General features: G+C 35.2%; 1 long non-coding RNA gene across 1 annotated transcript; it reads right to left on the reverse strand.

The window, feature by feature from the left end:
• Positions 1-13,520: 13,520 nt before the first annotated feature.
• Positions 13,521-59,011, reverse strand: LOC124886753. Its single transcript, XR_007044155.1, has 3 exons — positions 58,745-59,011; positions 57,878-58,057; positions 13,521-13,603 (listed from the first exon to the last, which is right to left on the reverse strand). It is a non-coding gene; the product is annotated as an uncharacterized LOC124886753 (long non-coding RNA).
• Between the last annotated feature and the right edge of the window lie 13,078 nt (positions 59,012-72,089).

A 72,089-nucleotide genomic window follows, 5' to 3' on the forward strand; every position in this document is an offset into this window, starting at 1 on the left:
CCATATTAAATTCTAAGTCCCTATACCTCACATTTGCGTAGGACTTTTGCCGTCTTTGAGCAATTTTCAATCTATCACAAATTACTTTTATGTTATCTAAGGATTTGTGAACTAAATTATGGCCAACCAACTTACCCTTGCCAACTTTGTACTACCTAATAGGATATCGACATCTCCTACCATACAATGCCTCAAAAGACGCTACGCCAATTATAAAGTGGTAACTATTATTATAGTCCAACTCAATCAAAGGTAAGTGGTCATACCAACTACCACCATAGTCAATCACACAATCCCACAATATATCCTTCAAAGGTTGGATAGTCCTCTCCACTTGTTCATCTTTTTTTGGGTGGAATGCGGTACTAAGGCACACCATAGTTCCCAATCCTCTTTTGAATGACTTCCAAAAGTGGGATGAAAATAGAGGAGAATGATTTGAGATTATAGACATCGGAGCACCGTGCAACTTCACGATCTTTGCAAGATACAACTTAGCATAATCTTCCATCGAGAAATTAGTTCTCATGAGCAAGAAATGGGAGGACTTGGTCATTATATCTACTATGACACAAATGGAATCACATTGATTCTGGAATTTAACAAGAGCGATAATGAAATCCATATTAATTTCCTTTAAGTTCCACTCAGGTAAAACTATCTCTTGGTACAAACCACTGGCTTCAATTGCTTAACATTAACTTATTGACAAACCATATACTTGACCACGTAGCTAGTAACATCACGCTTTATGCTATTCCACTAATAGAACTCTCTATGGTCAAGATAAATCTTAGAGGAATCGAGATGAATAGCATATCAAGCTTTATAAGCCTCGGCCATAACCCTTTACCTCAATCCAGAAACATCGAGAAGATCATCGAGAAATACCTCGGGAAACTCATTCACTACTGGAATGGATTCTAGGGAAGGCTCTTCTAAGTTAGAATCTTTTACTCAAACTAAATGATACAGACAACCCTTTGCAAACAACTTTTGAGCTTTAAGATAAGAAATGAATCTTCCCTTAGGAACTAGACAACCACTTTCCCATACAATGACCGGATTATTAGTGAATTTAAACATAACCCTACGGGTCTGACAATCTAAGAAAGCATAGAAAGAGTGCCACCAATCCATCCATAAAATAACATTAAAATTGACCATGTCTAACTCTATCAACTCAATAAGAGTATCTCTACCCCCAACAAATATCATACAACATCCTATAAACTTTCTAACAACCATAAAGTCTCCCACCTATGTAGAAATAGGAAAAGGAATTGATAGACTCTTGGGAGCACTATTAAGATGCACAACCACATACGAGATCATATAAGAAAAGGTCAAACCTGGATCAAGAAAACAATACACATCATGGGAGAAAAATCTCAACATATCCATGACAAAATCAAGGGACACATAAAATTCCTTCCGATTAGGAAGTGGATATAAGCAGTTCGAGCCAACATTCATGCCAGAAACAGAAGTAGTGGCAGACATAGCACCCTTTGGTGTAGGAGAAGGTGGAGTAGCAATATGGGCCTTATTGGCCCAATAAGCTGCTAGAAAAGGGAACTTACGTGGCATGTGCCCAACCTTACCACAATGAAAACACTAGTTTCTCCCTTCTCACAACGACTATGATAACTCTTACCACATAATTTGCAAGAAGGGTGGGGTGGAGCTAACTGAGCACTACTAGTCTAGAATTGGGCACCTTGTGCTTGTGACCCACTATTGAACTAAGATTGATGACTACCCAAAAACTCTGACTAAGGAGAGCGAACACTGGCCGAGGAGAACGAACCTGAAATCCCCCACTTCTTTCATGGCCACTTGCCACCATCTCTACCACTACTCTCAGAAGGCCTAAACTTCTTTTCTTGCCTCTCACTAAGCTCAACTTGCTTTTTTTTTTCTCATAATCTACTTTTTTCTTTTACATAATCAATATAGAAATATCCATGTTCTCAATCAACAAGGCTGCATTGCTCTGTAGAACTAACTCACGAGATAATCCCAAGACAAACATTTGCATCCTCGCCCTTATGCTCGAAACTATATCCAGGGCATACCTTGACAATTGATGGAATTTCAAGGAATACTTTTAAGCGAACATCCTCTCTTTCTTGAAGTTCACAAACTTTTCTACCTTTAATTCCCTCAACTCTTGATGAACGAAGCTATCTAAGAAAGCCTCAGAGAAATCCATCCATGATATCGAAGTAGATAAACACCTCTAGATAACTCCCACACTTTTTACTATTTGAATTCCACATCTTTCAATTGGTAGGAAGCAATCTCAACACCCTTAATTTCCAAAGCATGCATGATTCATAAAATCTTCTCTATTTCATCGATGAAGCCTTCAGGGTCTTTCTAAACCTTTAAAGACATAAACATGGGTGGGATAAACCTCATATATTATTCAATTCTTGTGGTCTCAGAAGAAATGATATCTGAAGCACCACGTTCCAACTGAAAGGCCACTAATTGAGTAAAGAGATTGATAGAGCGGAGAAACTCTGCATTAGAAGCATTCTTTTACAGTGATTAGGGAGGAGAGTCACTCTTATAAGAGGGATTGGTAGGTAGAACCCCACAATAATGGCCAGATACCATATCCCTAGCCTAGGTGTGAACTCTAAAAGTTGAACAAGCTTCATCCATAGGACCCACAGTTGGGGCAAAAGTGTTTGCTTGAGTTTCATATCTCCTTGGAGGCATGATCTAAAAGATAACAAATGAAATTAGGTGAATTCAAGACCTTACACATTATAGCTTTAGATTGAAACACAAGCAAGAGAAACATTCTTGAGATGTCTCATAGACCCTCTTTTATAAGTGTGTCGCACTTCACACCTAGAAAAGATACTCTACTTGACATGAATTGTGAGCACCCAACTGACCATGAACCTAGACTCTGATACCAACTTTACATGAACTAAACTCTGGGCTATGTTGTATGCCCACCGCAAGCTCCTATGAATCTAAGGCCACCCTACTAACCCGAATGAAACATCTCATCATACAGTAGGAATCAAAGGAACTCAACTCATAAGTTAAAATTGCAGAAATAATATCATAAGTCAATATTAGAATCCCAATAAATAACTTATACCCAAGTTCACAGTTGTTCATAATACCTCTATACAAAATGAAGTCAATAATTTATATGTCGGGATAATCTGTAACACCCTAATTTTCTGAACTGGAATGCTACAGGGTGCTCATGACCAAAAGGACCAAAAGATAACCTATGACTGATATCTATATCTATATACTGCATCATATACATAAAATGTGGAAACATTAACATAAAAGGCCATAAGTTTCAAACTTAATAAAGGGCTATATGCATGAACAATGCTAACTAATATGAACGTGAGAATACATACACGCATAAACAACTATAACTGAACTCATAATGATGCTGACTATTGAGTCTGAATGCTAACGACATGACTTTACTGTTACTGAGGTACTGAATAAATTATTGACTATTTCTGATAGTTCAAATTATGAAGAACGGGTTTGAATGACTGTGTCTAACAGTCCTAAAACTGAATACTGGTAACGTGAGCTATGACAACTGATATAGCTAATATAAATATAATGATCGGACTAATTGATATACTCGATACTGAGCGACTGCATATGATAGTCTAAGTTCTGATGGAAGTATTTGAGTTTCGTTCTACTTGGAGTAACTAAATCGAAGATCAGTCCTATTTATCCGGTGTCATGAGTATACTAATAATAAGGATGATTTGACTTAGTATGAGATCAGTCCTATCTAGTGGGTGATTTTTAAATGTAATGATTCTGATACTGATTAATCATAGTTGAGATCAGTCCTAGCTAATTGGTGATCTTAAAGTCTATTTATAATGATAAGCATTGATTGTATCTAACAGTACTGAATCTATGATACTAAGCTTAGTTGATTGTGTCTGAAAGCCTTGATTCTGTAACTGAAACCGTGGGATGTGTTCATCTAAACGACATGCCCTAAAATATGCTAACTGGGGTCCAATCTCTTCCCTGAATTGAAGGGTGCCAGTACGGCACCACTAGTAAAGATATCTATTATGGAGTCAATTTTAATCTAGCGGGTGACACCTGGGACCAGTCCTATACATATAAATATGCTAACGGGTGACCCCTGAGTATGTCAGTCCTATCTAACTGTTGAAATATCGTACATACGCTGGTAACATAGTTTTGGAACTTAGGGATTGCTTCGGAAGATATCAGTCCTATTCTAGCGGGTGAGCCCCCATCCGTAAATTTGCTCGGTGCTGAATCCTACTCCAAATAACTTAACTGAACTGATTTGCTAAACTAATACTGATTAACTGAACTGATACTAGTGGTATTGTTTAGTGGAGGTAAAACTAAGTTTACTGGATTTTGATGACGGATGGAATATAATGAGTTCGGAGGAGTAATTAAGAGTACTGAAGTGACTGAGATTTACTATGATTACTGAGGTTACTGAGTACTGAGATTACTGAGAATACTGAACTACTGAGATTACTGAGTTTTCATGAGTCACATGACTGTCTAATTTCTATAGATCATGGCTTTACTGAGAGTATCATGAAAACATACACAACTATATTTTTCAGGTACAAATACCCCCAGGACTCGATGGAAGGAAACTGACACACATGACTGACTTTATCATAAGAGTAGAGTCTATAATCCATAATATGATAAATAAGGGATTTCATACAATGCATGGTTTCCAACAATCTATTTCATGGAAGGGAATTTCATACAACATGTATATACTTGCATAACTTTCAATATCATGGTCATTACATATTAGAACCACAATCCATAATATCATAACTTGGGGAATTTCACGAACTACATGGGTATTCTACATCTTGTACATGAGTGGGTTTTGCAAGTATGCATAGCATAATTCCATAAGACTAGTTCATGAGTAATCCAACAGTGTTCACAAGACACATTATCAACATAGATGACATTGAATCATAGGGGCCTATCATGAATCCTTCACTTAGTCATAATTTATCTATAATGCATGATTTCTAGTCTCTTGGGTATTTTATCAAACACCTTACATGCCCTCTTTAGGGCATAGGTGTATTCGCAAACTTACACCACTTTAATCCACCCTAATTCATGGGTTCTATTTATATGATCATAATCTTCCTGGAAGTTTATAAAATTCCTACTCTATAACACAAACCACAAACACCAACATGAATACAACCATATCACCACAAAACATTCATGATTTTGTTATCAAAGATTGATTCTTGAACTCCATGACTGAAAGGGATCCATGGATGAACACTATGCATACATTAATGGCAATGAAATTGTTAAAATATTGGACCTTCAAGCTTGATTATGCAACCCTAGTAGTTTTTCTCCTTCTTATGCTCTTGTGTAATGAACTTAAGATGTTAATAGGGTTGTAATGTGATTATAAGCTATAAATTTCGTGAGGTTAAGTATTGGGACATGTAAGGAGTGTTAAAAGACTTAATAATCCTTAAAATAACTAAAAAACTAAGCGTTTTTCGTGGCTGAAATCATAAGTGTGCATCACACACCTCATCGCACATGGTAAGGTGTGCACCGCACATCCTATCGTATAAGCTAAGGTATGCGTCGTACATGCTATCACACATTTGAGGGTGTGTGCCACACAACCTGTCGCACACTTGTTCTAGTAGCCATGTGCGATTGTTTATGCGTCGTACTCCTACTTTGCAGGGCTATAATTTCTTTCTCAGGTGTCAGATTTTTATAAAATTAGAATCTTTGGAAAGCTCATTCGATTCTCTACAATTTGCTGGGTCTAAATATGTAAAATTGTCACATATAAATCAAGTTATCCACTTTCAAAGGCCACTCTTATGGAATCACACACTAAAGCTTGATGGATTCAAAAGCTATTTGCTTGTCTTACTTTGAGTGACTCACATGAGCATGCTTAACACATCATAATCTATCTTATCGCTAGGATACTCATTGTAAACCATGTACTCAAATATGAATCATAGGATATAAGGTTTCATATGTAGGGGAACTTATTCATTTCCTAGCTTGGAAACATACGGGTATTACAATATCCCCCATTGTGAACAGTAATGATACTGGTTGAGATGAGAGAAAAGACAACTTACATGAATATATATTATGAATGACTGATCATGATTTCATGGCTAACATGAATGAAAACTACGCAAATCATACTGTACATGCATATCTGATGCATGGGCAGCTGATTTATGAATGTAGGACTGAGTGTTCTGATAAACTGAGTTTCTCAAACTGAGAATGCATATTTGATGCTTAACTTATAAGTTGAATCCACGCACATCTGATGAATGATTATATGACTGAAATAATACGTGAATGCATGACTGAAAGTACTGATAAGCTGACAATGCATATCTGATGCTTGAATACATGACTAAACTGACTCACCAACATTTGACTAAACATGCAATGGTAAAGGCACTAAGATTAAACTGAAACATGAGAACATGACTGCTTCTGCTATGTGACAAATAGACTGAACATCATAAATTGAACTGAACCTCTGAATACTTGACTTACAGCTGAGGTCTACCTTGAAGGTCAACTTATAAGTACCCTCTATTCTAGATTAAATTCATATGCAAGGAGAAATTGAAGGATGTAAGGCATGAGAGCATTAAGAGAAAGTGGGGTACCTCCCCCTTGGGACACTATATCCCTCTAATAATGCTTACCTTACAGAGGTACTGGGTGATGCACAAGGAATCTACGAACTAGATTATAACTAAACTTTGGGAGTGTGAAACTAATGCATGATGCATGAGATGAACTGAATTTGCAACTACTAGGAGGTTCTATATTGAAATAGTTACATTCTCTGAGATTTTTCATAGCATGAATAGATGCAAGGATGAGAAAACAAGCTATACAAATCTAACTGCTCACTGGTACGACATGAATACTGAAAGAAAGAAAACCTTTCCTAAAACATCTCATAGCGTCCTGCACATAGGTGTGGTGCACAACACACGCATGTACAAAACTCCACTAAATGTGGCTTTCAGACTTCCTAGGACTCGATTCAACCTTAGGCTTTGATACCAAGTTTGTAATACCCTAATTTTCTGAACTGGAATGCTATACTGTGCTAATGACCCCAAAACACGACAAGCTAACCCATGACTTATATTTATACGATATACTTTATAATATACATAAAATGTTAAAACATAAACATGAAAGGCCATAAGGTTCAAACTGAATAAACGTCTGATAACAAAATGTTTAAAAAGGTATAACAATACAAAAATAAGTCATAAATACTAAAAATAATAAGATCTGAATATCTAATTTGACATCTAGTCTGAAAGCCTCTAACTGAACTGAATAAGGAGTTGAAGGAACATATCTCCAACTAACTCCATCTAGTAACTAAATAGTAAATATAGTAATAATCATATCATCCTCGAATGAGAAGGACTCACTGCATACTCTAAACACTGGAATGCTACTGCTAATCTGGAGCTCGTGCCTCTAAACCTATGGTGTAACATAAAAGAAAGCACCATAGCACAAATGCATTAGTACGTCTGAATATACTGAGTATACGAGTGAGGTAGGCCAAATTGAAAGGGTTATATGCATGAACAATGCTAACTAATATGAACGTGAGAATACATATATGAATAAACAACTATAACTAAACGTGTAATGATGCTTACTACTGAGTCTGAATGCGGATGACATAACTTTACTGTTACTGAGGTACTGAATAGATTATTGACTATTTTTTACAGTTCAAATTATGAAGAACGGGTTTGAATGACTGTGTCTAACAGTCCTAAAACTTAATACTGGTAACGTGAGCTATGATAACTGATATAACTATAATGGTCGGACTAATCGATATAACCAATACTGAGCGACTATATTTGACAGTCTAAGTTTTGATAGAAGTATTTGAGTTCCGTTCCACTTGGAGTAACTAAATCTGAGATCAGTCCTATCTAACGGGTGTCATGAGTATACTAATAATAAGGATGATTTGACTTAGTTTGAGATCAGTCTTATCTAGCAGGGGATCTTTAAATCTAATGATTCTGATACTGATTAATCATAGTTGAGATCAGTCCTAGCTAATTGGTGATCTTAAAGTCTATTTATAATGATAAGCATTGACTGTATCTAACAGTACTGAATCTGTACTAATAAGCTTAGTTGATTGTGTCTAAAAGCCCTAATTTTTTAATTAAAACTGTGGGATGTGTTCATATAACCGACATGCCCCAAAGTACACTGACTGGGGTCTAATCTCTACCCTGACTTGAAGGGTGTCAGTACCACACCACCAGTAAAGACATCTATTATGGAGTCAGTCCTAATCTAGCGGGTGACACCTGGGATGAGTCTTATACATATAAATGTGATAACGGGTGACCCCCGAGTATGTCAGTCCTATCTAACGGGTGATATCTCATACCTACACTGGCAACGTAGTTTTGGAACTTAGGGATTGCTTCTAGAGATCTCAGTCATATTCTAGTGGGTGAGCCTCCATCCCTAGGTTCGCTCAGTGCTGAATTCTACTCCCATCTGAAAAATACTAAACTGAATAACTGGGATGAACTAAATAACTTAACTGAACTGATTTGCTAAACTAATACTGTTTAACTGAACTAATACTAGTGGTATTGTTTAGTAGAGGTAAAATTGAGTTTACTGGATTTCGATGACGAACGTAATATAATAAGTTCTAAGGAATGATTAAGAGTACTAAAGTTACTGAGATTTACTGTGATTACTGAGGTTACTGAGTACTAAGATTACTGAGAATACTGAACTACTGGGATTAGTGAGTTTTCCTGAGTCACATCATTGTCTGATTTCTATAGATCATGCCTTGACTGAGAGTATCGTGAAAACATGACATGGCTCTAGGCACACAACTATATTTTTTAGGTACAAGTACCCCCAGGACTCGATAGAAGGAAACTGACACAGATGACTGACTTTATCATAAGAGTAAAGTCTATAATCCACAATATCATAAATAAGGGATTTCATACTATGCATATTTCTCAATAATCTATTTCATGTAAGGGAATTTCATAAAACATGTATATACTTGCATAGCTTTCAATATCATGCTCATTGTATATTAGAACCACAATCCATAATATCATAACTTGGGGAATTTCATGATGTACATGGGTATTCTACATCTTATACATGAGTGGGTTTTGCAAGTAAGAATAGCATAATTCGATAAGACTAGTTCATGAGTAATCCAATAGTGTTCACAAGACACATTATCAACATGGATGATATTGAATCATAGAAGCCTATCATGAGTCCTTCACTTAGTCATAATTTAGCTATAATGCATAATATCTAGTCTCTTAGGTATTTTATCAAACACCTTACATGCACTCTTTAAGGAATTGGTGTATTCACAAACTTACACCACTTTAATCCACCTAAATTCATGGGTTCTAACAATATGATCACAATCTTCCTGGAAGTTCATCAAATTCCCACTCTATAACACGAAGCACAAACAAAAACGTGAATACAACCATATCATCACAAAACATTCATGATTTTGTTATCAAAGATTGATTCTTGAACCCAACGAACGAAAGGGGTCCGTGGATGAACACTACAAATACCTTAATGGCGATCAAATTGTTGAAAGATAGGACCTTCAAGCTTGATTATGCAACCCTAGTAGTTTTTATCCTTATTGTGCTCTTGGATGATGAACTTAAGATACTAATAGGGTTGTAATGTGATTAGAAGCTATGAATTTTTTGAGGTTAAGTATTGGGATGTGTAAGGAGTGTTCAAGGACATAATTATCCTCAAAATAACTTAAAAATTAAGTGTTTGTCGTGGCAGAAATCATAAGTGTGCGTTGCACACCTCATCGCACATGCTAAGGTGTGCACCGCACATCCTATCGCATAATCTATGGTGTGCGTCACACATGCTATCACACACTTTAGGGTGTGTGCCACACAACCTATCGCACACTTGTTCCAGTAGCCATCTGCGATTGTTTATGCGTCGTACTCCTACTTTACAAGGCCATAACGTCTTGCTTGGGTGTTGGATTTTTATAAAATTGGAATCATTGGAAAGATAATTTGATTCTCTACAATTTGTTTGGTCTAAATCAACAAAAATGTCACATATAAATCAAGTTATCTTGGTTCAAAGGTCACTCTTGCGGAATCACACACTAAAGCTTGATGGATCCAAAACCTATTAGCTTGCCTTACTCTGAGTGACTCACATATGCATACTTAACACATCCTAAGCTATCTTATCTCTAGGATACTCAATATAAATCATGTACTCAAATATGAATCATAGGATATGAGGTTTCATACAGAGGAGAACTGATTCATTTCCTAGCTATGAAAGATATGGGGTATTACATAATCCCCTAACAATAGCCAAACCAAGTCTAAATATGTCTAAGTCAAATTATAATAGACCAAGAGATGAAGATATTCTAGATTAAGGAAGATCACCACTTCAAGTCAATGAACGACTACTTTAATCTACTAATCACTACACAGGAGGAGAACAATATGCTCCGGCCCTTGTCACATGAGGACATAGTGTCTAAAGACGGTTAGTGGTTGGAATGCTAGCATGTAACTCAAGGATAAATCATAAAATATCATCATCAATAAATATCAAGTCAACATATCATAAGTAATCTCAATCCATACATTTAGATTTATAATATGCTAATGAAGATATCAAGGCTCATAATCATTCTGAAGCATTTATTTATTAGACATAAAGTGAGGGACTCCGATCCTCCACACTTATAGGTTCAATAATTCACATTACGAATAGGATATTAGCCACATTCACATGCACTTAGACAAGGAAATTTAACCATGCTTACTCATTTGTTTGCTAAGGACTTTAACCGCATATACAATTATTCAAATAATGGTCTCAAGCCATACACACATCCGATTGGCCAAAGGACTTTTACCTTATCCTCACACATTAGGAAAGGAACTATAACCTTATGCTACACATATACTCTAACCATAACTCATTGCTTTCAGTGGGGTCCTCTAACCTTAAGATCTTTCTTTTAGAAAGGGACTTTAACCATGAATAATATCATAGGGCAAGGGATGTCAATCTCAACCTATTCATAAGGAAAGGGACTTCAAACTCAAGCCATCATATAAGGTAAGGGACTTTAACCTTAATATATCACTACTATCAGTAGTTAGCATTTTGGACTGTAACCATTTGCCCAAGCATCAACATATATTCAATACAACATTTAAGGACTTTAACCACATTAGCCAATTCAACAATACTCATGACCACATGGTCCTAATGGGAGCCTTTTTCTGATCAACCATCTTAATAGGACAATGCATTCACTTAATTCAATATACAACGTAAGTTACGATTATCAAGACTCTTACAACAATTCTATGCCATATTTTCACCACACTTGGGTTTGACTCATAATTTAAGGTCATCTTTGTATCTAGGGACTTTACCCTTTCATTAGCCAACAACCAAGGTTATTAATTGCATCACACATGGTTCATAATTCCTTTATAATACCATATATTATTTATCCATATTAAATTGTGTCATTGCCTTAGTTAAATACATGAACAACATATGACTAGACAACTTACTTAGATATTTTCACAAACACCTTGGGTGCATATGTTCAACAAGTCAATTTCTATGGTATATATTATCAAGATTAGCGTTACTCAATACCCTCATGTTAATACACATACAAAAAGAACTCAAAGAAGCAATTCATCATCAATATTGCATTTAATAATAAGTCTAAGTAAAACGTAACATCATATATCATTAGGCAACAAAACCCTTTGCATTTGATTTCAAAACCACTATGTAAACTAACTAATACAAGTGTAAAATGCGTATATTCAGAGAATTTAAATAGGGTAAGATATGCATGCCTTACAAAGATGACAAACCAACAATCTTGGATTCGTCTTGCCGCTCTATGAGGTCCCTCCAAACCTTAGCCTCTAATATTTCTTCAAGAAGCTTTTTAGATTATTTTGGAGTGTTTGTATTGTAAAATACAGACTTTGGAGGCTACAATGCCTTATATTGTGCGAAGGTTTAGGGTTTTAGGAAAAGAAAATGACCAAATGGACCTTAGTGAAAAGTTGAGAAATGACTTCATGCAAAGGTATGTCTCCTCTATATGGCTCCTATAGTGATCGTGGCCTAGGGTAGGAGAGGTACCCTAAATCGTACCCTAGCCTTCGCATAGGTTAACCTTACTATTTTGGGTACGAGTGAGCACTTTTGAGTCGTAACCAAATGGTATGACTCACCCCCTAGTCGTATACACAAACTGTATACAAACATTCAACTCTAAATGGAGACTACCCTCTATATGATTGAGTTGTATATGACTGTTATGCAAGGGTACGATTAAGGAAAGGTCATGTCATATAGAAAATAGTATGCTACCATCATAGACAGATCATGGTACGAAAAGGAAGGGCAAGGTGTGTACGAGTCAAGACCAAGGGTACAACTCAAGTCTCTAGTCGTACCCAACTCAGAGGCACAAAAATGAAGTTATTTTTCAATGGTTTAAGTCTAGGTATTTCAAGGAAATCCTCAGTGGAAAAATGTGAGCTGACTTTGTCATCTTATCCATGATGACCCAAATCAAATTAAATTTATTTTGAGACCATGAAAGACGGGTAACAAAATCCATATTGATCACCTCCTATTTCCACTCGGGCAAATCAATTTCATGATACAACCCTCCTGGCCTCATGTTCTCAACCTTAATTATTGACACACTATAGACTTGGCCACAAAATCAACCACATATCTTTTTATACTGTTCCACCAATACATCTCTTCTAGATCATGATACATCATCAAAGAATAGGGACAAAAAAATAGCACGATTCTTGTGCCTCAGCCAAGATCCTTTGTTACAACCCATCAATGTCAGGAACACACAACCTCCCTTGGTACCGTAAAGTACCATGACCACTGATCTCAAATACCATTACTTTTTTTCCACCTACAACACTCTTGATTTGCAACAAGATAGGTCTAGCACTTACTTCTCCTTAATCTCTTATAATGCCTTCGAAATACCCTCTAGACATCACACGGTGCTAAAAAATACAAGTAGTCCCAAGCTAACCTCTTTTTGCCTTCTAAAAAATTTGGAACCCATAATAAAGGTAAAATATAAAATAAAATCTTAAAATAATGATTCAATGTATTAACTAAAAGTCTTAAATATATAAATCTTAACACCAACACTTCGAAATCAAAAATTGAAAACAGTCGAACAAGCCTCTACTTCTAACTAGAGAGCTACTGGGACAAGCCCTAACTGACTCATACTAAACTAAAACCAAATAACTAAAGCACTACATCAGTATCAAAGTCTAAAAAATTAGGTACTCAAACTATGAGGACTCACCAAAATCAGGACGTAGGTGGAGATTCTTGAATTCAATCACGCTGCTGGAACTGAGCACTAGGACCTATATTATAATACAATCTAGTATATAGACATATATGTGGATCAGTACTTCTGGAATGTACTTAGTGTGTGGGTGTACATAAGCTAAACAATAATTCAACGTTCATATAAACTTGTAAAGAATGCATGCTAAGTGTAAATGACTCACCTTGAGCTTGAAGAAAACAAAAGTTGTAAAATCATTAGCATGAGTAATGAAGCATAAGTATAAACTTTATGAGACATGAAACTTAGTTTCTAAAAGATTTTCTTTAGGGAGGTTCTTCTTACCGATATACAACATATGTGCTATCATGGAGTCCAGAGACTTACCCATGGATGGGAAAGCTCCCGTTGGGGAAAGATGTCCTACCCTTTCCATTAGAATATAACCTTAACTTACGTGATTAATATACTTAACCCATATTGGGACTTGGACTTATGGGGGCACGTATTTCTAGGGCATGCGACCTTGGACTCATACCAAACTCGGTGCTAAATACTACTCCTTTACTAATATGCTCAACCTTTAAGAAATCAACCTTAAAATAGCATAAGGGTTAATAATGAAAACTAGTTATGCTTCTCTTTTATTTAAATCATAATCATATGAATAATGTGGATTCCTTATCCTATCTTAGGATCAAAATATAAATTCTTGCTTAAAATCTTTACATAAGATTATCAAAGAATACTTCAAAGAATAATTTTCTTGAAGTCTCAATACTCAAACTTGCGGATTAAAACCCATGCTTTAAATTCATTCAATTCAAAATAAAATTCATGGACAATAACAATCTTGAAATACTTCAACAATAACAAGTCAAGATAGTTAGATCCCATTCATAATATAAATCATGTAATTAAAATATAGACATACGCAATTCCAGATTTATTTAAGCTTTAAATCTCATGAAAATTGTATGATTTAAGAACATACATACTTCGGTATGAACCCTTATTCAAAACAAGTCAATTAAATCTTATAATTATTCAATTTGGGCATAAGGTTGAAAGAGAGCCCATGTTCATAACCCCACACACCCTAGTTGATGAATTAACGGAGTTTCTTGGTTTCTTTCTTGATATTTGATCTTGAATTTTGAGGAGGATAGGATTTATTATTAAAAAGGGTTACTTTCTTGGATAGAAATTATGTGTTATGGGTCAAATAATTCTCCTTGGGGTTTTTAATTTTGTGTTATGCACTAATTTGGGTGGCAAAAGACCCTATTTCCATTAAAAATAATGGGACTAAAAGATGGAAAAACACATAGCGAGATAGAGAGGGCATTGCAACCTCTGGTATGGTGGACTTTAGCGGGTGCGACGGGCTCCACTGTGGTGGACTAGATTAAGCACTACGGGATCTACTGCGGTTTACTACAGTAGGTGCTGTGATGTGTGAGCAGATGCTAACACATTTGAGGCTTTTAACTCTAAATAATTGCAAAGTCTTAAGCAAATTTTGGTTGTGTTTGATCATTTTCTTGTGATATTGTAGTTGTACAAAGGGTGGGAGAAAAACATAGGAAATATGAACAAAATAAGTAAAATCTGGTACAAATTAGCTGATATGAGTCTGACGGCATTTCTTGCAAGCCGTCAGAGATGTGGTAAGCTACTAGAAAAAGATGTTAGGAAGAACAGTGAAGAAGAGTTCCTGGATGAAGGTGACAACATTCTCAATATTTCGTCACGAGTGTGGTAAGCCATCAGAAGATGCCGTCAAGTGGGACAAAACATGGTAAAATAAGCTGAAGGTCTAACGATATTTGCTAAATGCCTTCACTCCTCTGGTAAGCCATCATAGGACATCATCAGAGTGAGGGAGAACAGGTTAAAAAGGAACGACTTCTGACGACATATCTGAGACACCATCAGAAGGCTGACGATCAACGCCAATATGTCGTCACCTAAATCTGAGCCTAGCTATGATTTTGTTATTTTATTTCCTTAATTAGGATTTAGTATAAATACTATCTTTTAGGGGTTTTAAGTCATAATTCACCTATCATACATCAAATCTAAGAAGAGAGAGATGTATTTTTGCTCTCTTTCATAAAATATTCTTGTGTTTTTATATCAACTATTTTTGGGGTTTCTACCTTGTGATTAAATCGAAGGAACTACTTGTTGTTTTCTATCCATTCGTAAGTTTATCATTATAATTGTGAATTCAACTTGTTATTTTGTTTATCAAATCATGAGCGGCTAATTTCATTAGCCGGAGTTATAGGATCCATGGATAAGGGTTTGATATGATACTAGGTGTTTAACAGATTCAAAGAGTAGTAAAAAATCTTGAAATTCTGTCATTTTAACTAAAATCTTATGGTTGCAAACATTAGGTTATGTCTTAGGTTTTATTTGCTTCTAACGAAGAAATACACTAGAGGACGTGAATTATCAATAGGGACTCAGAAGCTACCAACCTTCTGTTTAATGATTAATGTCGTAACTGGATTAATCTACCTGAGATAACATCTTATTGGAAATAGATAAGTTATCTAAGTTTGAGAGAATTAGATAATAAATTGTCTGTTGAGGTCGAAAAATAAGTCAGATAGTATAATCGTCAGAGATATTCTATTGTTCTACTCATTTCGAGAATCTCTAGCATTACCTAATATCTATCAATTCCCGAAACCCTTGGTGAACATAGCTCTGGTTTCCCATTTATTTTGATTACAAACAATGAAGTATTGAAAGTGACAATTAACTCTCACTAAACCTTAAACCCCTATTTTATCTTTTTATATTGGTTGTTTGAATTTAACTTGTAGCTATAATTTCAAAGTAGTTTAATAGCCACTCACATTGTTCCCTGTGGATTCGACCCCGAATCCAAAGTTGGGTAAATATATTGACGACGACCACCTTACACTAATTTGTGGTGTAAGTTGAGCGTTATCAAAAATGGCGCCGTTGCTGGGGAACAATTTGGCGTATAAAGTTAGTTTGGAATTTTACCTTACTTGCTTGAATTTGAACTTGTTAATATTTGTTTGTGATTTGCTTTGTTTCGTGTGTTAGGTAGATTTTCTTTATTTTTGCTTATTGCTTACTATGGCATCATGGAATGAATGTGAGTTTGATGGTTGAAAATCTTACCTGGATGATCCATGTCCATATTATGATGGACCCCACTTTTAGCATGACTGTAGATATGCTCCCTAGAGAGAGATGTCTGCACCATCTCCATCCTACTGGGAGTATAATTGTTCTTTATGTGGTGGTCATGATGGACATTGGAGTGATTGCTCCAATTCCCCCTCCCCCTATTTCGCTAACCCAAGCTCTAGTTCTTCTTATGAGTATGAGAGGTCTTATGGTCAAGAAAAGAAAGAACGCAGCACTAGAAAGAGTGACATTAAAGCTATGCTTCAACTAATGCTGAATCATATAGACACAAGAAATGATACCATATGTGGCATACGTCAATACATTAGAGCATTTAATAAGGAAAGAGAAAGGATAGAAGAGATGGATCTTGAGGTCAATCAGCCAAAACACTTTTCTACATTATGTTTAGATGATATCTTGTCTATGGAATCATTTAAAATAATGAAAGAGAGTGACAATGAAGAGTAAGATTCCTATACTGATGATGAGCTTGATGTTGATCAACCCTTGGAGATTTCCCAACTAACTGAGCCAACCATTAGGGATGATGCCAAGATTAAGGAAATACTGCTAGAGGCAAAAGAAAAATCCAAGCGAATCTCTTATGAAGACTCTAGCCCAATTCAAAGTAAAAATGTTGAGAAAATGAATAAAAGTGAGTGTGTAGAGGATAGTGTAAATTTTAAAGTAGCATTTGTTGGGCGACACTGGAAGCATTTTTCCACATTATGTTTAGATGATATCTTGATTGTGGAATCATCTAAACTAGTGAAAGACTGTGAAGATGAGGAACAAGAATCCTATATTCTTTGTTTTACACTTGATAAACATCATAGAAAAACACCTCACTTTACAGTGGAGTTGTTTACTATGCATCATTCATTAGTCGGCTTCTTAATCTTTGTACCACCTCCCTATGAGCGAGGCAAGAGGATAGACTCTAAGTTGAGGGTGAAATTCATATCCTTAAGGTGGAGGAAAAACCTGAGTTGGGTCGTGTCGTGACGTTAAACTAGGCACTTCTTGGGAGGTAACCCAAGGTAATTTGTTGTTTATATTTGTATTATGTGATTGATATTAGATCTTCATAGCCATGGTGCCACAGGTATATTTCTAACTCTCTTGTTTTGATTTGGCGTGTTGGGAACAATGCATGATATTAAGTTGAGGGTTGGGCTACTTATGGGTGTTGATGTCCTCTGTTTTTTGTTGCCATGCCTCTTTTTCCCAGAGTCTTGTTCCTAGTAGAGCCGGCATATTTAGGCGTACTGTGTTTGTTTTGTGATGTATTGTGGTTAACTGGAGAAAAATAAGTATCTAAAGCAGTTGACATATTTTTGTTGATTTTTGAGACTGATAAACACCTCTCCATTGGTCTATTTTATAACTGTGTGTATATATTTATGTGTGACCACTGTGCATCTTGTTATGGCATTAGTACTAGTTACATGATATCCACTTCTAAACTATCGCATAAACTGGATAGGTAGTAGCTTGTCATGAACCTTTATTCCATGTGTGTGTGAGATACTACTTAGTTCCCTTTGTGTATTAAATCCAAAACTTGCTCGGTTAGTCTTACCTTGGTTGAAAATAGGGGTTAGGATAGGATCATAGGCCATTTTGATTTTTAAGTCACTTTTTCCCAAAAAGACCTTCCCAGTATGTATGATATCTCTTGACCATTTCTTTCTATGACACCTATTACCTTCCCGTTTATACCATAATGAACCTGTTTTGGCCCTGGTCCTCCTTAGATACTGTGCACCTAGACTTAGGTAAATAACATAAGTTGAGGGTGGCTATCATAGGGGTGAGTGATGTGAACTATGTATGACGAAAGGTAGAATAAAAGGAAAAGAATAAGTGAAAAAGAATAAAAAGCTGGGTGGTGTGGAACAAGAAAAAGAATAAAAAATAAAAGCCACATCTATCCTGAATAATGCGTGATCAAGAAAAGGAGAAAAAAAAAGAAAAAGGTTAATAAGTGAACCCCAAAAGTTAAGGTAGTACCAAGGAGGCTTAGTCAGTCTAAATGCCATGGAATACAATACCAGCCCTTAGCCTACATTAAAAGCCGAAGAAAAGACCTATAGTGATCCTAACTTACCTGTCTAGACACCTTAGTAATGAAAATAAGGGCAAGCATATGGTATTTGACATGCATTGATTGGAATTTCTTTCTGAGAGTAAGTTTCTCTTGACCGTCCCCGCATTGACATGCTTGAGTTCATATATGTGTGAAGAGGGACTTCTTTGTTTTAAGGGAACATTGGTTGCATTGCTAGCTATTAACTTGTTTGGATAGTGTAATATTGGTACATGCATGGTTGTTGTTTCTAAATTGAAGCCATAGCTTGATTCCTTTGGGTCACATTGTTAATTTTCATGGGTATGCACAATTGGATTAAACGTGGAGAGTGGCATGATTTTTGAGCTAAACTTGATAATCAATTGTGATAGGTATCTTATGTGTCTCTTGGTTAAGCATCGTAGTAGGGTGTTATGTAGTTGCTTGAGGACAAGCAATTGTTTTAAGTTGAGGGTGTTGATGTGTGAGCAGATGCTAACATATTTGAGGCTTTAAACTCTAAATAATTGTATAGTCTTAAGCAACTTTTGGTTGTTTTTTATCGTTTTCTTGTGATATTGCAGTTGTAGCAAGGATGGTAGGAAAACATAGGAAAGATGAACAAAATAAGTAAAATCTGGTACAAGTGAGCTGATATGAGCCTGGCGGCATTTATTGCAAGCCGTCGGAGATGTGGTAAGCTACCAGAGAAAGGCGTCAGGAATAACAGTGAAGAAAAGTTGCTGGATGAAGGTGACGACATTGTCAATATGTCGTCACAAGTGTGGTAAGCTGTCAGAAGATTCCGTCAAGTGGGACAGAACATGGTGAAATAAGTTGAAGGTCTGACGACATTTGCTACACGCCGTCACTCCTCTGGTAAGCCATCGGAGGACATCGTCAGAGTGAGGTAGAATAGGTTAAGAAGGCACGACTTTTGATGACATATCTGAGACGCCTTCAGAAGCCTGACAATCAACACCAATATGTCGTCACCTACAACCGAGCCTAGCCGTGATTTTGTTATTTTATTTCCTTAATTAGGCTTTAGTATAAATAGCATATTTTAGGGTTTTTAATTCATAATTCATCTATCAGAATCAATTCTAAGAAGAGAGAGACATATTTTTTCTCTCTTTCATAAAATATTCTTGTGTTTTCGTATCAACTATTTTTAGGGTTTCTACCTTGTGATGAATCATAGAAACTACTTGTTGTTTTATATCCATTCGTAAGTTTATCATTATAATCATGAATTCAACTTGTTATTTCGTTCATCAAATCATGAGTGGCTAATTTCATTAGCCGGAGTTATGGGATCCAAGGATTAGGGTTTGATATGATACTAGGTATTTAATGGATTCAAAGTGTAGTAAAACATCTTAAAATTCTGTCGTTTTAACTAAAATCTAGTGGTTAGAAACATTAGTCTATGCCTTAGGTTTTATTTGCTTCTAATGGAGAAATAGACTAGAGGACGTGAATTATCAAAAGGGACTCAGAAGCTATCAACCTTCTATTTAATGATTAATGCCGTAACTGGGTTAATCTACTGGAGACAACATCCCATTGGAAATAGATAAGTTATCTAAGTTTGAGAGAATTAGATAATAAGTTATCTGGTGAGGTCAAGAGATAATTCAGATAATATAATCGTCAGAGATATTCTACTATTCTACTCATTTTGAGAATCTCTAGCATTACCTAGTATCTGTCAATTCCCGAAACCCTTGCTGAACATAGCTCTGGTTTCCCATTTATCTTGATTACAAACATTGAAGTATTGAAAGTGACAATTCTCTCTCTATAAACCTTAAACCCCCATTTTATCTTTTTATATTGATTGTTTGAATTTAACTTGTAGCTATAATTTCAAACTAGTTTAATCGCCACTCACATTGTTCCTTATGGATTCGACCCTAACTCCAAAGTTGGGCAAATATATTGACAACGACCGCCTTACACTAATTTGAGGTGTAAGTTGAGCGTTATCACGCCGCAGGCTTATCTCGGTGCAACTACTATTTTGGAAGTCCAACAATGCCCTTACACTGGTCCAAATATTCAAAATATCACCAAAGACGTACTATTGACTACCCCAATCATGAATCAACTTTAAAATCAATGATTGAATCTTGAGAAGGTCGAAAATAAAATCATTGAAGTTTAAGGGGCTTTGAGAATGACTAAGTCTTAACACTTACTGAAATTTTCTATGTCTTGGACCCCTTTGACATGTATTAGTGAGATGAATTTATCTAGGAACTTACGAGGTATTACAATATCTCCCCCTTTGGAACATTAACCCTCGAATGAGACTGACCAAACTGAGAATACCGAGGGACTGAGATTTGATACTAAATATGCATAACTGGAAGCATAATTACATGATTGAACTTGTTAGTGAATGCATGCAATGATATGAAATTGATTATATGGCTGAAACTGAGAATGAGCAAGAGATAATCTAAGGAAAACTTGTTACTTAGGTGAGCCTAAAATTTCGAAGAATAGATGAGGGTACTTGGTTCACATATCCGCTTTTGCTTCCCAAGTGTCACCGTTAACGAACTTATTCCGCCAAAGATCTTTGACCATGGGAACTTATTTGTTCCTTAGACTATGAATCTGATGATCAAGAATTTCAACTGGGATTTCTTCATAAGAAAGGCTATCCTAAATTCCGGTGATTTCGAAAGGAATGACAACAGCTGGATCACTAATACACTTCTTTAATAAATAGATATGATGAAACACTAGATGAACGGATGACAAATATGAAGTCAACTCAATCTTATATGCTACCTTCCCAACACGACTCAATATTCTGTAAGGGTAAACATATCAAGGACTAGGATTCATCTTTTTTCCCAATCTCTTCACCACCTTCATGTGAAAAATATTTAGAAAAACTTAGTCACCAACTTCAAACTTAAGATCCCTTCTCCTCATGTTTGCATAAGATTTCTAATGACTTTGAGCTGTCTTAAGCCTCTCTAGAATTAACTGAACCTTTTTCATAGCTTCAAACACCAAATTTAGCCCAATCAATGCAGCCTCAGCTACCTCGAACTAAGAAATAGGCTATCTACACCATCTCCTATAAAGAACATCAAATAGAGCCAACAAGTGATCATCACAACTACCCTTGAATTCAAAAAATACATGCTCTCAATATCTCCTCTAGGGTCTGAATAGTCCTCTCTGCATGATCATATCTTTGTGGATGAAAAGCAGTACTATGATGAACTTAGGTACAAAAACCTTTTTGAAAGCTTTCTAAAAGTGAGAGGTAAATTGCGTACCCCTATCTAAAATGGTGGACAAAAGAATTTCATACAATCTAACCAACTCACTAATATAAAGATTAGCATAATATTTGGCTGAATAGGAATTATAGACTGGCAAGAAATTGGCAGACTTGGTCATTGTATAAAGGATAACCAAAATTGAATCATGCTAACAACGCGAACGGGGTAACTTTATCACAAAGTCCATGTTCACCTCTTCCCTCTTCTAAGTAGGAATACTAAACTCCTGCAAGGTGCTTCCAGGATTTTTGTGCTTAACCTTAACCTGCTGAAAATTAGCACACTTAGCTACAAACTCAGTATTATCCCTCTTCATGCTGCTCCACCAATAGATTTCCCACAAATCAAGGTACATTTTTGTGGCTCCTGGGTGAATGGAGTAACGTACACCATGAACTTCGGCCAAAATCAACTATCTCAAACCATAAACATACGACACACATACTCTACCCTGGTAGCGTAACACACCATCTTCCCCTTTGTAGAAAACTTCTACTTTCTGATCTCTGACTGACTCCTTCAACTTAACCAAAGTGGAGTCCTTATCTTGTTTTTCCTTCACTTCAACAACGAAAGAAGATTCTGAACTATTCCGAACCCATACACTACCTTCAGCTGAATCAACCAATCGAACACTTAATCTAGCCAATTGATGAACCTCCTAAACTAACTTATTTTTATCATTCTCAACATGAGCAACACCGCTCATAGACAGTCTACTAAGGGCGTTTGCCACTACATTAGCCTTGCTGGGGTGATACAAAACACTTATATCATAGTCCTTCAAAAATTCTAATAACCTTCTCTGATGGAGATTTAAATCTCCCTTTGAAAACACATACTACAAACTTTTGTGTTCCATGAACACATCAACATGCACCCATACAGATAATGCCTTCATATTTTCAAGGCAAAAACAATAGCTGCTAACATAAGATCACGGTTAGGATAGTTTTTTCATGGGACTTAAGCTGTCTAGAGCGATAGGCTCTGACCTTACCTCTCTTCATCAAAACACAATCCATACCAATTCTATAAGCATCACAGTAAACAACAAATTCAACTATACCACAAGGTAGTACCAAAACTTTGGCTGAAGTGAGTCAAGTCTTCAACTCCTAAAAAGTCTTCTCATAAGAATCTGACCGTTGAAACTTAATTTTATAATGAGTAAATCTAGACATAGAGGATGGAATAGACAAAAATCCTTCAATAAACCATTGGTAATAGCCAACTAAACCCAAGAAACTCCAGATGTCTAATAGAGAGATGTATCTAGGCCAGTTTCTCACTGCTTCGGTATTTTGAGGATAAATTCTAATTCCATCACCATTAAAATATATGACCATGAAAAGCTATTGACCTTAGCCAAAATTCAAACTTACTGTATTTGGCGAACAACTGATAATCTCTAAGAGTTTGCAACATAATTTTGAGATGGTTTTCATGGTCATTCTCACTACAGGAATACACAAAAATGTCATCACTGAAAAATATGACAAACATGTCAAAATATTACTTGAGCACTCTTTTTATTAAGTCCATAAAGGCTTTTGGTGCATTCGTTAGCCCGAAGGACATGACTAGATATTCAAAGTGGCCATAATGAGTTCTAAAGGTTTTTTTTATAATATCACACGCCCTTACTTTAAGTTGATGGTAGTTGGGTCTGAGTTCTATCTTAGAGAAATAACTTGAATCCTGAAGTTGGTCAAATAAGTCATCAATCCTAGAAAGAGGGTATTTGTTCTCTATTGTGACTTTGTTCAACTAGCAATAATCAATGGACATTCAGAGAAAGCTATCTTTCTTACGCACGAATAGGACTAGAGCTCCCTATGAAGACAAACTTGACTTATGAAACATTTATCTAAGAGGTCTTTAAGCTATTATTTCAATTCTTTAAGCTCAGCTGGAGCCATACAATATGGAAGGATGGAGATGGGCTGAGTATCTTTAAGAATATCAATGTCGGATTCTATTTTCCTATCGGGAGGTATCCCTAGCAAATCATAAAGAAAAACCTTAGGAAAATCATTGACTACTCAGACTGACTGAACTGTTGGAGCTTCAGACTTAGTGTCATTGACTGAAATCAAATGATAAATGCATCCTTTGGATATCAACTTTTTGGCCTTAATATAAGATATAAAATGACTCTTGGGATATTCATAACTACCTTCCCACTCAAAAACTGTCTCATCCAAAAACTGAAATCTCACCTCATGGATGAGATAATTTATTGATGCATAGCATGAATAAATCCAATCTATGCCTAGAATAACATCAAACTATACTATTTCAAACTCTATTAGGTCTGCTAGTATGAACTTATGCAAGATAGTGATAGGACACTTCTTATGCACTCTTCTGGACACAACTAACTCACCTATTGGTGTGGAAACTAGGATGGGCTTGGAGAGCTTTTTAGGATTTGTCCCTAAATTTACTGCAATCAAAGGATTCACATAAGAGAGATGAGATCTGGGGTCTAACAATATATAAACATCAATATGGAAGACCCAAAGTATACCATTAAAAACATCAGGGGAACTCTCCTTCTCCTATTGGGATGGTAAAAAATAGAACCAATTCTGGCGTTGACCATCACCAGTACTATATGATGCACCCTGATGAGGGATAGAGCGGTATGGAAAAGCTAGTCCGCTAGTAGCCTGAGTTTGGGGATGAACATCACTGCTTCCTAGCTTATTATACAGAAACTCTTTGATTTTGTGATCCAACTTGCCACATCTATAAAAACACTTTTTCCCCCTCAAACACTCGCCAGGATGATTTTTACCATACTTTTCACACATCTGGTAACTAGGAATTCCACCCATACTACTTTGAGACCTAGAAATAAAAGTCCAACCCCACTGCTTCTGCTGGGTTCTGGGTATAGGGCACTAGCTGAAGATGGCATTGGCATAGATGAGTGACCCTGAAACTGTGAACGATTTCCCCCTCTAGACTTTTGTTGGTTACACTCAAACTGTCTTGTTCTAGCCTTCTTATTTCCCATCTCTCTCTTCTTCAATTTCTCTGCCTCAATCTGTTGAGCATGAGTCATTAACCTAAAAAGATTCATATCCCTAATAAACATGGCAATCCACTACTTCTTGACTACCAAACCAGACACTCCAGTAATAAACTTACTCATACTAGATCTAGGGTCAGCTATCAACTCGGGAGAATACTTGGGCAACTGGGTGAACTTAAGGCAATACTACTTCACTATCATCGAGCCCTACCACAGGTTCATTAATTACTTAATCTTAGCTTCTCTCATCTTACACAAAAAGAACCTATCCAGAAAGGCATCCTAAAACATCTACTAACTCATAGAAGCTGCATTCTCACCTCTACCATCCTTCCACATAACAACCCGCTCATAAGCAACATCCTTCAACCTATAGGATGCCAATTCCACACTCTTCTCCCCAGTAAAATGCATAAATTGAGTAATCTTTTTCACCTCAACAATGTAGAGTTGTGGGTCTTCACCAACTATAGACCCGAAGAACTCAAGTAGATTCATTCTCATGGAAGTCATGAATTTTGGCTGTAGCTAAATCACCATTCTATTAAAGTGGAACTACAGCCTGATGGTTTCTCTGAACACTGGCAGTTATAGCTTGGACCAACACCTGAAAGGCAACCTAAAATTCAGCATGAGATATATTCTTATTCACAGGGTTGCTTGCATTGGTGGTTGGTCACCATTTCTACATTCATTAGCTTGGCGAGGAGTCATATTTTGTCATGAAAGAGAATGATTTTATAAATATAGAGACTACTGGAAGCACAATAGATCATGAAAGAAAAAGGGTGATTTCATAACTTACTTCGTAGCCTCTTGCTCATAAATATGGCGTGCTTCACACCAATGATCAAGACTCTACATAACACGGCTTGTCTAACTCCCTAGGACTCTTTAAACATTAGGCTCTGATACCAGGTTTACAATGCCCCAAAAGTACCCCCTAGACGTGACACGGTGCTCAAGACTACAAGTAGTCCCAAGCTAACACCTTTTGCTTTCTAACAACTTTGGAACCTATAATAAAGGTAAACTGTCAAATAAAATCTTGAAAGACACAATCAATATAATAACTGAAAGTCTTAAAGTTAAAAATCTTAACACCAACACTTTTAAACACAATATAAAGAATAGTCTGACAAGCCTCTACTTTTAACTAGAGAGCCACTGGGATAAGCCCCAGCTGACTCGGGATAAACTAAAACAAAATGACTAAAGCACTACATACATATCAATGTCTAATAAAACAGGTACTCAAACTATGAGTATTCACAAAAATAGGGATGTAGGTGGAGATGCTCGAAGTTAATCAAGCTGTTAGAAGTAAGCACCATGACCTATATTATAAGACAATGTAACACATAGACATATATGTGGATCAGTATGTCTGGAATGTTCTAAGTATATGGGGATAAATGCATAAGTAAAACAATAATTCAATGTTCATATAAACTATTAAGGAATGCATGCTATATGTAAATGACTCACCTTAATCTTGAAGAAAACAAAAGTTCTAAAAATAATTAGCACGAGTAATAAAGCATAAGTATGAACTTTGTGAGCCATGATACTTAGTTTCTAAAAGATTTTCTTTAGGGAGGTTCTTCTAACTGACATATACCATATGGGCTATCATGGAGACCAGCGACTTACCATGGATGAGAGAGCTTCCACTGGAGAAAGTTTTCCTACCTTTGCTATCAGAATAGGACCTTAACTTAAGTGATCACTATACTTAACCTATATTGCAACTTAAATCTATGAGGGCTCGTTGTTCTGGGGCATGCGACCTTTGACTCATACCTAACTCGATGTTAAATACTACTCCCTTATTTATATACTTAGACATTAAGAAATCCACTGTAAAATGGTATAAGGGCTTATAATGAAAACTAGTTATCCTTCTCTTCGGTTTAAATCATAACTGTATGAATAATGTTGATTCCTTATCTTAACTTAGAATCAAAATATCAATTTTTGCTTAAAATCTTGATATAAGCTGATCAAAGAACACTTAAAATCAAAATATTCATGAAGTCTCAGTACTCAAACTTGGGGCTTAAAATCTATGATTTAAATTCATGTCAATTCAAAATAACATCGCATGCTCAATAGCTATATTGAAATGCTTCAAAAATAACAAGTCAAGATAGGGCGATCTTATTCATAATATAAATCATGTAATTAGAATATAGACAAAAGAAATTCTTTAAATATTTAAGCTTCAAGTCTCATAAAAATCATATGCTTTAAGAATATACATATTTGGGTATGAACCCTAATTCAAGACAAGTGAATTAAATTTTAAAATCATGAAATTTGGGAACAAGGGTGACAGAGAGCCCTTGTTCATAACCCCACATACCTTAGTTGATGAATTAGCGGAAGTTCTTAGATTCTTTCTAGAAATTGGAGCTTGAATTTTGAGGAGGCTAGGGTTTGTTCTTGAGACAAGGTTACTTTCTTGGGTAGAAATTATGAGTTATAGAGCATATAAAGATCCTTAGGGGCTTTAATTTTGTGTTATGGATGAATTTGGGTGGCAAAAAACCCTATTTCCCTTCAAAAATGGGATCAAAAGCTGGAAAAACATGGGGCATGATATCTCCATTGTGGTGTACTAGAGTGGGCATCGTGGACTCCACTGCGATGCACTATAGTGGCGCCATAGGCTTATTGTAGTGCAGTTACTATTTTGAAAGTCCAAACATGCCCTTATGCTGGTCCGAAAATTCCAAAACTCACCTGAGATGTACTATTGACTACCCCAATTACATTCTCAGGAAGGACAAAAATAAAATCAATGAAGTTTCAGGGGAATTGGAAATGACTATGTCTTACACTTTGTGAATTTTTCTAAGTCTTGGACCCCTTTGACATGCACTAGTGAGATGAAGTTAGCTAGGATCTTATGGGTTCTTATATCTCAGCACCAAGAGACGACCGAACTTCTTCGTATACCAACACACCTCAATCCTTAGAGTCCATGAGACGAACTCCAAGATTAGAGAAATGATTAATATCCTTCACTAATTCTCTCTTCTCCTTATACACATGAGCTAAACTCCACATGGATAACCTGCTAAGAGCATTAACAAAAACATTAGCCTTGCCTGGATGGTAGTAAAGACTTATATCCTAGTCCTTGAGAAGCACCAGCCATATCCTCTTCCTTAGATTTAGCTCCGTCTGAGTTAACACATATTGTAAACTCTTATGATCAGAAAAGATGTCTATCCGAACTCCATACAAATAATGCCACCATATTTTCAAAGCAAAACCACCAACAATAGCTCCTAATCATGAGTAGAATAATTTCTGTCATGCACCTTCAACTGCCAGGAAGCATAGGTAATCACCTTCCCATGATGTATCAAAATACAACCAAGTCCCATCATAGATGCATCACAATGTCAAAATTGGAGTTAAAGTTTGCTTATCCTTAAGCTTATAAAAACTTCCTTCACATGCTTTTGACTAAGAAAACTTTACCTTCTTCTGAGTTAACTTAGTCAAAGGAGCATATATCAAAGAAATGCTTTCAACAAACCACCTATAATACCTTTCCAAACCAAAGAAACTTTGAATGTCGGTTAGAGTCATGGGTCTAGGACACCTTTTCAACACCGCAACATTTTAAAGACACACCATGATCCCCTCACTTGAAATTATATGACCCAAGAAAGTTACAGTGTTCAATAACAACTCACACTTGGAGAACTTGGCATACAACTGTTATTCCTTCAAGGTCTGCAACACCACACAGAGGTGATTGGCATAATCCACATCACTTTTAGAATACACTAAGATATCATTAATGAACACAATGATAAAAAGATGCAAGAACTACCTGAAAACCCTATTCATTACATCCAAAATGCCGCTGGGGCATTAGTCAATCCAAATGATATCCTGAAGAATTCAAAATTCCCATACTAAGTACGAAAAGTTGTCTTATTATCCTCCCTAAGCTTAAGATGATGATAGCCAGAACAAAGGTATATCTTAGAAAGACAATTTTATGGGTCTGACAAATTAACGACGCGTAACAAGAATGTAACCATTCCATCCCTAGAATAACATCAATATCCACTATATCTATCTCAAATAGATCTACCAAGGTTTGCTTGCTACCAACATATACCACACATCCCTTATGGATACTTTTAAAAATAACTGAGTCACCTACCCGATTAGAAATAAAAAAAGATCTGAAATAACCTTAGGATCAAAAACAAAACACACACCATATATGTGGTAACATAGGAATGAGTGGACTCCAAATTAAGCAGATAATACGCATCACCAAAAAAGAGGTATAACATACTAGTAATGATATTAAGTGATGCCTTAGATTCCTACTGAGATGTCAGAGTATTTAACCTATTTCGACCTGTGCCGGTACCAAAAGTAGAAGTAGATGCAGAAGTAACACTACTAGGTACCGGAGCAGGAGATGAAGAAACCAGAGCTTTGACTACTCCCAAAGCACCCCTACTAACTAGATAGTTTCTAAGATATGTCCTAGCTGGTCATAATTATAACAATTATCCCTCTTTCATCACAAAAGACCCATTTAAGGAGACCAAAGAACCGGAAAAAGAGGATATGAAAAATTTGACTGTGCCCTACTCACTTGAGATTGGGAACCTTATGCTTAAAAATTATCACTACCTTGCTGACCCCCGTTAGACAAATTCTTCTGGTATAGAGTGCTAGCAGTAGAAAAGGAACAAAAACTCACCTACTTTTCTTTGGCCATTTTTTTCCATCCCAACCACCCTGTTGCTGAGTACTGCCCTACTCAAAGAACTTGGTCCTTTAACCCTACCTTTCCCTAAACTCTGCATGTTTTCTTATACTATCCTCCAATTGTTATATATGGACAACCAACCTTAAGATAGTTATATCCTTAATCAACAAAGTAGTCTTACTTTGAAGGATCAAATACCACAATATCCTAGAAGTTAACTTAATCATCCTTACACTCATATCAGCCACTAAATTCGTAGCATACCTTTTCAACTGATTAAATTTCAAGGAAAACTCTTAAAAGTCATCTTTCCCAGTTTAAGATTTAAAAACTCCTCCATTTTTGCTTTCTACAGCTCTTGAGTAAAGAAGCAATCCAAAAAAGCATTAGAAAAGGCCTCCCATGAAGACAACTTCTTAACATCACCTCTATCCATATCCCATACTTGTACCATTGGTATGTAATATCCTTGAGCTGATAAGCTACAAAATTCACATATTCCTCGTGAGTAGCCTGCATCACTCTAAATAGATTCCTCATTTCATCCAAGTAACCCTAAGGATCCTCTTCCACCTTTCAATAAGTAAAAGTAGAAGGATTCATCTTCATAAACTGGCCAACCCCGTGGCCTCAATAGATAGAACACCATATTCATCTAGCTCAGCTTTAGCAACAACCACCTAAGCAATATTATGAATCGACTGATGAAATTCAACTTTAGTTACCTCACCTTGAGGAGGACTTGTAGCAATTGGAGGAACTCTAGAACAATCAAGGATTAGACCCTGAGATCACGTGCAAACTCTAGGTGTAGGACGTACCCTATCAACATCATCCCTAGATTAGACAAAAAGATTTTGTTGTGTTTCAAATAGACGAGGCATGATCTTAAAATCAAACAAACAAGGATTAGAGGAAATTATAGGACTTAGACTCTAAGCATGAAAATAGAATACCAAGAAAGTGAAACATTACTAAATGTTCTGTGCCCTCTATCTTGTGAGTGTGGCGCTCTACATACTCCTAAAAGAGACTCTACTAGACTCATATTTGTGGACTCCTAATTAACCTTGAACCAAAAGTTCTAATACCAACTTGACACGTCCTGAATCGGGTCTTTGTCATAATGGGCATCCCGAGTCCAATCGAGATTAAAGACCACCCCTGTTACCCAACCTCACCTCTACCCATCTGCCGTGAGTTGGCTGAATTTCAATAATATAACAAGATAGCGTAACTATCCAAATTATAGACTCTGGGATTGGTTTATTACCTAGATGACCTAACTGAGTCCATTGTCCCAGCCCAACCAATACCTAAACCAAACCACAACCATAACCATATGAGTTTCATAATAAATATATATAATCCTAAAATAAAAGAGGATGGAACAATGAGAACTATAGTCCTTTAGTATCAGGCACAATATCAATGTCAATACCAAGTTTGACACCAATACCCATACCACCCATACCAACCCGTACTAGTTCCAAAAAAGACTCTAACCAAAAGAATACAAAAATCTGGTTGGTACATGTCCCCAACCATAGCCAAAACCAATATCTAAAACTAAATCAAATTATGAAATAACATCCTTGAAATGGAGTCTTTCGTAAAAATAAAAGCTCAACACTTCAATCTAGTAGCTGATCTCGAATGTTCGATAGCTAAGTAAGAGGAGTAAAACGGCTGGTTCCTGCAACACATGGGGATATAGACACCTAAAGAAGGGTTAGTGAGTAAATGCTAGCATGAACTCAGGATAAGGATAAAATAATGCCAACCACTAAAACTAAGTAAACTAATATGCATACAAACCATACATATATATATAAAACAATTTCAGGAAAGGGAATATGGTTTAGAATGCATTTAAAACCATTAACCTAGTTATATATAGATTAACCGTCCTTAACCACCCATGGGCTATATGGGTAAAGTGTAACCCCCTGAACGAGCCCCTGTACATGTTGCTGTATGAAGCAGAGATACCATAAGAGTAAGGGACTCTCATGTACCCTCACCCTTCATGATACATATGTACAATGTACTTAGATGATTCCTGCGTACCTTATAGCATCGTAAAAGGGTCGCCATGCCCTGCCGCTCCTATCGATAAACATGAGTTTCCAATGTTTGTTCATTGAACTCCTACTTTCAAGGTTAGCTATCACAACTCATCACTATTTCCCAATTAAAATCATTTCCAACCAACCAAACAATTGGTTATTAATCAAGGCTATACATAGTGGTATTGTCATACCGACTATAACGTGCAAGTATTGTGCTTAGCCAAACATTTTTGAGATAAAGAGAGTCCCACTTACCCATATATTATATTTTCAACTAACTTGGGGGAGTCCCATATACCCACAAGCGTTCCATTATTATAATTACTTGGGGGATTCGATTGTACCCTATAAGAATGATTGTTAAACCAAAACTATTCCATTTTGACCATTTCAAACCATTTAAATACTTAGGGTTCCATTCCAAATTGTAAACCATGCATAAGTTCCATTAAGATCTAACAATGTAGTTAAAATATTCTCATAGGCATTTTATCAAACATATTAGGGGCATAGTTTTTCCAAAATCAAAGCCAGTTACCAAAGAACCATTCCCATGCAACCAATTATCCAAAACCACCGTTAAAGCATATAAAAGTATAATTAAAGCATGGGTAGACCATAACTAAGCATTTATAACCAAAAGTCCCAAATTATATTTAAAAATTCAAAACCATACAATAATCAAACCATGAAATCATTATATAAAACTATGCCTTTAGTTGGAACTAATAATGAGGGAAGAGAACATGCCTTAAATATAGAAGATGATGGAGAGAAATCACCAACACAAGCCCCAAATTATTACTTAAGATAAAATCCTAGCCTTCCTTTACACAAAACCCTTAGAGAGAATTGTAGTGTGTTTAAGAGATGTTTCTAAGTGTTAATTAATTGAATAATAGGGAAAATAACCTCCCAATAGGAATATAAGTTGTGGGCATTATTAGGTTAATTGGTAAAATGTCCAGATTACCTATATTTTATCTGCCAAAAATCATGTTAGGTGGGTACAATAATTCATACCATTTGTACCCTTTAATACGAGTGCTACCCACCACTCGTACCCAAGGCCATCTCCGTTTGACCAACACTATCCAATGTATGACTTACCCCAAACCATGTCATATCCATGTATATGACTAGTACCCATGATCCATACCCCTGGCAGAATAGATTTCTAAGAGTATTGAACACTCACCACCAAATGAGTTCATGGTACGAATCGTACCCTGTGTTACGGCTCTTGATGAGATACTCGTTCTAAGATCAACCTTAAGTTACCAAGCCTAAGATTAATAGATGCAACCAAACAACCTAGATCCATCGATATGATTCACACCACCCAAGTTGTTCCCACTCTAGAAACCATATCCAACATATTAACCAATACTGGTTAGTATACGACTGACCCATAACAGTCGTATCCTAGTGTACGAGTTGTTTCCCCTAGTCATATTTTTTCAAGAGACAAAAAATCCAGGAAAATTTCTAAGGGATAGAAACCAAGGGTATTTCAGTGTGGAAGAGTGTTAAGGATACCCCACAGTTAGTTGCTAGCATAGATGCGTAGATGTATGAACGAGGGTACTCAAACTTTCCCTGTTCAACATTTAAATCTCTCTTGCAAAGCACCTTAAGAACCATATGAAACCATTTAGGTATATCTCTACTCAGACTTCCCATGATTAGCTGTCACACCTCACCACTATTGCCGTATTAGAACCATTTCCATCCAACCAAACTATTTTTATTAATCGAGGCTATACAGAGTGGTACTGTTATACCGACAATAACTTGCAAGTATTGTCCTTAGCCAAACCTTTTGAGATAAAGGGAGTCTCATGTAATCATAGATCACATTACTAATTAACTTAGGGGAGTCCCATGTACCCCACAAGTTTTCCATTATTATAATTACTTGTAGGATTTCATTGAGCCCTATAAGAATGATTGTTAAACCAAAACCATTCAATTTGACCATTCCAAACCATTAAACCATTTCCAGTTCCATTACCAAGTTTAAACCTTGCATAAACTCTATTAAGATCCAACAATGAAGTGGAAACATTCTCACAGGCATTTTATCAAACATATTCGGGGCATACTATTTCCAAAAGAAAGACAATTACCAAATAACAATTCCCATACAACCAATTATCAAAAACCATCATTAAAGCATATAAAAGAATAATTAAAACATAGAAAAACATAACCAAGCATTTATAACCAAAACCCCCAAATTATATTTTAAAATCCAAAACCATACAGTAATCAAACAATGAAAACATTATATATAATGATGCCTTTAGTTGTAACTAACAATGAACAAAGAGAACATTACTTAAACCAAGAATATAATGGAGAGAAATCACCAACACAAGCCCCAAATTAAACCTTAAGAGGAAACCCTAGCCTTCCTTTACCCAAAAGCCTTAGATACAATTATAGAGTGTTTAAAAGAAGTTTCTAAGTGTTAATGAATAGGATAATAGGGCAAATAACCTCCCAATAGGATTATATGTTGTGAGGCCTTATTAGGTTAAGTGGGGAATGTACAGATTGCCCTCATTTAAAATCCAAAAAATCCTGTTAGGTGGCTTCCACTGAAGCCACTCCCACTTTATCCCAAATAACCTTATATCTATTTCTATGTTTTCTAGTACATACATATCCACTGTAGAATTTGTATCCCCCCACCCCCCCCATCTTCATGAGAGACTCTTGACTTACCAACACTCATCCCCGTACAACAGAGTCAGTCTAACCACCATTCTGTAAAACTTTCCTTTGAGTTTAAGTGGTACCTTTTTGTCACATAAGATTGGGACATAAGCTTCCATTTCTTCCATCCAACCCTAATCCGATTAGTGACATCCTTATCAATCTCTCTATTTCCCTGAATTGTAGACCATATATACTTTAGACTATCACTCTTTTGGATGGAATTGGTATCAAGATTTACAAGAGCATTGAAATTTTGTAATACGTCACTGAACTTACACTCCAAATATTCTGTCTTGGACCTACTCAACCTAAACTCTTTAGATTCTATGGTTTGCCTCGAAACCTCCAACTTATCATTAACTCCACCATGGGTCTCATCAATCAAGACTACATCATCTACAAAATACAAACAGTAAGGTACCTCACTTTGAATTTGGCTTGACAAAACATCCACAATCAAGGAAAAATGAAATGGGTTAAGAGTCGATCATTGGTGTAGCCATCTCGACAAAAAATAACACCTCCCTTCACTGAATAAACTCTCTATTTATTAATTTTAATGCACTCTGTATTTTCTTGTACTTAGAAAAAAATGTAAGATGATCACTGTTTATAGGAGAAGAAGTCTTCCTTGTATTGAATAAGGATGAATGAGTGGAAGTAAACATGAAAAATCTATGGAACAGAAGTTATAAGAACTACACAAGTTATATAAGGACTTAGGACCACATTCTACCACCACTAACTAATAAGATTAATGGCACATAAAACTACAAATGAAATAGTAAAGTCAATGATCAAATCAGCAAGAAGCTGAACAAAGTAACATAGGCAATAAAGGCCAATAAAATGTGGGTTTTTAGGTGCATAATACTGGAAACAAACTGTAATATTTTTGGCCACCGTTAACCAAAAAATATCTCAACAATTAACAATATGAAGCAATAGTAACTCCGACATCCCAGACTTGTTATGGCTAAGTACTGTCATTTATTAATGGCAACCAATATATACATTATTTAATATTAAAATACCTTAAACTAACATAATATCTAGTATAACACATCTTAGGGAAAACAAAAGAACTAGTACTACTAGTATTTAAAAAGCTGAAAAAGTGATCATCAATTGGATTTCTTACCAAATGATTGAAGGTTATCCCGATACAATTTACCAAAACTATATCAGGAATATAATAAGCTCCCATTTTCTAATATAAATGAATACCTTATTCATTCTAATCATCCATAAGCCAATAACCATCCCCATTCCCATTGCAGCAGTAAAAAAGAAAAATTTTCCAAGCCTTATCCCCCTATAACACTTTTTCAAAAACATTTAGTCTAGAAACAAAACAGGCGTCTCAAGAAGACCATTGAAGCTAGGAAAAACAAGTACATCACCCGCTACATAAACATTACAATCGTTATTCACACAACCATTAAATTTGGACCTATAAGTGTCGAGTTCGGGGTCCAAAATTTCTAAATGATCAAGATTGTAATTATTTTTGATAATAGGGAAGAAATAATTATTATGGTCCGATGTTTTTCTAATTTGAGTAAAAGGTTTAGGAGAAATTTCTTAGATGAGGGTAGTGGGAGAGTGAAAAGGAGCATTTGATCATTTGAATAAATTGTTGTAAAGTGATGTCTCTGTGGTAGTAAATATTTCTAATAGGCCAAAGTACTCATCCACTCGTGTAACAGTTTTGTGAAGATGTGGCACGTCTACTTTTGTGGGTAGGATTATTCTGGCAGAAATTTAGTGGTTGAAAGTAGTGTTTCATTCTTTGGGTTGAATGGAGATGATAAGAGTACTTGTGGAGTATTCCATGAAGAATGAATATGTTATTGTTGGTGGTATTGAATTCATAAAGATAAGAGAAAAGTTGGCAATACTATACATGACTAAGTTGATATGTGATGATAATAGTAGCTAGTTAGAAACAATATTTATAGCAAGAATAACACAAATGATAATTTCATTAAGTTAATGTATTACCTTTTTTATCTCAATTTATGTGGTTCACTTTATTTTTAATGTGTATATCCGAGAAAAGAATGTCATCTTCCTAGTTTCAGAGACATTTCAACAACAACAACATACCTAGTATATTACCACATAGTGAAGTCGGGAAAGGTAAAGTTTACGCAGACCATACCAGTACTTTAGTTGATGTAGAGAGGCTATTTCTGATAGACCCCTGACTCAGGACAGATAATAGTATAACACATACAAAAACATAATAACATATAAATAAAATATAACACAAAATGACCTAACACTGCTAGCTAATATAACAAACAATACAAACCCAAGATAATACTATAAACTGTCTATTCAAAATTATAGAAATCACTCAAACACAATGAATAGAAAACTCCAAACGTAAACAAAGTATTCTTTCCTAATTTTACAGTCGCATACCTACCCCTAACCCTCTAACTTAATCCGCGTCCTCTACAACTTCGTATTAAGAGTCATGTCCTTCGTAAGCTGTTACTACTCAATATCATTCCTAATTAAATCCCGTAAATATTTCTTTGACCTACCTCCACCCCACCTAAAACCATCCATAGTCAGCTTCTCACACTTTTGTACCGGAGTATTTTAGCATTTTACCATTAATGAGAAGATTTTTAACTATGTATTAAAATGTTTAAAGCATGTTTAGACCATATATTTAAAAGTTTTTCATTTCTTTCTTAATCTCTACTATCTCTACACTTAATCAACGACTACATATACCTCCTTTCCCTCGAAATACTTATCATATCGAAAATAGTTTTCATTATCTTAAAATACATTAATAATGTGTAGCATATTTTACTAGGGAGATGGATTACCATGATTTATGATCAAAGTTGCTTCTCTATCAAATTAAACAAACCTGGTATTTTCCCTTTCAATAATCCTAGTAGTCTTTTCTTAAAGTTCTTTTTATATATTTTCGAACTCTATCACAAATTGCATCGATGTTTTAATTGGAACGACATTCGAAATAAGGAATTTATGACCTTGATTTTGTTGTTCATAGACTCATCTTTTTCTTTGTAAAACTTAGGAACTAACCAACCTTCCATAGCCAAGGCATATGGCCACCATTAAAATGTCTCTCCAGACGAGTCAACGATAGTCCTCCTGCTAATCTCACCCGATCATTTCACATTATGCCATATTCTTACTCTCACCCTACTAACCATCTTATCTCTATGATCCTACTCTAGCCGCAAAGGTAGCAACCTCTCCAAAGACCAAACATGAACAAAGAGCAATAGCACCCAAAGTTATAAAATTTATATCAGTTTCCACTACTGTTGTTCTCATTTGATAAAGAGCTTAACAAAGTTTTTTTAACATGCCTAATTTCATATATATTCTAGCAAGAACAAGTGCTAGTCCATTACCCCTCTCAAAATTAACAGCTATAGCGAAAACATGTATTCCTATTTTACCTAGAAAGATGAATCTTGGTAACCAAAGTGAAAGAAAAGCATCATGTTCAAAACTACGTCTACTATTCATAAAAATATTTAACCACTTATTATAATTGTTATCCTTCAATGCAATAAGACCCCGTCGAGCTTTCTCATGATTTTTTTCAATCACTCCCAACACAGAAGATTAAGCAAAGAACATAACAAGGCCTCCTAAAATATCAAATCCTCTCAAATTACCATATCTTCAACTATAACAGTACCTTCACCCTACGTGTGAGTCTCACAACACCACCTTTCTACCAACCCAAAAATCAAATCCTTTTCTTTATGAACATTGTATACTTAAGCCATAACAACTTTATATATACCAACAACTTTCCCTATAGAGTGATGGACAAGCTCCATGGTCTTAATCCTTCTCTTTTATTTGCTCTGATAAGGCCTAGAACCTTTGAAGGAGACTTTTAATGGTCATCCATATTCATATGAAAAACACGGTGAAAGAAGCTTCAAATCTGGACCTTAAATTAAATAAACAATGGGATTCAAGGAATGGGATTTTCTAGTTGTAGGATTCACCGAAAGGTGAATCCATCAACTCTTCTTTTTTCAAAAAACATTGAATATTTCCATAAAATTTTGAAAATGAAAATTCAGATAGAGTATGAGTTTTGTTACTTTTGCGACAAAAAATAAAAGGATCTTCCAAAGAAAAGAAAGTGAGTTCTGTCTAATAATAATCTAGTAGTGATAATTTTTTTTTATGTCTTTTATCAGACATAACTCAATCTCTGATTGAATTTTAATTTTCAACTATCGATGTAAAATCCAAGGTTTGTTGAAATCAAAGGGTTGATGATTTCACATTTTGGTGGAAACCAAAAACTAAGATAATCCCATGGTTTCTACCATTAACGATCCAAATTTGAAGCTTCCTTCACATTATTTTTCACCTAAATTTAGATAAATATTAAAAGTCTCCTTTAATGGTTGTAGGCCTTATCAGAATAATTGGAACATATGGATTGAGACCATGGAGCCTACCCATCACTCTATTGAAAAGCTGCTTGTATGTATGAAGTTTTTATGGCTTCAATATACAATATCCGTATAGAGAAGGATTTGATCTTTGTGTTGGAAGAAATGTGGTGTTGTCAGTCTAACACTTTTATGTATTGATGGAATGAATCTACTATTATGGTTGAAGATATGATGATTTTTGGAAGGTTCACGGTTATAACATCCCACATTTATGGGGCTAGACTTTGAACTGTTGGTCGTAGATGTGTAAAATCTAATCCCATTATTTTTATGTTAATACATATGTGATGATATTTATTCTAGTGTGTGAAGTGCTTAGGAGATGAAAAATGTCCATAGAAATCACTTAGAGAAAAGTTGAGCTAAGAGCCTTTAATTCGACCGAATCATTGTATTCAATTATATAAGGGTATACTTTAAGTGTGTATAACTTTTTATATATCTGAAATTTTTCAACTAAAAACCCACCAAATTATATATAATTGAGTTAGCTTTCCAACGATACCAATTTTGCCTTAATTCGATACCCGAGCAAGACGTTACAGCCTTTTTTTGTGGGGTGGTAAAGGTCTGTGATTTTGTTGCATCTTGTTTCTCTCTCAATGAGATAATGGGTGCAATGAATTTCTATCTCTACGTGATAAGGGGTGCAATACGAAGCTTATATCTGTCTGTTTCAGCTTCTTAATGGTCAAGTGTCACTTCGGTCATTCCCCCTCAACCCCAAACGTCTAAGGCACAAATTAAAGCACCCAAAAGAATATTATTGGACCATATTCTCCAAATCAACTCATGTAAATACCCTCCCCTTTCCCCCATGAACAAAGTTCAAGCTTTTCCTCTAAATAACACAAGGATTCAAGCTTCAATTTAAAGATTTCTTTAAGAATCTATCAATTAAGGTATGTGGTATTTATAAACAAGGATCCTCTGTTATCCCTGTTCCCTAAAATTACTTTATAGATTAAAGTTTATGATTTGCAATTAGGCTTCATACCCAATTAGCCATACACTTGAATTATGATATTTCCATGATATTAAAGGCTTTAAGTGCATTAAGATTTATTTATATCCATCTTTCCTCACTAATTTAACATTTAACCCATTTTATTATCTTTATCATGTAAATTATTGTTCTAAGTGATTCAAACCCCAAATTTACTTGTCATGGTTGGTCAATACCAAGTCAAATTGTTAAACTCGTGTGTTTAGCGCTGTAAACATAATCCCCTTTTCATGTTCATTTACTTTTATGTTGTAGCTCATTGATTTCATTTTCAATCCCTGAATTATGAAATTAGCCATGTAATCATGTTGTTTTCTCATGTTTTAGATATTACCATGGTAAAGTTCATGATCCTCACATATTTGATGAAATGCTTATGCTTTTGGGTCTTTTAACCATAATCTCACACTATAGTTCTAAAGCTTTATCATTATTTTTATGATCTTTCAGTGCTGGTGGGTTATGAATACCCGATTCCTAGATGCTTTACATGATTTCAATATCTCAGAAATGATTTCAGTTAAACTGAGTATTATCATTTAGTCAGTTGTTATGATTATATCATAAAGACCAATTTTATTTGTATGTTCAATTAAACTTAATACAGTTTAGTCCAGTGTTAGTGTCATTCAGCTGGGAGTAACACTTAGCACCGAGTGAAAGTAGGGATGGCGTCCCCCCCGTCAATTAAGCACAACACATTAGTTGTAATCCCTAAGTTTGAGAGCTACAGTGCTATCCTAGATCATGAGGGGTCTCCAATTAGTAAGGGATGACACCCTCATCCTTCGGCACTTTAGCTCATCCTCATGGATCCACATTGATAGTCAATGGTAGTACCCTTTGCAAGGTACTCGCACCTTTCTAATTAGGGTTACAAGTTTGACCCTGATACCTTAGACTAAGGCTTGTCGATTATAGCTAACTCCCGCAGTCTTAATTGACTATTCAGAGTATGTTAGTTTAGGTTTTCATGACCAAGTATACAGATTTTAAATCTTCAGTTATATAAATTTTAGTTATTCAGATTTCAGATCATGTCAACACATGTCTATGCTTGGTCTTGCATTCTCAATTTTACATGTTTATGTTATTTTTCACATTCAGTACCCATGCATGATCCTCAGTTTAGTTTTACAGTCTATTCAGTTTTACATGAGACTCATTTACCGTATTCATGTTCTACCGCTTCCCAACTCCAGTTCTACTTATTACAAATGTAAAGATTTAAAAAAACTAAGTCTAGTGATTCACCGACTTATCAGGTTATGGTTGTTACTCACGCTTTAAGATAACTTATCTTTCAATTTATTTCAGTCTCTTGGTCATTCTACTTGCACTTAGCATGCATGTTTTATGATTAAATAGATAATGAGTTTTACTTAATGCATTCACCCCCACTTACTCATTACATTCCAAGTAATGATCCACATATATGTCTATGTGCTCCATTGTCTCATAATATAGTTAGTAGTTGTAGCCTACACATCATAATTAAATAGTTACAACTTCCAGCTAGCATGTGATGAGTTCTCTTATTTTGGGAACTCAATTTAGTTGTGGTCCTTGTAATTTATTATTATTATTCATATATATTTATTAGTAGTAGTTGGAGGCATGTTCCAGCTATCTATAGTCAATATAGTATAGGCTTCATAGATAGTCAGTCAAAGCCATGATATTGTAAATCAAGTTCTTTATTCAGATGTATCATGTTGTATGCTCATTCAGTATTGCATTTAGTCATATTTTCTCATGATTATGCTTCTGCATAACAAATTTAGTTTTTATACAATTTAAATCAATTGCTCAAGAAGTCTGCCTGTTCATGTGATAGCATGGGATCACTCGTTGTTCCAAGCATCATGTTACGACTAGAGGTATTCTTGGGTCGTGACAAACATGGTATCAGAGCATAGAATTCAAGTGTCCTAGGGTATCTATTAAGCCATGTCTAGTAGAGTCTTGCAGAATAGTACAGAGACATCTATACTTTTCTTTGAGAGGCTATAGGGCATTTAAGAAATATTTCCTGACTTTTATTTCTCAGATCGTGTAGTAGAAGTGTCCTCTATGAAATTTACATAGATTCTAATCTTACTCCATTAATGTCAACTTTGCCTTATATTTAAGGTAATAGAAATAGTCAAGTTTAATTTCCTACCGATAGAGTTTTCTCAGACAATCTCCACAGACAAGTTATGGGGTTTCATGCAGGCTCAAAAGTATCCCATCAGTTCTTTTAAGTTTTAAAGTTTGTAAGATATCATTCATGTTCATGAAAATCATGCACTAAGCCAGAGTTGCATGTTCCCTCAGATCATTTCTTAGAATCTTATGACAACATATGACCTAGAGCTAGAAGCATAAACCCCAATGTTTATTAGCGGTAAAGTAGGAATAGTATTTGTCTAGATTTTATAGACTTTGTATCCGTGGGGCTAATTGTATGAAAGGTGAATCAGTAGACTTGAAACAATGCATGTAAGAATTTAAGTTTGTTGATTCAAATTTTTTTATGATAATGTTGGGTATATTAGTGTAGTGATAATTCTCTTGGTTTAGGGAAAAATATAAGATTAGAGATGTGATATTAGTAGGTTATGAAGGAAAATAAGAAAATTATGTGTTTAGTGAGGCAAGTATATTGTCAAAATGGGTGTATGTATATGATCATAATTTCTGAAGCTAAGGGTAGTGTATATTATGGGAGTGTTTAAGAATGAAGTTAGTATAGTTCATTAAAAGTTTGGGGATATCCCTGTTAAGTGTTAGAATTTAAGTTTGAATCTTGGTTAAATGAGCAAATAGAAGAAGATATCAAATTCTAGATGGTGTGAACTTATGGTATGGTGATACTCATGAAGATTTTAAGTTAGTAAGTGTTTAAGTTATTGTATGGTGACTATTAAGGCCATGGAAATATAAGAGTTGAATCTTTGAAGAAAGTACTAGTAGGGGGTAGTACACTTTCAGGAATAGTCTATCAGGGTGAGTTTAATATTAATGTGTACTGTTATATCTTAGGCTCTAGAATAGAGTGGTTGCAGTTCAGTCGAAAGTTTATTGACGGGTCCCATAAATTTATAATGTTGGCTTAAAGCTAATGGGGATATTATAGAAGAAGGAACTAAGTCAGGTTCTGATTCTAGCAGTAATGCCAGTACATTGTAGAAAAATAGTAAGGGAGGATGATGACCAACCCATTCTTATCCCACTGCAAAGTTTTGTAGTTTAGTCATCATAATATATACTCATGCCTTATAAGTCATCTCCATAATTATAGCTCATATACATATATTTTCCATAACAATCATGAATGCTTCCAATTACCAGTTCACTCAGCAGTACGAATCATATTCCATGTACTTATGAACTCCAAACTCAAGTCATGCAGCTCATGAAATATGTATTCACGTATAACAGTATATTCAGTTCTAGGTACTTATGTTAAACTATTAACAATCAGTGAGATTCAAATCATATCTTGTATGACCTCAGTCTTGTTATCTCTAATGAATTCATGGTTTTTATACTCCATTCCATAGGCCTCAGTTAAGTGTCCAAGTAACACATAATATTCTTCCATGCTTTAGGATCTCATATTTTAACCTTTCAATGACCACTCCTTATGAAATCGCAGTGGTGATGAATAGTTGTTTAGAAAGGAGAGAGTAAATTTTTCTTGTTGGTGAAAGATATTGTATGTTTTTTATAAGATTATAATTATGAAAGATGATTGAGGCAAATATTGTTGAACATGTCATGGTTAGTTGAGAATTCCATGTCTGTCTTCTTAAGAATAGTATATGGAAGTTGTTATTGACAAGAGGTGTTAAAGAATGTGGAAAAAAATTTCAAAGTGGGTTGATTAACCAAAAATTTATATGTGGGTATAATGATAGGCTTGAATGTCATGATGGTATATAAGTGGATGTGTGCATTGTGTGCTAGTGAATTTCTAGTAAGAGGTTGAATTTAGTTGTTGAAGTGGTAAGAAAATTTTTTCTTATAATGAGAAATTATTAAAATGCATGGGGTATAAAATTCATGGCTCAGACTTGTATTATGGTGGTATGTGCAGTACCTGATGATTTGGTGTTAGGCTTGAACTAGTAAGGGTATGTAGTTCAAGTAAGACTTAGGAATATGCTTGAGCATTAGAAGTTGCCTTACTTAGGGCATAGTGGTGGTATCCCAGCTTATGTTTCATAGCCCTATGTTCAATGTTTTAGAGTTATACCCATGCTAATATTCCTTACTCAGATATCTTATTCAGATCATGCCCAAGAATTCCTTTCTCCCCAATGTTATTAGAACATCTTGCAAAGATTTTTGATGAACTACTCCAGTTGGGTATAAACTTTAAGTATGATCTAGTCTGTACACCCATCCATTTATTTTAGCAATTAGATAGATAAGATCTTATGGTTTTCCATCTTTCCACCTAGTTTTACCATCTGGAATTTCATAAGTATGGCTATTCCATGATGTAATTCATTCACGTCCATGTAATTTACAAATTTAGTTTAGTTCATGCATGATGTTTTAGATTCAGCTATGTAGTCATGAATTAGCTCATAAGTGTTTAGTGAATGACCTTAGTTTTCCATGTATTTTGGCTCAAATATTGTATTATCTCTTGTACGATCTTAGTCTGGTTATCTAATGATTCATGGTTTCATAAGTTATCACCTCATTGTTCTATATGTAAGTTTATATCATGAACATTGCAAGTGAGTTCTAACCTCTCAGCATGACTTAGCTCTTTATAGTCAATATAGTAAAGTTAGCTCAGAAATTAGTTTCATGATGAATGTCGTAATGTTTCAGCTCATCTATATCATTCATTACCAGACATTTCATGCATGTATCATTCCATACTTATAAGACTTGAACAAGCTCCTATCCATCATTTGAGGATGAATAATTCCAAGGGGAAATAATGTAACATCCTACATTTTTAGGCTAGATAATTCCTACATTTGTAAAATCTAATCCCATAACTTGTATGTGAATACATGTGTCATGATCTTTATCCTATTGTGTTAAGCGCTCAAGAGATGAAAAATGTTCGTAGAAATTATTTATAGCAAATTTGAGCTAAGACCCTTTGATTTGGCCAAATCATTGTATTTGATTCTACAAGGTCTACTTAGAAAGTGTGTAACATCTTATGCATGTGGAATTTTTTAACTCAAGACCCACCAAATAATATATAATTGAGTTAGCTTTCTAACAATACCAATTTTGCCTTAATTCGATACCCGAGTAAAAAGTTATGTCCATTTTTATGTGAGGCAGTAAGGGTCCACGATTTGGATGCAATGCATCGCTCTCTCAATCAGATAAGGGGAATGATGCTTTGCTCTCTCAATGCAATAAGGGACACATTATGGAGCTTTTTCCCCCTCTGTTTCATTTTTTTAAGGGTCAAGCGGCACTTTGGTCCTTTCCCATCTGCCCCAAACTCCAAGGCATGAATTAAAGCACCCAAAAGGGAATTAGTTTCCCATCTTCTTCAAATCATGTTACGTAAAAACCCACCCCTTCGCCCATGAAAAAAGTTAAAGATTTTCCTCTCAAGAATATAAGGATTCAAGCTTCAATTTCAAGATTTCTTTAAGAATCTGTCAATTAAGGTATGTAGGGTTTATGAACAAGGATCCTCTCTTATCCTTTTTCCCAAAACTTACTTTAAAGATTAAAGTTCATGATTTGCAATTAGGGTTCATACCCAGTTAGCCATATTCTTGAATTATGATATTTCCATGAGACTAAAGGATTTAAGTGCATCAAGATTTACTTATAGCCATGTTTCCCCACTAATTTTATATTCAACACATGTTATTATCTTTATCATGTAAATTATGGTTTTGTGTGATTAAAACCTCGAAATTACATGTCATGGTTTGTCACAACTAAGTCAAATTGTTAAACTTATGTGTTTAGCCCTCTAAACATGATCCCCTTTCTAAGTTCATTTATTTTCATGTCGTAGTCCATTGATTTCATGTTGAATCCCTAAATTATTAACTTCGCCATGTAGTCATAGTGTTTTCTTATGTCTAAGACATTCCCATGTTACAGTTCATGATTATCATATGTCTGATAAAATATCTATGCTTTTGGGTCTTTGAACCATAATTTCATACTATAGTTTCAGTTCTTTATCATTATGTTTATGATCTTTCAGTGCGGAAGGGTTATGAACACGTTATACCTAGTTGCTTTACATGATTTCAGTATGTTAGAAGTGATTTCAATAAAACCATGAGTATTATCATTCAGTCAATTGTTTTGATCAGACCATGATAAGAAAAGTCAATTGTATGTTTAGTTGAATTTAATTCAATTCAGTCCAGTAGCAGTGTCATTTAGTTGGGAGTAGCACTTAGTACTGAGTGAATATAGGGATGATGTCTCCCCCATCAGTTAGCCATGAGACTTTAGTAGAAGTCCCTAAGTTCCAGACTACATTGCCACCGTATATTATGAGGGGTCCCACATCAGTTAGGCATGACACCCTCATCGTTTAGGACCACAACTCAGCCTTGTGGATCTAAATAGTCTGTTGGTGTTAGTACCCTTAGCAAGGTACCAACACCTTCCAAATAGGGTTATAGGTTGGACCCCGAATGCTTAGATTATGGCATGTCGGTTATAACTATATCCCAGAGTCTCAGTTTAATATTCAGAGTATGTCAGTTAATGATTGCATGACCAAATGTTTAGATTTCAGATGTTTAATTATACAAATTTCAGTTATTTAGATTTTAGATCATGTCAGTACATGTCAATTCTTTGTCTTGTATTCTCAATTTTACATGTTTGTGTAATTTTCTCTATTCAGTACTTAAGTATGATCCCCAGTTCAATTTTACAGTCTATTCAGTTTTACATGAGATTTACATATATTATTCATGTTCTACTGCTCCCCAACATCATTTCTACTTATTACAAAAGTAATGATTCTAAGAAAATAAGTGTAGTGATCCACCAGCTTATCATATTATGTTTGTGTGTAATAACCCATGTTAATCATAGCTCAGTTAAACTCATAGTAAATGAACAACAGGCTTAGAACCTAAAAATTTAGCTAAGTGTCGAAGACTTAGTTTTATATTTGGCCTCTTAACTATGATGATTATTATAGTGACCTTCCCGACCCCGAATTCATGGTTTCTAATTTAATTCATGTTCAGGGTTGTAAGTAGCTTGTCTAGAGGAAGTTTTGGATTTTTCAGGCCATGATTGAGGCACTTTTGGATTTCAATTCCAGAACCTCACGACGATTATGGCGCGTTGTAGTGGGTTTAGCGGTGGAATCCTTGGTGCATTACAGTGATGACCTAATTTGCATCCCAGTTATAAATTTTTATTTCAGAGGGGCAGTCTTGTCTTTTCTTAGCATCCTAATTCATAAAAACATGGAATTAAACTGCTAATAGGGCATGATTTGTTCACTTTTCCTAATTTTATTCTCAAATAAACCCTAAAACATCCGCAAATTCATCAAGTCCAATCACTATTCCTCCATCAAAACTCAAGAATTCAACCTTCACCACCCAAGGACTCTTAAGAAAGTTAATTATCTTGCAATATTAAAGGTTTAAGGTATGTTAGATGTTCATACATAGGTCCTTTTAACCCATGGAGTACAAGAACCTATTTTTATGTTAAAAATAATGAATTTACATGTTTACAAAGAGTTACTTTCATAAAGTTTTTATGAATTTCAATTATAAATGATGTTTGCAATTGATTTTAGGTCGAAAGTAGCCCTTACATGATTGAAGCATGAAATTCCATGTTAAATCTCCACTGTATGGTTTTAGTGTTATGATGATGTTTTTCCCACATGTTTCAATCATCCCCATGCCTATGTTCCTAAATTTCAAGTAATTGATGAAATGCCAAAATGGTTGGATTTTGAACAATGACTACTTATTATGCTTTTAGGATTTAGTATATTTCTACTGTTAATGTTATCGAGTCCTGTGGGTTTTGAATACCTCAATACTTAGTTGTTTACTTAGTTTCAATATTTCAGAATGGTTTTGGATATGTTAGGGTATTATCAGTTAAGTCAGTTATCATATCAATAAGCTTAGTTCAGTACAATAATCAGAGTTAGTCCTGTTGGGAGTAAGATTTAGCACCGAAAAAACCAAGGGGTGGGTTCTCACCTTTCAGTTAAGGGTGTGACCTTTAGTAGCTGTCCCTATGTTCCAAAACTATGTAACCAACGTAGGTTGAGATGTTAACACCAGTTTAGGGTTGACATATATCTCACTGGAGCACATGCCAGTAGAGGGTGACCTTTTAGTTCTTCGGGAATTCACTTTAGTTGATCCACACACCCAGTGTTAGTACCTGCGGCATGGTACTAACACCCTTCCAACTGGGGTCATAGGCTGGACCCCAATTAGCATATATTGGGGCATGTCAGTTAGAAGATAGCTCCTAACATTTAAGTCTAGTTTCAGTTAGAAGTTAGTTCAGATTTTCTTGATCATAGCATACAGTTTATTATTTAAATCAATACTCAGATTTTAGTATTTTAGTTTACAAACTATTCCAGTATCATGTTATATACTTAGTCAGGCATTATCAGATTTTATGACCTTCACACTTACTATACATCCATTATCTCATACCATTCATTCAGTCAGTTATTATTTATGACATGAGCCCATGCATATCAACCTAACCTTATTTAACTTACTAGTACATTCACAGTACTGGCTGCATACTCATTTATTGGGCTACAGTGTCGCCTATCATAGGTTTAGATGCTCAGGTTCTCAATCACACTAAGATATTCCAGTGCATCAGTTATAGTAGCAGTGGTGAGTCCTCATATTCTGAGGACTGATTATGTTTATTTTAGTATTTTACTTAAGTTAGACAGTTGGAGTTAGTTAAGGCCTTTCCCTTCAACTCTCATTCGGTTAGTCTAGAGGATTTCAGATACTTTCAGATAGTTTAGTCAGGTTTGTCATTATTTTATCAGTTTTCATAAGGTTATTTTCAGACACTTGTTTCTAGGCTTATGATTTTAGAGATATTTTTTTATATTTAAAACCTTATGGCATATTCAGTTATTTTTGCATATATTCATTTACCATATATTATTCAGCGCTTACAACAGGTACCCGCTCATTGGTTAGCTTATGGTTACTTCTGACTATATACACTGTGTGGTGTCCAGGGTGTGCTCATGAATACTTACAAACTTGGTATCAGAGCCTATGATTTTAAATTTTCCTGGGAAGTCTGAACATTATGTTGAGTTAAGTCTTCTGCATGGGTGTTAAGTACACCACACTTATGGACAAGAGGCTACAAGTCATTTTAGGAAATTTTTCCCTTCTTTAAGTTTTCATGTCGTATGAATGAGCATGAGCTCAATTGAAACTCCCTTTATAATTTAATCTTCTTTCTATTTACAGAATATGCCTCCCTGAAAGACTATCAGAAGCTGAAACAGGAATCTCCTAGCATCTCCGCCTGTTCAGCAACATCCCATGAAGAAGCATTTCTCTCATGCCTAATTCAGAGCTGCATTCACTACTTTATCTAACTTAGTAGTGACTCAAAATAATTAGCAGACTGTTGTCCCATTCATTCTAGTGGCTAATATTATCAGAGCTAGGATTTGGGACTTCACCCGAATAAACTTTCCTCTTTATTTAGGATCCAAGTCTGATGAGGATCTGCAGGAGTTCCTTGACATAATTCAGAAGCTAACTGACATTATGAGTGTGACTTATAGAAAGAGTTCAGAGTTGAGTGCTTACTAGTTGTAGGATGTTGCTTACACCTAGTATAAGAAGTAGAAGAAAGATAGAGGCACAGATGCAGGGCCTATTGAATAGTAGGAGATTTCTACAACTATTTTAAAAGCTAAGGTGTAGGATTTTATCAATTTAACATAAGGGAACATGAATGTGAAAGAGTATTCTCTTAAGTTTGCTCGGCTAGCCAGGTATGCTACTATATGGTGTCTGATAATAGGTCTAGGATGAGTACATTTGTTTCTAGGTAGCTGATAGCGTGGTCAAGGAGTGTAGGACCACGATGTTGATTAAGGAGATGGACTTGACTAGGTTGATTGTCCATGCTCAATAGATTGAGGATAAGAAATTTTTTAAAAAAAGAGAGGGAGAATAAGAGAACCATAATAGGTAGCTTTAGTTTTGCTCAGTTGAGGTTAGAGGGTGGTAACCATCCTTAATCCGATCACAAATATTCAACCCCAGCTTCATCTTGAGCTAGTGCGGTAGTGCCAATGTTTAGAAATCATAATCGGGATAGAGCGTTAGGCTCAAGTCCTAGGGTAGTGTGAACAGTGGTCATACAAATCCTCTTTGCTAGAAATGTGGTAGAAACCATCAGGGTGTGTGTATAGCTAGCACTGATATATACTTTAGGTGTGGAAAGCTAGGCCACATAGTTATGGATTTCCTAAATAGTAGTCAACAATGTTAGTCTAGTCGTCCCCTAGTTCCATTTGGTCGCCTGACTCAGTAGGATACCGCTTCCAGTGCCACCAGTGGTCAGCTCCCACACAGATTGTATGTACTTCAGTACTGACAAGATCAGGAAAGTTCTCTTGAAGTGGTTACCGGTACGTTATAGGTCTTTTATTTACATGTTTATGCTTTGTTAGATCCCAAAACTTCATTTTCTTTTACAACTACCTGCATAGCTATTAATTTCAGTGATAGTCCTGAGACTTTAGCAAAACCCTTCTTAGTGTCCACACTAGTAAGTGTCACTATTATATCCAGGCAGGTGTACAGGAACTGTTCGGTCATAATATCTTATAAATTCACTTCAGTTGATCTTGTAGACTCAAAGATGACTAATTTTAATGTGATTCTTAGCATAGATTGGCTCCACTCATGCTATCCATTAGTTTTCATAGAAATAGAGTTGTTCATTTTTAGTTTTTGAATAAACGAGTCCTTGAATGGAGGGGTAGTACTTCTCCACTTTGGGGTCAGCTTGTTTTGTACCTTAATGTGAGAAAAATGTTATCAAAGGGGTGTATCTAACATCTTGTTTGAGTTAAACAATTCAGTTCAAAGATTCCTAGTCTTGAGTAAGTTTTAGTGATGAGGGAATTTCAAGATAAGTTTCTCAAAGATCTTCTTGGAGTTCCTCCAGAAAGGAAAATCAACTTTGGAATAGACCTTCTTTTAGATACCTATCCTATCTTTATTTTTCCCTGTAGAATGGCTCCCGTGGAGCATAGGGAGTTAAAAGAATCGTTGAAAGATCTCTTAGATAAGGTATTAGGGCCAGTGTTTCCCCTTGGGGTGCTTCAATCATTTTCGTGCTTAAGAAAGATGGTTCTCTTAAAATGTACATCGATTACCGTCAGTTAAACAAAGCCCCTATAAAAAATAAGTATCCACTCACTAGAATTGACGACTTGTCGATCAACTTCAGTGTGCTAGTTATTTCTCTAAGATAGACCTTAGATCCAACTATCATCATCTTAGAGTCTGAGAATGTCACATTCCAAAAATAGCTTTTAAAACTCGGTATGGTCACTTTGAATTCCAAGTCATGTCTTTTTGTCAAACTAATGCCCCAGGATCTTTCCTGGTCTTGATGAATAGAGTGTTCAAGCACTGCTTGGACATGCTTGTCATTATGTTCATAGATGACATCCTTGTCTATTCCTGTAATGAAATTGATCATGCAGACCAATATAGAATAGCATTATAGACTCATAAAGCCCATTAGATTTTCATAAATTTCAATAAGTGCGAGTTCTGACTATGATCAACAGCTTTCCTTGGCCATATTATTTTTGGTGATGGCATTAGAGTTGAACCTCAAAAGATCAAAGTAGTGAGAAAATGGCCTAGATCCATCTCTCCAAAAAATAGTCACAGTTTCTTAGGTTTAGCCGGCTATTACCAATGGTTTGTTGAAGAATTTTTGTCTTTTGCACCCCCCATATCTAACTGCCTCATAAGAAAGTCAAGTTTCAGTGGTCAGATTCCTGTGAGAAGAGTTTTCAGGAGTTGAAGACTCCACTCACCTCAACCCCAATTTTGACATTAGAAGATGGTTTATATGGGTTTTTTTATTTATTGTGATGCTTCCAGAATTGGTTTGGGCTGTGTTTTATGTAGAGAGGTAAGATCATAGCATATGCCTCTAGAAAACTTAAGACCTATGTAGAAAATTTTCCTACCCATGATCTCGAGTTAGCACCTGTTCTGTTTGCCTTGAAAATTTTGAGGCATTATCTATATGGGATGCATGTTGGTGTATTTACGGACCATAAAAGTTTGCAATATGTGTTTTCATAGAGAGGGTTAATCTCTGTTAGAGAAAGTGGTTAGAATTGTTACATGATTATGATATGAGTGTTTTGTGTCATCTGAGCATGGCCAATGTAGTGGTAGATTCTTTTAGTAGATTATTTATAGGTATTGTGGCCCATGTTGAGAATGATAAGAAGAAATGGTTCAGGAGGTTCATTAGTTTACTAGGTTAGGTGTTTGTTTAGTTGGCTCAGTTAAGGGTAGTGTATGGGTTTGGAATAGTTTGAAATCTTCTTTGGTTGCCAAAGTGAAAGAAATGAGATAGGGATCTCATTCTAGTTAAGTTGAAGGATTCAGTCAATGATAAGAAAGTAGAAGATCTCTACTAAGGGGGAGATGGTGTCTTTTTTGCCAGGGTATACTGTGTGTGTCGTTTGTTGATGGTTTGAGATTGTGAATTCCTACAGAAGCACATGGTCCATGTTATTATATTCTCCTAGGAGCCACCAAGATATACCGTGATTTGCAAGAAATATATCAATGGAGTAGCATGAAAAGAGATATTGCAGAGTTTGCTGCCAAGTTTGCTAATTGTCAATAGGTTAAGGTTGAGAACCAAAGGCCTAGTGTACTATGCAGGAGTTCAACATTCCTACTTGGAAGTGGGAGGAGGTGAACATAGATTTTGTGATAGGGTTGCCTTATTCACATCGCCATCATGAGTTGATTTTTATTATTGTAGACAGAATGACCATATCAACCCATTTCTTTCTAGTCTATACTTCTTATTCAATCGAGGATTATGCCAAGATCTATATTAAAGATTTGGTCAGGTTGCATCGAGTCATATTGTCAACCATTTAAAATAGAGGTACTCAGTTTACCTCTTACTTTTGGAAAGCTTTTTATAAAGGTGTTGGTACCTAAGTTTACCTTTTACCCTCAAGCAGATGGTCAGGTAGAAAGGATTATTTAAACCCCAAAGGATATTTTGAGCGCTTGTGTTATCGGTTTTAAGAGTAGTTGGGATGATCACTTGCCATTGATTGAGTTTGCTTACAATAGAAGTTATCATTCCAATATTCAAATGGCTCTATTTGATGCTCTTTATGGGGAAAGATGTAGATATCTTATTGATCTATTTGAGATAGGTGAGACCGTGCTGATAGGGCCAAATTAAATATTTGATGCATTAGAGAAAGCTCAGCTAATCAGAGAATGGCTTAAGATTGACCAAAGAGAACAAAAATCCTATGTAGATATGAGAAAGATCTTGAGTTTGAGGTTGGTGACTTAGTTTATTTGAAAATATCTCCCATGAAGGGAGTGAAGAGGTTTGGTAACAAGGGGAAGCTCAGTCCCCGATATATTGGCCCTTATAGGATCTTGATCCATTATGCCAAGGTAGTGTATGAACTTGAGTTACCTACAGATTTGGCATCAGTGCACCCAGTATTTCATGTTTCTTTTTTAAAGAAGTGTATTTAAAATCCAGCTGTATTAGTCCCTTTAAAAGGTACGGGCATTCAGGATAGCCTTTCTTACGAAGAAATCCCAGTCGAAAGCCTTTATTGGTGGACCCGTGGACTGAAGAACAAAGAAGTTCCCTTGGTCAAAGTTCTTTGGCGAAATTAGTCCGTTGAGAAAGCCACTTGGGAAGCCAAAGCAGACATTCATACAAAGTACCCTCATCTTTTCTTCGCACACTCAGACTCAACCCAAGGTAACAATTTTTCTTACATTATATCTTTTCCATTCTCAGTTCGAGCTATACAATTATCTTTCTATCATTACCTGTATGACGAATCAGTCCAGTCATGAATCATGTCTTAGACTCAGTTATGTAATCATGTTTTTAGCTATGCATGCTCAGTAAATGAATTCAGTTTCCTCGGTATTTGCATCTTTATTAGACTTATTTAAGGACGAATATTCCCAAGGGGTATGTATTGCAATACCCCATGTTTGTCTTAGCTCAGATTAACCCATAGTGCATGTACAATAGGCTTAGATCCTGAAAATTTAGCTAAGTATTGAAGACTTAGTTTTATTTTTTGCCTCTTATCTTAGATGATTTTTAAAGTAACCTTCCCGACACTGAAATGATGGTTTATAGATTAATTCATGTTCATGGGTGTATGTAGCATGTCTCGAGGAAGTTTTAGATGCAAGGATTGAGGTACGTTTGAATTTAAATTACAGATCCTCACCGCAATTGTGGCATATCTCGGTGGGTTTAGTGGTGGAATCCTCGAAGCATCGCATTGATGGCCTAACCAGCATTCTAGTTACAAATTTAAATTTCTGAGGGGCTATCTTGTTTTTTCCTAGCATCCCAATTCCAAAAAACACGGGATTAAACCATTGATAGGGCATTATTTGTTCACTTTCCCCAATTTTATTCTTAAATAAACCCTTACCCTTCCCCAAATTCATCAAGTTCAATCACTATTCCTTCAAGAAATCTCAAGAATTCAAGCTTCACCACCCAAGGATTATCAAGAAAGTTAATTCTCTTGTATGATTAAAGCTTTAAGTTATGTTAGATGTTCATCCATGGTACTTTTTCACTCATGGAGTTCAACAACCTATTTTTATGTTTTAAATCATGAATTTACATGTTTACAATGAGTTATTTTCATAAAGCTCTTATGAATTTGTATGATACATTATATTTGCAAATGATTTTAGTTGTAAAATAGCCTTTACATGATTGAAGCATGAAATTCCATGTTGAATCCCCATGGTATGGTTTTAGTGTTGTGATGACGTTATTCCCACTTCAATAGTCCCCATACCTAAGTTCATGATTTTCAAGTGTTTGATGAAATGCCTAAATGGTTGGATTTTTAACAATGACTACTTATTATGCGTTGAAGCTTTTGTATGTTTCTATTGTTAATGTTATCGAGTCCTGGGGGTGATGAATACCCGAAAACATAGATGTTTACTTAGTCTCAGTATTTCAAAATGGTTTTGAATATGTTAGAGTATTATCAATTCATACATTTATCATATCAGTAAGCTTAGTTCAGTCCAGTAGTCAGAGTCAGTCAAATTAGGAGTAGGATTTAGCACCGAGTGAACCAAGGGGTGGGGGTTCACCTGCCAGTTAACGGTGTGACCTTTAGTAGCAGTCCTTGCATTCCTGAACTACGTATCCAGCATAGGTTAAGATGTTAACCTGCCAGTTAAGGGTTGACATATATCTCACTAGATCCTCTGCCAGTAGAGGGTGACTCTTTAGTCCTTTGGGACTTCACTTTAGTGGATCCACATAGCCAATATTACTACCCATTGAACGTTAGTGACACCCTTACAACTAGGTTCACATGTTGGATCCCAATTAGCTCATATTGGGGCATGTCAGTTAGATGATAGCTCCCATAGTTTTAGTCCAATATCAATTTGAAAGTTAGTTTCGATTTACTTGAACATAGCGTACAGTTTATTAGTTAAATTAGTATTCTGCGTTTAGTATTTTACTTTACAGACTATTCTAGTATCATGTTATGTGCTTGGTCATGCATTCTCAGATTTAACAACCTTCATGCATACTATGCCTCAGTTATCTTAACTATTCATTCAGTCAGTTATTATATAGCATACTACTACATTCAAATTGCTAATCACATTCTCATTCTTGTGCTATGATGTCTCATATCATAGGATCGAATGCTCAGGTTCCCAACCACACTTAGACATTCCACCACATCAGCAGTAGTAGTAGTGGTGATTCTTTATATTCTGAGGACTAACTATGTTTATCTCAGTATTTTACTTTCGTTAGACAGTTGGAGTTAGTTAGGGCCTATCCCTTCAACTCTTATTCAGTTAGTCTAGAGGCTTTTAGATAATTTCAGACAGTTTAGTTAGTTTTGTCATTATTTTACCAATTTTTAGATGATTGTTTTCAGACACATGTTTCCAGGCTTATGATTTGAAAGATATTTTATTTATTTATTTAAAAAATTATGGCATATTCAATTGTTTTCGGATATGTTCATTACCCGTATATTATTCAGTGCTCACGATAGGTACCAACTCATGAGTTTGCTTGTGTCCACTTGTAACCATATGCACCGTGTGTCGTCTAGGGTGTACTCCCGGGATGTTACATTGTTACTCATGCTTTATGATACTTCAAATTTTAGTTTGTTTTAGTCTCTTGGTGAATCTACTTGAACTTAGTATGCATGTTTTAATATTAAATATATAATCAATTTTACTTAATGCATTCACCCCCACCTACTTAGTACATTCCAAAGTACTGATCCACATATATGGATATGTGCTACATTGTCTAATAATGTAGGTACCAGTTATGTCCTACACATCATAATCAGGAAGTTGTAGCTTCCAGCTAGCCAGTGATGAGCTCTCTTGGTTTAGGAACTCCAATCAGTTGTAAGTCATGAACTTTATTTTTACTATTCATATGTATTGATTAATGATAGTTGGAGGCATGTCCCAGTTATCCATACTCAATATAGTATAGGCTTCATATATAGTAAATCAGAGTCATGATATTGTAAATCAAGTTCTTTATTTTAGATGTATCATGTTGTAAACTCATTCAATATTACATTCAATCAGATTTTCTCATGATTATGCTTCCGCATAAAAAATTTAGTTTTTATATAATTTAAATCAGTTGCTCAAGTAGTATGTCAATTCATGGGTGAGCTTGGGATCACTCGTGGTTCCAAGCATTGTGTTACTACTAAGGGGTATTCTCAGATCGTGACAACTATTTTGGGTGGCCCTATTTTTTTCCTGCTCAATCCCCTATGTTGGGAGAGATTGAAGAAAATCTTTAAAAAACATGAAGAGGTCGTTCTATGAATTTTCACAATATCGAAAGACTTCTCTGGTATGGACCCTATATTCCATGACCCTACTCTCAACCTAGGGGATCCTTTTCCCTGGTTATCCCTTCAACTTTGTATCCCCCAACCTCAACCAGATCCTCAACCTTGAACCCATCTCCAACAAAATACATGACCTTAATATATCAATATCAACCGCGACCACTAGAGAAACTGTAGGATAATAAGGGGAAAACTAATTTCCCCATCTAACCTATAAGAAAACACACCTCAGGCAACAAAGAAATACAAAAATAATTGCTAGTAGGACCACCCATTCTAAGTAAAATAAGGTAGCGGAAATAGAAACAATGTGAATATGAATATATCAAAAAATGGTCAGTAATGAAGCTTGAAATAGAAAACTCAAAAAGAGGTATAATTGACTCAACTATATGCTAATAAGACCTAAAAATGCATCAACACATTCAAGAATAATTTGGAGAACCAGACAAAAATCATAATAACAGAGACAACAACACAAATATTAACTAAAAAACAAATATCAGCCACCAACAATCAAGGAACATACAAAAAGTAGATTGATATTAGGGCATGAGTGCACCTGATATTCAATAGTGAGAATACATAGTTCACTTTGTCCTTCCAGGTATTTAATTTGCTGGATTCCATAAAATTAGTGTTGAAATTAATCGTCAGAATCTTATTAATTAGGACTTTCTCGCTTCTATGTTTATGTTGGTACATTAGAGGAACCAGAAATGCCAGCTAGATATAACATCACCTACAAGAAAAAAAATAAAGAAATGCAAAAAAATAGATAAAGAGCCACCAGAAAAATAATGGTCTATAAGAAGTCGGCAACAGTAGTGGAAAACCCTAAACACAGAGAGGGTGGTTTTGTTGTGTGGCGGTGATGGTTATGCTGAGAATCAACTTTGATGGAGAAACAAAAATTCATCAAAGAATTTAGCTAGAGATATCTGGGATGAACATTGGTGGTGGACTCGAAGATGAGAGAAATAGCTTCTTTGAAGTGTATATTTTCATTGGAGAAAAGGGCAACCACCGATGAGTTATCGAAACTAATAATACTTCCCCATTTTTTAAAAATATTTGTACAAGATGAATCAAATATTTAACGCTCAAGTACACATTCAATCAAATTCAAACTACAACAATGTATAAAATAATAATCTGTTAAAACAAGCACCAACGAAAAACCAAGTAAAACTATAACAAGGAATCAAAAACAATATATGCATAAAATGTGGGATATTTATGAATCAATTCATTCAAAAGAAAGAAAAAAGGGGTTCATTCAAAAAGAAAAAGATCAATTGTGAAATATTAGTTTTTTTTTAAATTAATATAAAAATAAATACATTAAACTGAATGAATTGTTAGCATTAGCTAAAGAATTACACTATAAAACAAAAATAAAATATCAAATTTAATTTATTAAAGTTACCTACGCAAGCAGTTCATGACGAGATGCCACCAAATGGATGCAAAAGTTGCCGCTACCTATGGGAGAAAATGGAGAAATTTATCAGATCTAAAATTGAAATAAAGGGGATAAGTGAGAGAAAGCGGGAGGCAGATGCGTGGATTTACACTATGATATGATATTATAAGCCTACCTGATTAGTGTTATCTTGTTACTAGATCTATTTTCAATAGAAGTAAAGCTAGTGTTTCTCATCATTTAATTTTTTTTTTATATTATTAATGTTCATTTATGGCTATAGTAGTCAAGTAATGGCTCAAAATATTTGATGACATTCTTTTACGTTTATAACTATAAAAATTATAGCTACCTAAAATTTAAAAATATATCAAAATTTAAATTTAACTATTCCGACTGCAATAATCAGAGTTCCAACTAATTATTATTATTCGAGGGTTATATTACGAAAATATTAAATTTCTTCTAGTGTGTTATCAAGCTTTAGATCCGATTGTCTAAATTATCTGAAAGGTTTTAGTTAAATTCACTGGAGTTTGTTGAATAACTATAAAGTTTTATGATCAAACTTTATACTACTTGATCTATCATTTTGCGAAATATTTTACATAAATTCTCTAGAAGTATTCTAAATCCTAGAAAACTACCAAAAAAAATCTAATAAAACTTTTTTAGACCACTTGATCTAATATTATAAAGAAGTAGTAGTATAATCTCATTATTTTCAATCGTGGAATGAATGCATTATATTTACATTTTCTTTGTGGAGATAAAACACATAAAGTGACCTTAAAAGGGACATGTTGTGCACTTCAACTTGTACTTTCATAATCCTACCCACTTGCGATGAGTAGAGATAACATAATTTAGTGGTCAAATTGAAAAAATAACCATTTTCTAGATCACTTTAGAGCATAGTACGAAAACTAAAACATATTTAAGATTTAACACTCGCAAAATCAAAACTCTAAACATAAGTTATTCAAACTTTCACCCCCAATATTTGAAATTCTTAGTCTTATTACTGAATGTTTCATGTAATCATAGTTAAAAATTTTATTCATACTTCATAAGTATAAATTTAACAAATTTCAATTATGAAAGAAAATACTTATTGGTAATCTAGGTCACTATATCTTCATCAACAGAACTATTAAAACACACTTCATATCTTAAATTATTATATCATCTATCTAAACTTGTTAAGACAAATAGGAGTAGTGTTATAAATGGCCGAACATAATACTAGTAATAACAATAAAGTTCAATAGCACATTAAGTAGGTATGAGTGGGATCCGTGTTTATTAATAGCCCTTTCCATGAAACAGTCATGGTTGTAATTTTTTTCTTTTATGTGCTTTGATTGTTTTTTCCATTTTTCAAGTTGATAATGCTATCTGTGAGTTGTGGGAATGATTGACACGGTGATACCATTCAGGAGTGATTTGGAAGAGTTTGAGACTATTAGAGGTTTAAAAGACAATAGTTGAACTTCCATTAACATATTGAGTTTCGGGCACCAGATGGAGATTTGAAAAGTTTCTTGTGAACCAAAATATCAATTTTTCATTTTTAGTAGAGTTGGTTTGATTTCAGACACATTATTTAGCATTTAGATCTGTAACGCCTCAAGTTTGTACCCCGAACATTACACGATGCTTACGATCCTGAAAGACCACAAGATAACCCATGACTGGTACCTGCTGTGAGCACTAAATAATGATACTGTAATAATACAGAACATAGGCTGAAATGCCATAAGGTTCATAATATTAATACTGATAATAATGATATCTGATGATAACTTCTTAAAACTGAATATTGTCTGAACTAGTCTAGTCTTAAAAGACTTTAAATGAACTATCTGAATGTGGAGTTGATGGGCCAACTAATTTCTACTACTCAAATACTGAAGCCACTAAGAATACTAAAATAAAAGTATATCCTTAATAGATGATGACTCACTACTGAATCTGCTACTACTATTTGAATCTGTCTAAGCGCGGTCAGGAACCTGAGAATCCAAATCTATGATATGAGATATCATAGCACAAAGAGAAAGTATGCGTCAGTACGTGGAATGTATTGGTATGGTAGATGAGGTAAGGCTGAATATAAGGGTTTATATGCATCAACAGTCGTTGACTGAATAATATGTATAAATTAAATATGGGTACATGTATAACTGAAACTGCGGTAACTACTGAGTATGTAATACTTTGCATATACATGTATATAGTATCTAAGTTTTTACTAAAGCTGATACTGATTTCTGATAATTGAGTAACTGATATTTGAGCTTCTAATATATATTGACTATATCCGATAGTACTGATTCTGTAAAATAGAACTAAATTCTCTACTGTGACTAAAACTGAGACTATAGGAGAAAGTCATATAACCGACATGCCCTTTTCTAAATGGAATTGGGGTTCCAACCTATAACCCTAATTGGAAGAGTGTCAGTACCGTGCCACGGGTAAGGACAAGCTGAAGAGTCACTCTTATCTGGAAGGTGCCTCGAATGAGAATGGTGGTACCCTCAACTTGAAAGTAAAACACCTCAGCAAACGTTAACTTACAGTTTAATGTCTCAACCTATGCTAGCTACATAGTTTTGTAATGCAAGGAAAGCTACTAAGTGTCACACCCTCTACCGGCAGGTGAGCCCCCATCCTTGGGTTCACTCGGTGATAAATCCTACTCTCATCTAAAGAACACTAAGTCTTATACTAAATTTTGTTGGACTGATAATGAGTTTTACTAAGTTCTGTAACTGACTGAGTACTATAGATCATGACATTACTGAGACTATTCTATAACTACTGTAGCTCTAGGTAAGCAGCTACTAGGTATTGAGTTCTTCTAAGACTCGATAATGTTGAAAGTAAAGCATGGCATAAACTTGAAACCACGATAATGCTTACTTGTTAACAATGCATTCTTTTAGTCATTTTTTCCAACACTTGAGATACATAAGTTTGTACATGAATGGGGCCACATGATAAGATATCATGATTTCACTATTCAATTCACACAGGCCTTTTTTTCAAACACTTGGTAAGCATGGTTATTTAACTTAAATTAGTCAATACATGAACATCATAGATGCAATGCTAAATGGTAAATTCAAGTTTCAACATGCAAATCATCTAATTCATCATGTATACTATTTTAACTTTATGTAACTTACAATTAATCATATATTAAAACCCAAATAATATCATGAACATGAATACAATCAATTTCAAGCATTTAATTCCTAAATCTGAAAACTTCTATGTTTAAATAGGGTTCTTGGACTCCATGGGTGAAAGGAAACACAGGATGAACACCTAACATACTTGAGAAGATTAGTTCTTTTAGGTTCTTGGAGGAGTTGTTGAATTGTGGAGGCTAGGGTTTTGCCCTTTTTAGAGAGAATAACTTAATCTTGAAAGAAATTTTGTGAATAATGAAATAATGAGCAATTAGTGCTCTTTTAGGGCTTAATTTTGTGTTTAGAAATGATTAATGCCGTAGAATAATACCAATTTACTCCTAGAAAGTTATTAAAATTTGTCACTAAAAATCCTAATTTTGGGCGGCATCACGGTGAGCCACTAGAATATGGTTGAGACTGTTAAAAAAGGGACGAACATGAAATGGGCTTGTGGCTTGATGCAGTGGTATCTTGTTGCCATACTGAAAAATAATAATTGAGAAAATGGCTAGTGGTGTGATGCGGTGGGATCACTGTCTCTCACTAGAAAATGACAATTGCTATTTGCACCCTTAGCGCGGTGCGGTGATGTGCCAGTTGCCAAAGTATTTTACAAAATCTGCTATAACTCTTCATCCGGGTATCAAATTTGAGTGAATTTTATATCATTGGAAAGATGATTGAATTTCCTACTCTATGGAAGGTGTTAAACTGGAAAATTCTAAATATTTTAAATTTTTTATATAGGAATACTCATTTACTGAGGGTTAAACTGAGTTAGGGAAATATGGGGTATTACAATATCTCCCCCTTTGGGAACATTCATCCTCAAATGAGACTGATTAAGTTGATAAATACTGTTAGATTAAGTTTACATACTGAACATGCATTACTGAAGCATGGAATACAAGATTAAAACTACTGATAAGCTGAGTCTCCATACTGAACATGCATATCTGATGCACGAGTACATGGCTTTACTGATTCATGATTGTATGACTGTCATGGAGATGATATGCAATGGTAATAAATACCAAATTTGTAACTGTATATGAACAAAGAACTATATAAATCTAAGAAAGAATGTTACCTTAAGGTGAGAATGCTGATGAACTTGAGATCATTTACTTAACATGCATGATTGGGAACATGAGAACATAACTATGTTGAAACATAATACATGAACTGAATATCATGAACTGAACTGATTCCTTGAATACATGTCATATGACTGAAATTGAAATGAGATGGTCAACTTATGAGTACCCTTTACACCAAACTGGATCTTGCTATGTGAAGAGAAACTAGAAGGTTTAGGATATAAAAGCTTGGGGGATTATAGTGCATCTCCCCCTTAGGATATTATATTCCTCGAAGGATGCTGGTTTGGATGAGATACTGAGGAAAGTCCGAGATGATGCATGGGGCACCTATGAACTGAGTCGTGACTGAATATCTGGGATCTAAAACTGAGGCATGACACATGAACTTAGATGAACTTCCAACTACCAGGATGTTCCATCTTGGAATAGTTATATTCATAAGACTTCAGATAGTACGACTATATGGAAAGATGGGAAACCATAGGAACTTGTCAGCCTGACTACTAAACTGAATTTCTTGCTTTACGGACTAACTCATGCTGAAAACTTATACTCGACTGAAGCATTTATTTGACACTCTTTCTATAAAGTTCTAATGACTTTAGTGAGTAAGGGATATTGGAATGGTCTGAATAATAAATCACAGTATAGTAAAAAAATCTATAATATGGAGCAAGACCTACAAAACATCATCTAAGATATAGTTACTAAGACTTATGCACTGCAGCTACTAACTTGCAATCTTAGCCCCATTTCTCAACCATAATTTCCACTTCAACACTGCATTTCACATAAGGCTACTGAAAAATATTCACAGTGGCATTGATAACTGTACCTACTGAGGTTTGAGCTGGACAGAATTCTCCAACTATGTTCAAGCCTAGTAAAATCTATAAAATACATACATACCACTGTAGTACTAGCATGAGTCATGAACTCAATATGCTCTGCATTTCATAACTTCTCATCTCCTAAATAAATTCAGATTTTCCCTTCAGCAATTAAACACAACCTCCTGCTAGTTATTCACTATGCAAAATAAATTAATCCCCTTACACGCCAAGGAGACCTTCAAACCTATCTTCATAATTACAGCCTAGTGTAAAACAAGCATGCAACATTTTTTCCTTAACATGAAATATTTACTCTCTCCCATCTAAGCAATTTCTCATCACTTTATCATTTTATAAGGAAAGTTCACTGAAAGGTTAAAATATGAGGTCCTGAACTATGAATGAACACTATATAGGACTTGATACTTAACTGAGACCCAAGGAGCAAAATATCAACATCATGGATTTATCAAGAGATCTAAATTGAGCATATACATGACATAATCAGAATTAAGCTGATCATTAGGAGTGACCATGAGTCATGAAAACTGAGCATACTGTAAAGCATGAGTACATGAGACATAAGTTGTATGATCTGAGTGTGGAGTCTCTGTATTCAAGGAACATGATTCATAATGCTGAGTAAACTGGAACTCCTTATACTAGGAACTACAAGCACACATGATATTTGATAATGTGCACGATTATGGGCTATGATCATACGACTGGCATGTAAAATACGAGTAGATATCACGATAGATAAAGTGCAAAACATTGTACTGAGGTAAAGGCGGGTTAGGAATCATCCTCTCCCACTACTTTTGTACATATATACTGACATTACAACTAAAATCTGAAAGAATGACTTGGTTACTTGTTCTACTACCTCCCTCTTAGCTTAAAGCAATTATTCTAAGTCTATGAACAACTTAATAAACTCTAAATCAAACTAAAACCACTTTAATCTAGATCCTAATATATAATAATACTCATAAACACTAAAATCATCCTGAAGTACTACATTTGATAATGTAAGGTCCACTGCTAGTACTTACTTCTGAAATAAAATTCATAGTTTTCTATAGCACCAATAATCATCATATAGAAGCCTCAACACTGACTAACTTTTTTCATATCCTACAGATACTATATCCATAATATATGTTTTGAATCAATAAACTTAAATTATTGCATACATTACTTTAAGCTTATTGATTCACCTGTCATACAACATGCCCCATGAAATATATAGCCTTCGCAAATTTAGATAACACTATCCTAACCCTTCTACTACTGCTAAACTCATGCGTTCATACTTATAATTCTGGGTTACATGCTATCGTAGGACTCTAAAAAGAATCTGGAAACATGTTTGACTCTTAAGCACTGAGGTACTACTCCATCATTTAATTATTAGTCCATCAGGAAACTGAACTGAATGACTCTATTACTAAAATTGACTGAAAAGATATTCTAGAATACTGTAATCGAGAAATTTCTATATACTCATCTTACTGGAATAGGTTTACCTACTAGGGTATGCACTGAGAAAGCTTCTGTTAAGATTTCTGAACTAACTTTAAAGTTGACTACTATTTTAAGTAAATGGTAGATTTTTCACGTACCAATGACCACACCAGGAGAACTTTCTTGATCTTGTCTGGACTGAAGTGCATAAATCCTATTTGGGTGTTGCCCACTGGTTGCATTGGAAGCGGCACCCTGCTGATTTGAGCTACCAAAACAAATCTGAAATAACTTTCTAACATACTATAGTCTAAAATCCTCTAAACAGCTTGAATAAGAAATTGATGGGACATGTCCCCAACTAACTCCAACTAGTAAAATAAATTGAAACTGAGAACTAACTTCTAGCTCTGACTGATGAGACTGAAATCTACTACTGATCTAGAGCTTGTGCCTTTAAACCTATGGTGTAACATAAGACAAAGCACCATAGCACAAATGTGTCAGTACGAATAAATATAGTGAGTATATGAGTAAGGTAGGCTAAATGCTAAGGGTTATATGCATGAATAATGCTGACTAATATGAATGCGAGAATACATACATGCATAAGTAACTATAACTGAACTCGTGGAGATACTGACTACTTAGTTTGAATACAAAAAACATGAGTGTACCAATACTGAGATACTAAAGAGATGAATGACTATTTCTAATAGTTCAAATTATAAAGAACTGGTCTAATTGACTGTGTCTAACAGCCCTAAAACTGAATACTGATAACGTAAGTTATAATGACTGATATAACTAATATGGCTATGAGGATAACTATAACTAATGTAACTGATACTGAGTGACTGTATTTGACAGTCTAAGTTATGATAGAACTATCTAAGTTTCGTTCTATATAGAGTAACTAAATATAACATCAGTCCTATCTAGCGGGTGATCTTTAGTATACTAATAATAAAAAATGATTTGAGTTAATCTGAGATCAGTCCTATCTAATTGGTGATATCTAAATCTGATGATACTATTACTGATTGACCAAAGTTGAGATCAGTCCTATCTAATGGGTGATCTCGAAGTCTATTTATAATGATAAGGATCGGCCATATCTAATAGTCTTGGATTTGTACTACAGAGACAAATTGACTGCATCTTCCAGTCCTAGTTCTACAACTAAAACTATGGGATGTATTTATCTAACCAACATGCCCCTTTCTAGCTAGTCTAGGGTCCAACCTGTGACCCTAGTTGGAAGGGTGTCAGTACCGCACAATTCGTAAATACAACTATTTTGGAGTCAGTCTTAATCTAGCGAGTGATCCATGGTACCAGTCCTATACATTTAAATGTGCTAACGTGTGATCCCTGAGTATGTCAGTCCTATCTAATGGGTGACATCTCGTACCTACACTAGCTATATATTTCTGGAACTTAGGAATTGCTCCTATGAACCTCAGTCCTATCTAGCGGGTGAGTCCTCATCCCTAGGATTACTCGGTGCTGAATCCTAGTCCCATCTGAAAGAAACTAAACTAAATTGATTAGCTAAACTAAACAGATTAATTGAACTGATACTAATGGTATTGTTTAGAGGAGCTAAACTGAGTTTACTAAATTTCGATGACTGATGGAATGTACTGAGTTTTGAGGACTGATTATGAGTACTGAAGTTACTAAGTTTGGCTGTGAATACTGAGGTTACAGAGATTACTGAGTACTAAGATCATGAGATTACTGAACTACTGTGACTACTGAGATTTCTTAGTTTTCCTGAGCCATATGACTGACTGAATTCTATAGATCATGGCTTAACTGAAAGTATCATGAAAACATGACATGGCTCTAGGCACACAACTATATTTTTTAGGTACAAGTACCCCCAAGACTCGGTGGATGGAAATTGACACAACATGACTTCATCATAGGCATAAAATCCAAAATTCATAATTCCATAAATAGGGGATTTCATACTACACATTGTTATCATATTTATGATCATGAGAGGGAATGCATATAACATATCGATACTAGAATAATTCTAATTTCATGAGTATTCCATAAACCAACAACAATACACAACCATTAGCATGAAATTCATGTTGAGTCATAAGGAATAGAGCATGGACTTGTCATTTAAGTTCTATTTAGCTATAATACATGATTTCTAGTCTCTTAGGTATTTTATCAAACACCTTGAATGCACACTTTATGGCATAGGAATATCATCACATTAATGATTCAAATCACCCAAAATTCATATATTTCAATTTACATGTCATCCTAGCTTCACAAAATCACACAATGATTCTAACTTGAGAGTTGTATAACAACCTATCACACAAACAAGATCAACCCACAACATAACTTCACGATTCATAATCTAAAAGAGGTTTCTTAAACTTTATGGATGAAAGAAATCCATAAATCAACACTACACATACCTTAGCTCATGATTTAATGAAGATTGACAAAAATATTCTTGAAATTTGATAGTAGAATTTGCTTGAACTTGAATCCCATATTGAAAACCCTAATCTATTCTTGAGAGGATTTTGAGAGAGAGTATTTTTTTGGTGAAATAAGGGCTTAATTCCGTGATTGGAAGCTTCTATATGGGTGGAAAAGGACCGTTTTGCCCCAAAAATAGAGTGTTTAAGTCACTTGGGCCATAATATATGCGACACACACCTTATCCCATACATTAGGGTGTGTTTCGCACACCTTATGGCATACATTAGGGTGTGCTTCGTACACCTTATGGCATACTTTAGGTTGTGCATCGCACATCATATGTTAGGCAACGTACTCCACTTTACAAAGCCATAACTTCTTGCTCGGGTGTTAGATTTGGGAGAAATTGGTATCGTTGGAAAGATAAATTGATTCTCTACAATTTGGTGGGTACAATTATGCAAAAAAACGACATATACATCATGTTATGATCATTCAAAGATGACCCTTGTGGAATCAAACACTAAAACTTGATGGATTCAAAAGCTCTTCGCTTGCCTTACTCCAAGTGACTCTTATGAACATGATTAACATATAATAAGCTCTATTATCACTAGGATACTCATTGTAATCCATGTGCTAAAATATAAATCACAATGTAGGAGGTTTCATATGTAGGAACAATGGTATGTTTTCTAGATTAGAAATATATGGGGTATTACACCTAGCTTGCCACATTCGAAAAATTCATCACTGCCAACCCTGCAGACACCCTGATAGGTTCTACTGCATTTCTAACAATGGAGATTTGTTCGAGAACTACTGACAGTACTATGAGATTTGGAGACCGGCACCTGATCTTTGTTACCATTTCTGAACTTAGGAAATAGAGCACTGGAGCTACCTATTCTAAACCTCTTGTTCTCCCTGTCTCTCTCTTCTTCTTATTTTCTTCTTCTATTTGGCATGGTCCTGGATATGTCCATATCCTTAATCAACATTGTAGTTCTGCACTCCTAAACCATATACTCTGACACTCCATACATAAACTTGATCATCCTGGACCTATTGTGTGCTACTACATGGGGAGAATACCTGGCTAATAGAGTAAACATAAGGGAATGCTCTTTCACACTCATGTTTCCTTGCCTGAGATTAATGAAATGTAACACCTTGGCTTTCCTTAACTCTTAGGGAAAGAATCTATCAAGAAAGAAATTAGTAAACTCTTCCCACTCTATGGGCCTTGAATCTGTGCCCCTATCTACCTTTCACTGCTTAAAACACGTATAAGCTATATGTTGTAGCTAATAGGCAGCAAACCCAGCACTCTCACTGGGTTTCACTCTAATAATATATGTGATTTTATGAACCTAATCATGGAACTCTTGTGTATCCTTTTCAAACATAAATCCTAAGAATGAGGAAAGATTCATTTGGGTGAAGTCCTGAATCCTAGCTGCAGTAGTACTGGCCATTGGGTAGGCCTGAACAACATCTGTTCATTCATTCTATAGAATGGGCTAGAGTAGTAAACGTAACTATAAATTCTGCATGAGAGACATGCTCATCTAGGGGATCTACCTAAATGGGCTGAGGTGTTGGTTGGTTTCTTATTCTTTTTATGTTAGTATTTTTGAGAGGCATGTTGTGTAACTAGAAGTAAGAATGGATTAATCTGAGATTTAAACTTGAGCTCATGCTCACTCGCATGACTTGAATACTTAAAAGAGGGAAACTTTTCCTAAAATGTCTCATAGCCTTTTTTTCCATAAGTGTGGCACGCTACACACCCATGTATAAGACTCTACTTGACGTGGCTTTCAAACTCCCTAGGACTCTATTAAATGAATATAAATTTTTTAAAATACTTTGAATTTTTCATTTTAGATCTTACCATTGCATAGGAAATTCAGTTAGCTTCCCATCGATATAAAATTTGCTCAAATTCAATAACCGGGTGAGAAATTATGTCATATTTTGTAAAATAGTGCGCGACCTGGTACAACACTGCATCGCGAAGATCAGCCAAATGGCAATTGTCAATTTCTGGTAAGCCAACATAATAAGACCGTGTCATGGAGCAGTCCTAGTTCCCAATTGGCATTTTCCAGTGAAGCTCTGCAATAATGGCCCATCGCGCCAGGGCCCAATTTCAGAATTGTCAAATTCTAGTGAGGCTCTGCTATGGTGCCGCATCGTGCCAAGAGACAATTTCCCAATCGTACTTTTTTGTATAATTCCATCTAGGTTCCTGTGGCTATCTGCGATGCCACTGCATCTCGATGAAGCCCAAAATTGGGATTTTTAGTGACGAATCTTAACTTGTTTCTAGGGGTAATTTGGTATTTTTCCATTATTCAGATCAATCTTAAACACATAAGTAACCCTTAATTAACCTTGTTATATCATTATTCATCAATTTTTTCCCCAACTCTAGCGTTAAGAATCAAGAACAATGCTCAAGTGATATTCAGGATTAATTATATTTCTAATGAAAAATAGATAGTTTGTGGGTTGAATTATGTGATATTCATGTAGAACTCTTGAATTACCAGTTATATGTAGTAGACATGATATTATTATACGTTTATTGCGATATGAAATAATCATGCTCCCCAAATTTTGGATAAAATGCTCAAGTGTATTGTATAGTGAATTTTATGACAAGTTATTATGTTGTCTCATTCATGTACAAGTTCATGTCATACAAATGTTTAACAATATCGCTAAATCATTGCATTCTTAGCAAGCAATTATTGATATATTTTATGATCATGCTATGCCTTATTTTCAATTCTAACGAGTCCTGGGGGTATTCAATATACAAAAATCTTGTTATTTACCTAGATCTAGAGTCAGTTACAGAGTAGTGTTAGTAATGTCACGGTCAGTAGTAACCATTCAGTTAAAAAAACCTTGTAAACTTAGTGAAACTCTGTACCAATCAAGTTCAGATCACTATAATAAATAGAGTCCTTCAGATGTGAGTAGGATTCAGCAGCAAGTGAACTCGAGGATGGGAGATCACCTGCCAGTAGAGGGTGTTACCCTTAGTAGAAGTCCTTGAATTCTAGAACTACGTAGTCAGCGTAGGTTGAGAGATCAACCTGCCAGTTGAGGGTTGATGAGGTCTTTACCTGCTAGTTAAGGGTACCACCATTCTCATTCAGGGCACCTGCCAGATGAAGCTAACTCTTAACTGGTCTTTATTCATGGCACAGTACTGATACCCTTCAAATTTGGGTTATAGGTTGAACCCCACTTATCTTACTTTGGGTATGTTATTTAGATGATTACCTCTCATAGTCTCAGATTTAGTCTCAGTATAGAACTTAGTTTGGTTCAACAGAATAAGAACTGTCAAAAACAGTCACTCAGTATCAGTAATTAAGTTATCAGTGATAAGAATTATTAGTTACTGAGTATCAAAACCCAGTACTCAACTTTTGTAAAAGTTCAGATATAGTATACATGTATATGCAGAGTATTGCATACTTAATATTATAAAGTAGTTTCAGTTATCCATGTATTTATATTTAGTTACTCTATATCATTCAGTCAGTTAATGTTCATGCATATGATCCCTTGTATTCTGCCTCACCTTATCTAGCATACCAGTACATTCCACATACTGATGCATACTCTTTCTTTGCGCTATGATATCTCATATCATAGGTTTGGACGCTCACATTCCTGACTGTACTTAAACATATTTACCTAGAAAATACAGATTCAGTAGTGAGTCCTCATCTATCAGGGATATAATTTTATTTTAGTATTTTAGTAGCTTCAATATTTAAACAGTCCAAGTTAGTTGGGGGCTTATCCCATCAACTCCATATTCAGACAGTTCATTTAGAGGCTTTTCATACTATAATAGTTAAAATAGTATTTAGATTTCAGATGTTATTTATATCAGTATTTAGAATATGAACCATATGGTATTTCAGCCAAATTTGTGCATTATTTTAGTATTACTATTCAATGGTCATAATCGGTACCATTCATGGGTTAACTTGTGGTCCTTTGGGGTCATAAGCGCAGTGTAGTATCTGGGGTATAGACTCGGGGCATTACAAACATAGTATCAGAACCCAAGGATCAATAGAGTCCTAGGGATTCTGAAAGCTGCATCTAGTAGAGTCTTGTGCGTGTGTGTGTAGCGCACCATATTTATGGGCAAGAGGCTACAAGACTTTCTTAGGAAAAAAGTTTCCCTTCTTTCAGTATTCATATCATGCAAGTAATTATGATCTTAACATAAACTCTCTATCAAATT

The sequence above is a fragment of the Capsicum annuum genome, chromosome 8 (genome assembly GCF_002878395.1).
Source record: "Capsicum annuum cultivar UCD-10X-F1 chromosome 8, UCD10Xv1.1, whole genome shotgun sequence".
Lineage (NCBI taxonomy): Eukaryota > Viridiplantae > Streptophyta > Magnoliopsida > Solanales > Solanaceae > Capsicum > Capsicum annuum.